The 72,089-nt window shown below is 38.0% G+C and overlaps 3 protein-coding genes, 2 long non-coding RNA genes and 1 pseudogene across 8 annotated transcripts; 4 read left to right on the plus strand and 2 right to left on the minus strand.

Moving 5' to 3' along the window:
- Positions 1-297: 297 nt before the first annotated feature.
- LOC145968180 (uncharacterized) lies at positions 298-7,229 on the plus strand. The gene is made up of 2 exons (XR_014437686.1): positions 298-593; positions 6,350-7,229. It is a non-coding gene; the product is annotated as an uncharacterized LOC145968180 (long non-coding RNA).
- LOC145968179 (hexosaminidase D) lies at positions 4,625-10,026 on the minus strand. 3 transcript variants are annotated; one of them, XM_083093490.1, is made up of 11 exons: positions 9,774-10,026; positions 9,521-9,690; positions 9,212-9,432; positions 9,072-9,126; positions 8,269-8,484; positions 7,722-8,070; positions 7,556-7,630; positions 7,264-7,459; positions 6,918-7,193; positions 6,573-6,659; positions 4,625-6,476 (listed from the first exon to the last, which is right to left on the minus strand). In XM_083093490.1, exons 3-11 carry the CDS (start codon positions 9,250-9,252, stop codon positions 6,302-6,304), a joined length of 1,470 nt encoding a protein of 489 aa, XP_082949616.1. In that variant the 5' UTR covers positions 9,253-9,432; positions 9,521-9,690; positions 9,774-10,026; the 3' UTR covers positions 4,625-6,301. The 3 variants fall into 3 exon arrangements, with proteins under 3 accessions (XP_082949616.1, XP_082949615.1, XP_082949614.1); XM_083093489.1 differs by having other exon boundaries at positions 9,212-9,685; XM_083093488.1 differs by having other exon boundaries at positions 9,212-9,690.
- Positions 10,027-10,389: 363 nt separating this feature from the next.
- Positions 10,390-12,353, plus strand: LOC145968181 (uncharacterized). Its single transcript, XR_014437687.1, has 3 exons — positions 10,390-10,836; positions 11,441-11,551; positions 11,659-12,353. It is a non-coding gene; the product is annotated as an uncharacterized LOC145968181 (long non-coding RNA).
- A 4,191-nt stretch (positions 12,354-16,544) lies between these two features.
- Positions 16,545-19,243, plus strand: LOC145968478 (uncharacterized). Its single transcript, XM_083093968.1, has 4 exons — positions 16,545-16,790; positions 17,009-17,263; positions 17,394-17,556; positions 17,840-19,243. Exons 2-4 carry the CDS (start codon positions 17,020-17,022, stop codon positions 18,462-18,464), a joined length of 1,032 nt encoding a protein of 343 aa, XP_082950094.1. The 5' UTR covers positions 16,545-16,790; positions 17,009-17,019; the 3' UTR covers positions 18,465-19,243.
- Positions 19,244-20,979: 1,736 nt separating this feature from the next.
- LOC145968479 (uncharacterized) lies at positions 20,980-22,762 on the plus strand (annotated as a pseudogene). The gene is made up of 5 exons (XR_014437744.1): positions 20,980-21,110; positions 21,178-21,252; positions 21,422-21,504; positions 21,699-21,889; positions 21,966-22,762. The product of XR_014437744.1 is annotated as an uncharacterized LOC145968479 (transcript).
- A 42,983-nt stretch (positions 22,763-65,745) lies between these two features.
- Positions 65,746-66,267, minus strand: LOC145968408 (uncharacterized). Its single transcript, XM_083093833.1, has one exon. It carries the CDS (start codon positions 66,265-66,267, stop codon positions 65,746-65,748), a length of 522 nt encoding a protein of 173 aa, XP_082949959.1.
- Between the last annotated feature and the right edge of the window lie 5,822 nt (positions 66,268-72,089).

Consider the following 72,089-nt stretch of genomic DNA (forward strand, 5'->3'; position numbering starts at 1 on the left):
CCATTTCAATACATCTACAAATTCCGTGTACGTAAAAATTTCAACCGATTGAAATTTTTCTTATGCTTAAGTTTTTAGTAATTTTCTGTTTCCTTAGCATATAAAATCTAAAACGACTATCTGATTGGTTCTTGAGCTTATGTTATGTATTATGGCTATGTTTTATGGATATCCGTGTGCTATAGCCTTAAGGCATAAAACATAGTCTTAAAATCTTAAGGCAGCCATTCTGCTCAGGCCCTAAGGCTGATGGCAGAGAACGAGATGTTAGCGCTTACGTCTGTTGTAGTCATGGACGTAAAGTAAGGCAGAGAAAAATGTACATGCAACTTACGTATACGTTTTTCTCTGTCTTACTTTACGTCCATGACTACGACAGATGTAAGCGCTTACATTTCATTCTCTGCCATCAGCCTAAGCGTGTAAAACGAACACAGCCATTGTTGAAGACATCTCGAAGTAGTGGCGGCAATAATAATTGACATAACCCTACATGTCAAATTATTATTGTTGATTAATGATAAAAATTGTAAAGTTATTAAAAAATTAGCATGGATAATATGGATATATCTGAAGCAAGTGTTCCTAAACAGGTAAGCTTTTCTCTCTTTCTATTATTAATAATAATAATTACTTTTATTTACAGCAACGTCATAATAATAAATAATATAATATAACATAATGAGAGAAAATAATCTTCTGCGTAGCCATATAATTATGATTATATGATATTTCTACAATCATTCTTGGCTACACAGCAAATATATAAACTTCTATGATTGCAGAAATACTATATAATCATAATTATGTGGCTACGCAGAAGATTCTCTCTCATATTATGTTATATTATTGTTGTATTATTTATTATTATGACTACGCTACAAATATATAAACATTTACATAAATAATATAACATATATATATATATATATATATATATATATATATATATAACGCAAGAGTAAATAATCTTCTGCGTAGCAATATAATTATGATTATATATTTCTACAATGATTCTTGGCTACACAACAAATATATAAACTTCTATGATTGCAGAAATACTATATAATCATAATTATGTGGCTATGCAAAAGATTCTTTCTCACGTTATGTTATTGTTGTATTATTTATTATTATGACTATGCTGCAAATAAACATAATTATTGTTAATAAATAATACAACAATAATATAACATAATGTGAGAAAAAATCTTCTGCGTAGCCACATAATTATGATTATATAGTATTTCTGCAATCATAGAAGTTTATATATTTGCTGCGTAGCCAAGAATGATTGTAGAAATATCATATAATCATAATTATATGGCTACGCAGAAGATCATTATGTTATATTATATTATTTATTATTATGACTATGCTGCAAATAAAATAATTATTATTAATAAATAATACAACAATAATATAATGTGAGAGAAACCTTTTGCGAAGCCATAAATGATGATATGATTATGAGGGTACGATATTTCTACAATCATTCTTGGCTATGCAACAAATATATAAACTTCTATGATTGTAGAAATACTATATAATCATAATTATGTGACTATGTAGAAGATTCTGTCTCGCATTATGTTACATTATTACATACAAATTATTACATGCATATTATTTAATAACAAAAACAAAATGTAAAAAGTATAATTCTGAAATAATAAAAAAGTAATAATAATATATATAAATAATAAATAAAAAAAGTATAAAATAGAAAAAACAAAAATAATAATAATGATAAATAAAATAATAAATAAAAAAAAGTATAAAATAAAAAACAAATAATTTAAAATAAAAAAAATTAATTAAAAAAATAATAAAATAAAAACAAGTAAAGAAGTAAATAAACTACAGCTTTTAAAAGAGTAAATAAACTACAGCTTTTAAAGAAGTAAATAAACTACAGCTTTTAAAAGAATGAAATAAAAAAAGTTTTTTAGAAAAAAAAGTACTCCCGACTGCTGCCAACAAAAAATATAAGATAAAAAAAACAAAAATAAACAAAAAATCTAAAATAAAAAATAAAAAATTAAATAAATTAAAAGAAAAATTATATAAAAAAATTAAGAGAACGAAAAAATAAATAAAAAGGAATAAAATAAAAACAAAAAAGTAAATAATAAAAAACAAGAATTTAACAAATATTGAATAATAAAAAATGTGATTAAAAAAGTTTGAAATAACATTTATAACTATTTGTAAGTACTAATAATTAATAATAAACTTCAAATTAATATTAAATATTACATTTAAAAAATTATACATGAGGGAAGTAATAATTATTATTATTTCAATTTGTTTATATTTGAATTTACTCTTTCCACATATAATTTATTATTAATTCCACATTTTACAAGAGCAGTCGGGAGACGCCGCGTTAAAGCTCTAAAACGTATTTAAAGTTTGTCAAAATTGGTGATCGCACTACCTGATACTCCTCTTGTAAGTGTGTTCAGTATGTGTACATGAGTGTATGCATGTATGTGCGTATGTTTTAAATCTAGCGCGCCGTCTCTCGACTGCTCTTGTAAAATGTGGAATTAATAATAATAAATTATATGTGGAAAGAGTAAATTCAAATATGAATAAATTGAAATAATAATAATTATTACTTCCATGTATAATTTTTTAAATGTAATATTTAATATTAATTTGAAGTTAATTATTAATAATTAGTACTTACAAATAGATATAAATGTTATTTCAAACTTTTTTAATCTTACATTTTTTATTATTAAATATTTGTTAAATTCTTGTTTTTTATTATTTACTTTTTTGTTTTTGTTTTTATTTTATTCCTTTTTATTTACTTTTTCGTTCTGTCTTTATTTTTTTATATAATTTTTCTTTTAATTTATTTAATTTTTTATTTTTTATTTTAGATTTTTTGTTTATTTTTTTTATCTTATACTTTTTTAAGCTCATTTATTTCCTAATAAATTCATATTTTAATCAATTTTCTACGATCTTTTTTGATAAAGTTATATCGTTTTGAGGAAAGATTTGAATCTGACCGTCTATCTCTATGAAGTATCTTGGATCGAGTTACACTTTAATTTCTTTTTTGAAAAAGTTTTCCATGATAATTTGTTTCTGAATTGCAGATTTTATAAGGAAAGTTTCATTTTGTAATATTTTCTTTAAAATGATGTAACTTTATTAAAAAAGGTCGTAGAAAATTTCTTAAAATATGGATTTGTTAAGAAATAAATAAGCTTAAAAACATTTTTGTACCAAGGAGCCGATTTTCCTAAGCAATGCAGCAGTTTAAAAAAATTTTTTTCTATTTCTCAAAGTCTATCTTCAGATTTGTCATTTTGTAAAACACTTTTTGTAACTCAAATTTGGTTTTTTTAGTTTTTAAGAGGACTGTTTAATTTGAGCTTTATTTCATATCAATACGGTGATTTTTTGCTAATTTGTTGCTATTAAAAGATGTTAAAATATTTTGCTAAAATTTAGTAGTTCGTTTTCTTGAGTATGAGTGTATATCCACCAAGTAGCTACCAAAGATATATCCAATGGATATTCATATATTTTCACGAGTTTCACGCTTTGCCGCTAGGTGGCGAAAAGGAAAATGTCTAACCCGAAAGTGGGATCCATCTAAGACAGTATATATGGCCGCGGCACTAGTCTCGCGAGTCATGGCTTATCGGTCAAAGAGCTCAAAGACTGTTATAGCCGTATCTCTTCTAACTTTTGTAAGAGGACCCCCAGAGCTCCAAAAATTAACCGCAGACGGTTAATGTTTTTTGATGGCGAATTCCGTCATATATGTATCATAGAAGATAGAATAAATATCCATGCAAAAATAAATATCAATATATAATAGTAAATGTATTTATATTAATAATAAATGTATCTATATAAATATTCACTGAATGTTGTACAGATATCTACAGGATATTGGTTTACGTATCCTATAGATATCTATGAAACTTTAAATTGCGGACATTTGGATATCTACAGCATCTCTAATGACTGTTTTTCGTATATTCATGGACATCCTTAGTGCCCATGAAGGATATCTAGTGGATATCTAATAACAATTACTTTCCATATGGGTACTGTAAATTATTTTTAAGGACTTTTTTTTATTAAACATTTTGTTGCATACAAGGTAGAATATTATTTATGTACTTGGCGTTTTTTTTACCTTTGTAAGGTTTTTTTTAGAGAGATTACATTATTTCTAATTCTTATACAATGTTCTATTAAAACATTAGTGCTTATATTTAACAATTGTTTAAAGATAAATAGCTATAGTATCGTTTATCATTAATAAATAAAAAAAAAAGTACAAAATATATAGTATATCATATTGAAATAATTATAAAATTTCAAAAACTTTCTTATTTGTTAGATATTATGAGATATACATGATACATAATGTTATCTATATAACTAAAGTAAAATTTATAATAAATAAATATAAATGGATTATACACCATCTATTTATATAATGAAAATTCTAAATAATGTAAATGAAATTACATAAATATTATCTTTTATTGTGTGTGTGTATATAATTAATATTATATATAATTTCAAATCTCTACTGTGTGATTATAATCTTGTTAGATTGCTACTTAATCTACACTAGGAGAAATTTACTTATTAAACATTTATATTTATTTGAAATAAATTACATTCATAACAGATTATAATTATCGATTTTTTATAATTATCAAATATCACTTATGTATTTAAGCATAGTTTCCCTTTCATAGCCAAGTATCACAGAACATCTTACATTCCGAAAAAAAGAGAAATTTTTACTTTCTTTCTTTCTCTCTCTCTCTCCTCTCTGTCTCAAATATTTTGTATCCAATATTAATATAATTTTTGATAAACCTGCATAAAAGAGAACTTCCTCGTATGATTTTGACCTAGACATATGTTGTTCTTTTGAGTGACTTTGAATATCAAACAATTTTAACCACTCATTAAAAAGTTATTAACAAAAAAAGTTTAATGAATAAAACATAATTTTACGACACGATGTACGTTTAAAAAAGAAATATACTTGATAGAAATTTAGTTTTAAATCAGAAATAGGTTAGGTTATATCTTCCGGAAATGGAACCCCCCTTCGAGGGAGGACTTCACTTCCAGAAGATATAATCTAACCCAAATTTATTTTTAATTTAAAACTGAAATTTAGTTTAAATATAACGTACATAATGTCCAAAAATTTCATATAATTCGTCAAACTTTCTTTGTTAATAACTTTTTAATAAACGTGCGACGATCTAATCTTTTAAAGACTCCGGCTCATGATCTTAACAACATATCAAGGTCAAAGTCATACGACAGGGGTCCCCTTTTATGCAGATTTATCTAATTTTTACAGAAAATTTATTATATTGTATTTATTTTTCAATGATTCTCTTTAAAAATAGGCTAAAATAGTAGAAGTAAAATGTTAAAATAGTAGACTATCTTACATTCTATATGCAATAACTTACCATATATAAAAATAATTATTCTCTACATCCAAAAAATAATTAATCATCTAATCATTAACCAGTTCACTGGTAATGACCCATATATGGCCAAAAAAAAAGTGCCACAACTGGTAATGGCCCATATATGGCCACTATGAATAACTTTGCCAATTTTCAACGGATTTGCATGAAACTTGATACACCCACATTTTTCGTTGATGACAAATTTGGAATCGAAATTTTAAAATTCAAAATGGCGGATTTTTTTTAAAAACGACCTTGGATCCGTAATGAACGATTCAAAAGATATTATACCAGTCTGGAATATATACTCAAAATGCGTGCGTACGTGAAATAACAAAGTTTGAATGTCTTGAACTGATCCGTTATCTGCGACCAAAAAACGTACCGAGTGTGATATATTTCTATAATGGAATATCAAAGTTAATCACTATAAACCGCCATATTGGATCTGCCAGTTTAAATTTTGCAATTTTGTTTATAAATTCATCATAAGAGACTCGAAAAATGCGAACATCGAATTTGATCTCCATTATGAAATAACAAAATTAGTCCGCCATATTGGATTCGCCAAAATGAATTTGAATTTTGAAATTTCGATCCTTGATTCGTTACCAGCGACGCAAAAAACCCCTTATAGATAAACTTTCATGTAAAATACGAATTTATTTGCTCTCACCAGTTTTGGCACAAAACGTTGATTTCGGGTGTACCAGTGAACTGGTTAATTATCATTTATCTCTTTGATAGAACTTTTGACGATTGCTTTTCAAGGATGATATATCCGAAATTTTTTACTGATTCAAGTGAAAAAAATACTATACACGATTATTTATTTTTAGTTGATGCTCTGTTGTCTGTTTCAGTTCTATTAATTTTGCTTTTATCGGCTGAATATTGGTGCCTAACCATTCTTCAATCATTGATGAGAAGAAAATTGCTTCCATTTGAACTCGTAAATAACCCTCCAAGGAAGACAATTCTAATAATAATCTGAAATAAATGTATATATATCAGATACACAATATGCCAAGAAATTTGCAAAGGATAGTATATTTTCATGTAGCTAATTACTATAAAAATATTTACTCTGTAAAAGTAGGTATCAAATTCTCCAATTGCATAGGATTTGTGTAATTATTTGCCACTTGCCATGGATTCATCCACGTCATAATTCTATTAAGGACAATTACTTTTTGAATAGAATTGAGATCTAATGCATACATTCTCAGTTTTTTAAGATTGCAAATATTCAAAAAAATATTTTATTATATTTAAAAAATCATTCTTGTGTCTTATATTTAAATATTTAGCAATATTTCTCAAATAAATAAATAGTATACAAATAAATAACTAAAAATTATTTTATAAATTTAAGGCAAAATATTTAAAACTTTATATTATAATATATAAACCACTTTTTTTGGTGCTTACTGATCGCTGACAACAATATTATGAAATTTCGTTTTGAAATTAAGAAACCACTCCATTCCCACAGCTATTTGCCATCCAGGAAAAAACAGATTATTAGGTATTGGGATTGGTCTAGGTTGTGGTATTATATGCAATGGCTGATCAATAAATCCTAAGCTCTTTGCAACTTGTGCATGTGTCTCCTCTGAATAACCATAGAGCCAAACCTTTAGACATAAAGCTAATGATGGTATAGCTGTAGGCAACAATTCGCACATTGTAGCATAATGATCATATCTAAAAATTACAATTATAATCATTATCATGTTTTAAGATAGTGTGCAGTAATTATTCTGATTTTTTTTACCTTGACCAGCCAGTAAATGCTGTACCTCGAAATTCATGTATCTTATTCACATGAACTCCCAATTCTTCTAGCCATTTTTCATGATTGCTTATATGATGCCGAATTACAGGTATATGTTGTGTGGAACCAGTGGCTCCTTTGAATGCAGTTGCTATCCAGATATTGGGAAAGACTGCACTATATTTATCCCACAATCCTAGCAAATAATTCAATTCAATAATTATAAATATTTTTGTATATCTACAAATTTCAAATTAAAAATAACATTAAAAAAGAGAGAATAAAGAGATACCATTAGGCAACATAAAATTGTCCCTGGGATTGTAATGCCATACCATGGGTTCTACATATTTTCCAATGTAATGTTCTGAAAACAAAAAAAAAGTAAATTAATTTTATTGACAAAGGAATTTATATGACAAAGGAATTTAAATAATACTAATAAGTTATTGAGATACCATTTAAAACCTGTAAGTCTATTGATCTCAACATGTCATCCCAAATGATAATCTTTAAATATGGATAAGTTTCCTGAATGTATTGGGCTATTGCCAAAATATGTTCCAAATACAATGAAGATTTGCCATATTTACTGGCTGCGGCTCGTTTAGTACATACTGAACAAAGACCTAAGTGCCACACTTCATCAGAACCTATATGTAGATATTGTATGTCAGGATGAAAACTAACAATCTGACGTATTAATGACTTGATCAATGGTAGAGTTCTTGGATTTGATGGACAAATGGAACTTGGAAAAGCTTCTATTTCACGCAATGATCTCCATTCATCATGTTTCAGGATAAACTGCAATTGAAATTGTAATAAATAGTTAATGGTAAATCAAATCTATGAAACAATATTTTAAATTGATTCCAAAAATAAAAAAAATATAAAAAAGTTTAATATTAAATATATAATAATATTAAATAATTATATATAATAAATTAGTTTTATATAAAACAAATAAATTAAAATAAATGAGAGATGATATCCTTTATATACCTCCATATGACCAAAAGTTTGTACCAATGGAACAACTGCCAAACCACAATCACCTGCTATTTGCAGGATATGTCCAGCTTCTTGAATTGTATATCCACTTGCTAAACTGCTTGGCCCATTACTTCCTATTGGAGAGAGTTCTCGATTGTAAGGAAATGTATCCTCCCATTCCAGCAGTAATCCAGTAGCTCCCCATGTTTGCAATAATGGGAAAAGCTGCAAATATTCTATTAAATTATAAGGATAAAAATAAGAAAATAAAAAAAAGAAAGTTATAATCGATAGTAACTATTTATTTGTCAAATATCATTTATTTCTTGTACCAAGAGATCAAAATTATGTTATAATCCATAAAATTAAAATTAAAAGAAAAAGTAATATTATTGTAAATTAAAAGTAATTGTCTATTTTCATCTTTTACATATTAATTTACATATTCATATTGATTATTCGATATATATATTGATTACTCAAAATTCAAAATATCAATATCTTTCATAAATGTCATTTAAACATAAATACAGAATTTCTTCATGTTCTTTTGTATGTCACACACATAATTATGAATATCAACTAGAGATATATTTGATATCTATTTGTATAATATTTATAACAACATTAAATGTAAACAAATGCAAGTTCAAAACAACTCATAATAAAGAAAATAAGTCAGTAAAATGTCTCCATTATCATCAAATGGCACAAAACTACTCATATTCATCATACAAAAAATTTTCTTAATCAAAATTTTCTAAAATGCATCTAAAGTGAAATAAGGTTAAGCGTTTATGAATAATGTATACCTTTTCAAAATAACAAGTTCGTGGTGGTGCGCCTTTTAAATCAAGATGGACCAATCTGGAAAGGATGAATTATTATCCTGACACACTTTATATAAGATATGTGAAAATTCATATACACGTCAATCTCTTGACTACTTTACCTATGTGATCCTAATGTTAAAGCGTCCATCTTTTCTCCCATGCCATTTATCGAGATAACATTAAACGGAGGATAATTTGCATAAACGAATAGATTTATAAACTTTTGTAAATTTTAAATCTTTATTCATAATTTTTTCTTCATAATTACACTTTCCATATGTTTCCATACTATTATCAGAGAGAAGCCTGAGAGCGGCCACGCTACCGTCACAGTAGAGCACTAAAAAAGTAGGTATTCTCGTCCGCCATTTTTCTTCTAACTAGCATGAAAGGTTAGGTATGTTTTGTATACGTTAAACGTCAATAACCTTTACAGTCTCGAGGTTATAAACACATCGTGTCTTCGTTTCATCGTCGCATAAAGTTCTAATGGTGCTTTCAAAATGCTTGGCGAAACTCAAGGCTTGCTCCAGAATGCGACGTGCTTGGATTTGTTTGATTGCCCTCAGTTGACATTTTACAAATAGCCAAAACTTAACTTAAAAATACAAATATGTGAAAATATGATAAAACCGCAACATAAACACAATTTTTGCGATGAGTATTATTTAAATAACATGCCTTTAATCCTTGAAATTGTTCCAAATATGTGTTGCTTCAAAAATGTGCAATGAAACGGACACACGATATATTGATTTACGAAAAATATGACACTTTCTACTTGCGCGTTTAAGAACACATGTCTAATTAATTAAGAATCAATTAACACCTATTTTCAGTTTAACAGAATCGATATTTAAAATTAATTTTTAGATTAATCGCGAGATCGAAAGGCGTATGTATGTACAATCAATGCGTATTGACATATATGAAAACATACCTAACCTTTCATGCTAGAAGAAAAATTGCGGACGAGAATACTCATATTTATAGAGCCTTAAGGCTTTCGCACATGAAATTCCATAAGCACGTAAGACATAAGCGTAAGGAAATCGACCAATCACGGTCGAGTTTTGACCCCTTGGAGGGGCTAATACTTGACCGTGATTGGTCGATTTCCTTACGTTTACGTCTTACGTGCTTATGGAATTTCATGTGTGATGGCCCTTAAGTCCCTTGCACAATGCTAGGCAACAGGCAATAAAAATAAGGAATAGAAACTATTCACCAATAAATACACGGAACAGAAAATATTCGCCAATAGCAGCAGAGAATAGATACTATTTTTGTTCTTATTTCCTGTTGCCTAGCATTGTACAAGGGGCTTTAGTCACAGTCTACCGTTTTCCGTGGAACGCTTTAATGCGGCGTCTACAATGAGATGTATTAAATTGTATTAAATTCTATACAAATTAAAAAATATCAGAAATGTATGTATATTACACACACACACACACACGCACGCGCGCGCGCAGGGGGGTGCAAGGGGGGCCTTCGGCCCCCCTCCCGCAACCACCCCGCCGGTAGGATCTCGCTTTACAACTCTTTTTGGCAAACATTATTACTTTGTCAAAAACTGAATACATGGTGCAAAAAAGTTATTTCATAATGGTGACAATATTGCAAAACCATAAAATATTTTTATAAATATCTCGGAAACTAAGGCCGAACGGTGGTAACATGTATAAGGAAAAGTTGTTCAGAATCATGCTCCCGACAACATATTTCAAGGTCATTGAAATCGGTGAGGAATCGCTAATGTATATAATTACCGAAAGAATAAATAAAGATATAGATAAAGTTATTTTATAATATATTTTATAATATATTAATGTATTAATCATTTCAATAATTACAGGACCTTTAGCAATGTTTTATTGCAACCTAGCATCAAATCTCAGGATAATGTATTACAAAAATTAAATTTTGATCATCAAAACGAAACGTTTTTTATTAATTGTAGTTATATTTGTATTTATGTGTTGCCTTAAATTTATTAGTATTCTTTTATTCTTTATTTTAAAAGAATAAATATTTATTAGATAATTAAAAACATCCATAAAAGTATTGAATGAATTGAATAAAGTCTTTGCAAAAATAAAAATTAAAAATAGTAAACATTTCTAATAAATATCAAATACTACTTATTTAAATAGTATTTTGATTTTTATAGTTGCAAGGATTTTATTCCTGCAAGCAATAATTTGTATGAATTTGAAATTTTTTATGGTTTTTAAAAATTTTATAATTTATGTTGATTCTTTCAAAATAAAATTCAAAGAATTGATATTAACTGATAATTACAAATAAGTTATATAATAATTTCATTATTTAATTTTTTTCAATAGAGAAAATATATTACAATCAAATCAAAATATAGCTCAATCCATTCAGGAATTTAAAAAAATCCAGAGCACATGTCCAGAAAATAATCAGATGAAGAGTCAAACTCAAAACATGTAAGTAAAAAATGAAAATTTTTTCCTTTTATTAAATTTTATTTAATTTTAATGAAAAAAATTTCGTGTAAAAAGATACATATTGTATGTATCATATGTACATATAGGATTTCTGAAAATCATTTGGAAAAAAACACATATGGAAAAAAAAGGACAATATATTCTTTTTAATGCAGGCTGCTCATCATTTATAGATTTTAAAAAGTTGTGAAGACAAATAGCACTTACAATAATACTATCAGCAGTGACAGGATTAACAGCAATTGGCCTCCGAAAAATTCTCCATCGTACGGCTAAAATACCGAAAGTATTTTCGATAGTGCGTCTAGCGCGAGAAAGTCGATAATTAAAAATTTTTTCTTTATCATTAAGTTGTCTTTTTGAACATGGTTTCATTATATTTTCTGTAAGAGCAAAAGCATCATCTGCGACAAAAAAACATGGTGTTTGCAATTCAGAACCAGGTAATTTTGCAGTTCCCTTCGGCAAATTCAGTGTTATTATGGAGTAATCTTGATAGATTAGATTCAGCGAATATTCTGCTATCAGACTCGCTACCATAAGAACCGACATCTATTAAAGTAAATTTGTATTTATAATCACATACAGCTAGCAGCACTATGCTAAAGGTTTTTTAATAATTATAAACTGCCAGAATTTGGTGGCGCCTGGATCTGTATGTGTTTTCCGGCGATTGCCCCAACACAATTAAGAAAATTCCACTCTTGTAAATATCCTGCACAAATTTCTTTCCATTCGTTTTCATTCGGAGTACGCAAATAAAGAGGTGATAATGCAGCAACTATCGCAGCACATCTTTTTTACAACAGCATGTGCTGTTGATTCGCCTACACGATAGGCTAATGCTACTGATAACATCTGGTCACCTGTAGCAAGGTACTTAAAATAAATAATTTTTCTTATTATACATTTCTTCATCTTAATTTATACATCTTTTGCTAATAAAAAATTGCTCAAAAATTTAATTACAATTTATTTCTCAAGGGCTTAACTATTTTTCTTTAATAATTTATATTTAGAAGTTGCAGATATTTTTATATTGTATTTAAGATCTTTCGCAATGCATATTAATCTCTAAAAATTGTCATGCATATACCTTATACTTCTGTTGTTAAGACTATATTTACATATCTAATTTCAAAAATAAACTAATTTATCTAATTTCTCATTAGAGAAAGAGAGACTGTACACACAAATTATAATAATCAATATGTAGAAAAACTTCAGACATAAAGCCAAAGAGCAATTATTGAATATAAATTATTGATAACGAAAAAAATAGTTAAGAAAAAAAAGAGTAATAAGAAAGATTATTTTTATTAAAACTTCAAAAAATGTTTTTTCTATTCTGTGTTTTGTTTATTCTAACGATATGTTCTTGAAGAGAAAGTTATACCTGAGTGTAATTGCAAGACGTTGCTCTGGCGACAGAGCTTTTGGACTTTTCATCATTAAGTATGCAGAAAGCATCGTTAATAAAATGTAGAACGTGTTCACATTCATTCTTGTATATCGGAAAAATAAGTCTGGATCCTGTTTTATTTCTTGGAAAAGATGTTGAAAAATCTCCTTGTTGCATTCTAAGTCTGTTGATCGGTCTTACAAGCCACTTTCTGTTTATCCACCGTTTGGATTTTCGTCTTTTTTTCAAAATCATGTACATGACTTTCAATTCAAGTAATGTATATGTTATGGAAATTTTATCCATTATACTGCAAAATTTAAATACACATTTATTTTTATTTATTACCAAACAATATATATTTTCTAATTTTATATAGAACACTATGTTATTTTATTTCAATTAAAAAATGTACTTATACAGGGTGATTCTAAATAACTTTATGCTTTTGCAAAAACATAATCTTGACCGAATTCTAAGACGATTTTTCCTTTGGCAAAATTTCATCCGAAGCTTAGTTTTTGAATTATTAAAGGAAGTAGTTAACGTATGACGGGTCGAATACAAGAGGCAGGCAAGGGTGACGCGATTCACCGTCAGACGCGGGTGCTTACGCGGGGCGCCTGCTGCGATCAGCTGGTCGCTATACACATACAGACACACATGCGAACACATACATTCTCTCTCTGTCTGTCTGTCTCTTTCTCTCTCTCTCTCTCCCCCCCCTCTCTCGCTCATTCGCCCACTCCCCTGTTTTTTTTTTTTTTTTTTTTTTTTACGAGAGAGGGGAAAATGCATTTTATGCATACCCACCGGTCGATCCAGTGAATTATGTGGGACTCGAGTACCAAGTCGAATTACCAACTCGGTACTCCCTACCCACTAAAAACCCCTCTCTTTTCACGAATTTCCTTTGACACACTGTCCCTCTGACTTCCCGAGATCTGTTTTCACATAACGTCAAAAAATAGTTATTATTACCTTGTTCGATGACTTTTGATGTATTGCTGTAATTGCTTGAAGGAGAAATGAATTTTCCGATAGATCGTACGTTCTCAAATTTAACGTAGATATCACGTTGCAAAAGACAAGAAATCCACACTAAATTATTAACTGAAAGTTTTTCTCCTTTCATGAACTGTATTCTTTTATAAACTTTAACGTAATCACATTTATTTACTCACTCGATGAGACGAGAAATTTACTAATGACTCTCACTAATCACTATTAATCACTGTCGAATAATAACTGTTGGCGATTAAAAATCACTCGATGGAAGAAACACGCGCGGACACGTTACTACACGACGCGACGACGCGACAATGCGACGATAATTACTCGGCGACTGCAAGCAGTTTTTTGTCATGGTAGGTTGCGGTAGGTTAAGGTACTACTGGCGCAATCGAACGCGATCATGTGTTCGATTGAAGAATGCGGTAAACATAATAAACATTTAACATATTAATATTATTATTATCATGAATGTGTGTGATATCCATACATCGTATATCTATTTAAAAATTAATTAGATTAAATAAGTGTTTTTAAAATATTTATTACTTTTACTATTATCATACAAAATATTAATATTAAATATTTATTTAAGATAATAGTAAAAGTAATAAATATTTTAAAAACACTTATTTAATCTAATTAATTTTTAAATAGATATCATACGATGTATGGATATCACACACATTCATGATAATAATAATATTAATATGTTAAATGTTTATTATGTTTACCGCATTCTTCAATCGAACACATGATTGCGTTCGATTGCGCCAGTAGTACCTTAACCTACCGCAACCTACCATGACAAAAAACTGCTTGCAGTCGCCGAGTAATTATCGTCGCATTGTCGCGTCGTCGCGTCGTGTAGTAACGTGTCCGCGCGTATTTCTTTCATCGAGTGATTTTTAATCGCTAACATTATTCGACAGTGATTAATAGTGATTAGTGAGAGTCATTAGTAAATTTCTCGTCTCATCGAGTGAGTAAATAAATGTGATTACGTTAAAGTTTATAAAAGAATACAGTTCATGAAAGGAGAAAAACTTTCAGTTAATAATTTAGTGTGGATTTCTTGTCTTTTGCAACGTGATATCTACGTTAAATTTGAGAACGTACGATCTATCGGAAAATTCATTTCTCCTTCAAGCAATTACAGCAATACATCAAAAGTCATCGAACAAGGTAATAATAACTATTTTTTGACGTTATGTGAAAACAGATCTCGGGAAGTCAGAGGGACAGTGTGTCAAAGGAAATTCGTGAAAAGAGAGGGGTTTTTAGTGGGTAGGGAGTACCGAGTTGGTAATTCGACTTGGTACTCGAGTCCCACATAATTCACTGGATCGACCGGTGGGTATGCATAAAATGCATTTTCCCCTCTCTCGTAAAAAAAAAAAAAAAAAAAAACAGGGGAGTGGGCGAATGAGCGAGAGAGGGGGGGGAGAGAGAGAGAGAGAAAGAGACAGACAGACAGAGAGAGAATGTATGTGTTCGCATGTGTGTCTGTATGTGTATAGCGACCAGCTGATCGCAGCAGGCGCCCCGCGTAAGCACCCGCGTCTGACGGTGAATCGCGTCACCTTTGCCTGCCTCTTGTATTCGACCCGTCATACGTTAACTACTTCCTTTAATAATTCAAAAACTAAGCTTCGGATGAAATTTTGCCAAAGGAAAAATCGTCTTAGAATTCGGTCAAGATTATGTTTTTGCAAAAGCATAAAGTTATTTAGAATCACCCTGTATCAGTATACCAAGAATTAAAAATATGATTTTATCAACTTTATTAATTATTAATTATATATTAATTATAATATATATATATATTTATTAATGTTTTTTTGCAACTTGTATGTACGTATATAAAGATATCTCAGAGGTCAGAATATTGCATTGTACGCATGCGTAAATTAGTGTATTATGGACTATAGAATGGACATTATACTTTGCGATTACGGCCTTACGGTTACGGCTAAAACTTTTTTACATGCAAAGGCCTTAAGTCTCCTTAAAATCTCATTGTAGACGACGCTTTAGGCCGGGTCTGTAGTAAGCCTTTAAGGGCAGTCTACAATGGCAGTAGCAGTAGGTCGTAGCAGTCGTAAGCGAAATGAATCAAATCCATTTCCTACGGATTTCGTGCGTTCTACGGCGGTCGCGCATACGCAGTCACGGAAGAATTCTGCGTTCTTAATTCTGATTGCGCGTTCGCCGTAGAATATACATTATAGCTGTAGGAAATGGATTTGGTTCATTTCGCTTACGACTGCTACGACCTACTGCTACTGCCATTGTAGACTGCCCTTTATTAGGCCTCCGCTATAATGAGTCGTAGGTCGTAAGTCGTAGGTAAATTGACCAATCATGGTTGATTATTTTTGAAATAATCGACTATGGTTGGTCAATTCGCTCACGACTTACGACTTGCGACTCATTGTAGCGGAGGCCTTAAGGCTGGTTTATAGAGGCCGTAACTGTTAACTTATGCCGGAACCGGTAAAGTTCAATATTGGAATTTCCCGGTTCCGGCATAAGTTAACAGTTACGGCCTCTATAAATCAGCCTTTAATCTTCTGCTCTAAAGGTGGAAGCACATAAAATTACAGGAGCCATAAGCAGAATGCAGAAGTCATAGCGCATGCGCTATGATTCTGAATTCTGCCTATGGCTTGTGGATTTTCAATCTACATAAAAATACATAATGCATAGCCACGGGCATAACTCACTGTAGCCGGTTCTAAAACGTATCGCGTTATCAAGAAAAAATAATTAAGGACGAATATTACACATTATATTTATTAACACGTAAGTATTATCACTATTTAATTATCCATGTAATGAAAATACAAACTGATAATGATCGTATATAATTATTCGTGTAAATTGTCCCAATTTCATAAATATATTATTTTGAGGTTAATTTGATTTTGTGTGCACATTTCTGGAATTGTAATTTATTGCAAAATAAATGAATTTTCACATAATTTTCGGTACATTTCATGCTTAATGCTTTAAATTTATAGAATCAATCCTCATGGCCTACGATCACATGGATTACTGTCATAATAATAATATTAACATGTCCGAAAATGAAGGAAATGAAAACTTGAATCCTGAAGTGATGTTACAGGATGACGAAAATAGGACTTTTGATGACATGTTAATAAATATTGTGAAAGGCTATCCACACCTATATGACAGTAGTTCCAAAGATTATCGCGATGTGATAAAAAAAGAGAACTCTTGGGTAGAAATATTTAAAATTTTAGACACGCCTCGTAAGTTTTATTTTTTAATGTTTAACAATATTAACAATGAACTATTCAATTCATTAACATGCATTTGTACTGAAGTTGAATTCAATCAATTAGTCGATTATTAAATTTATATATTTAATATATATTTCAGCTGACGTTTGCTGCAATCGATGGATTCGTTTGAGAGAATCTTTCTCTAAAGAAAAAAAGAAGAGACAAAATGAAACGACTAGTGGAAGTGGAGCCTCTAAAAGACGAGGATTTATATACTTCGAATCTATGAAATTTATTGACAAATTTGTCAAAACTAGGAAGTAAGAATTCATTACTTTTGATTCTATGATCTTATTAGCGAGACACTATACAGTGTAGATCATTATAATTTATTATTTAACATTATTATTTTAAAGAACTTAAGATTTTACTGAAATTTATGATAGAATCAGAATTCATAATTCTAGAAGTAGATTTATTATATTTATTATATTTATATTTCAATTTTTCTCGATTATCTGTGTTTGTCAAGGAGAATTAATTGACATGTTTTATCACATTCTTATTAATTCGCAAATTTAATCAAATATAATATGATTTCAGTTCGATGACCAATATCAAGTTCAAAAGTCAAAAAAGTTCTAATATTTCTGATTCGAAAGACAAGGATTTAAATAAAGAAATTTCGAATTGGGTGCAGCATGGCAAACAAGTTCTAGAAGAAGAAAGAACTCCATTGGTACAAATTGATAATACATTTTCACCATTAAAAAAATCCCTAATGTCGGAAACATCATCCACTATCAGCAATTTTGATGATGCGTCATGCGCATCTTCTTCGACATCAGAAAGTAATACGAACGATTTCGTACATGATTCATTGTTAGCTGGATTACCTATTAATTCTTCACACCTTTCTCCAACGAGCTCTACTTGCACTTTCAAAAAGCCGTCATATATGAAAGGCAAATTTAATCCAAATATCTCAGTTAAAAAAGACGGTAAAAAAGAATGTGAAAACGATGATTTCGAAATATCTTTCATTAATTTAAATAAAGCAGTTACCGAACATTTAAATTCTAAAAAATATGGTGCACAAATGCAGAATGATCTAGATACTTCATTTTGCAATCTGATTATGGCAGAATTGAAGCAAATGGATAATAAAGAAAAACAGATAAAAAAACAAGAAATCATGCAAATTTTGTGGAGAAAGGAAAACTTGTGAGTAAAACGATTTTAGTAATAAAATATATAATTTATGTTTATACGTACATGTAATACTCTTGCTTTAAGAATACTGTGATATTGTTTATTATTCAGTTGTGATTATAAAGTTTATTATTAAGTTGTTATTATTATTAAGTTGTGATTATTAAGTTTATTATTAAGTTGTGTGTATTAAGTTTTGTAATAAAATATATGGGTATTATTATATAATAACAATAATAATAATAATAATAATATTTAAAAAATCTTGTACTATTTATTTTATATTTACATAATAAATACATATTAACATTACATTTCACAATATAACACACGTGTGTAATCAATGATGAAATGTTTAGATGAAGTCTTGATTTTGTCCTCTCGTTACGTAATCATACTGCCAATCGACAATTCCATTTGGAGTCATAAAATAATTGCAAAGACTGTCCCTAATATGTGTCGCAAATACTACACCATTTTCGTTATTTTCAATAATTTCATCATTGTTTTCAAATTGTATAATATTACCTTCTTCGTTCCTTAAGAAATTGTGCAAACATATAGTTGTTAAAACATATTTATTAATATTTTCAGGAGTCGCAGCGATCGGTCTATTATAAATACCCCACTTTTTTGCCAAAATTCCAAATGTATTTTCTATTATACGCCGGGCTCGCGAAAGTCTATAATTGAATATATTTTTGCGTTCCCCCAAATACCGTCCAGAATATGGTCGCATCAAATGCTTTCCAATGGGAAATGCTTCATCTCCAATAAAAAAATAAGGCATTTGTATATCGGTTCCGCTTAAGCAACTGGTTCCTTCTGGAATATCCAGCATTCCATTCTCCACATTCAAGTCGCTGTTTCCATAAATTCCCGCATCACTGTTTTTCCCCATGGATCCAATATCGACCAAAGTGAATTTATAGTTGTAATCACACACAGCCATAAGCACGATGCTGTATCGTTTATGATAATTGAAGTACAACGAACCAGAATTCGGGGGGCATTGAGCATCGACATGTTTTCCATCTACTGCCCCCAAGCAATGTGGAAAATTCCATAATTTCCAAAAACCCTCAGCAATTTGCAAATATTCTTCTCTCGAAGGAGGTCGTAGATAGATAGGACTAAGAAGTCTTCCAAATACGTAACACGTCTCTTTAACTATTTTATGTACGGTTGATAGACCGACACGATAGGCAAAAGCAATTGTTGGAACTTTGTCACCAATCAAAAATCTGTAACATCATTATCAATATTATGATATTAATTACCAAATTGTTTTTACACATATGTATTGTTAAATTACGAGTGATCCGCATATATACCTCAATGTCAAAGCAATTCGATGCTCTGGTTCAAGTGCCCGTGGACTTCGTTTTATTAAACTTGGGTTAACAATGTCCATCAAGTGCTGGAATGTTGGCAGTGTCATACGTGTATATTTATGGAACATTTGTTGATCTCTTTTTATTTCTTGAAAAAGATTATAAAAAGCTCCTTGCTGTCTTCTTCTTGTATTAATTGGTCGTACCCAGATACGGCGACGGCGACGACGGTTGATCCGGTCTCTACGACGTTGCACCAAAAGTGCTTCCATGTAGACCAGAGTAATTAACATTAAATCGAAATCATCCATTTCTAAAAAGAAATGTAATTCAATCCAATGCAGTCTTCTCGAATTAAAATCACACTTAGAATTGTAAGAACTAATTGCAAAAATGTTAAAGAACGACCAAACAGCACAAACATCAAATATCAAAATGAATGAAGAATATTCAATGATATATAAAAAATAATGAAATATTATTCGAGAAAATTAATCAAATTAAGAGAATGTTTCAATAATGAATTTTTACTTAAACTATATATGAAACGTACCGAAAATTATGAGAAGATTCGTTTATTTTGCAATAAATTACAATTTCAGAAATGTGCACACAAAATCAAATTAACCTCAAAATAATATATTTATGAAATTGGGACAATTTACACGAATAATTATATACGATCATTATCAGTTTGTATTTTCATTACATGGATAATTAAATAGTGATAATACTTACGTGTTAATAAATATAATGTGTAATATTCGTCCTTAATTATTTTTTCTTGATAACGCGATACGTTTTAGAACCGGCTACAGTGAGTTATGCCCGTGGCTATGCATTATGTATTTTTATGTAGATTGAAAATCCACAAGCCATAGGCAGAATTCAGAATCATAGCGCATGCGCTATGACTTCTGCATTCTGCTTATGGCTCCTGTAATTTTATGTGCTTCCACCTTAATGCGTCGTCTACAATGAGATTTTAAGGAGACTTAAGTCTTATGCCTTAAGTCTCCTTAAAATCTCATTGTAGACGACGCTTAAGCGAGCTGGCCAGATCCCAGTTCTTAAAGCTTAAAACTTCTGACCGATATAATTTCTCTCAGCCAATGAAAGAAAAGTAACTATAGTTATTACTTTAGTTATTATCACGATGTCGGATATTAAAGATATTGAAGATAATAATAATAATTTCATCGATGAAATTTTAATTGCTATTGTGCAAGCAAATCCTTGTTTATACGCCAAAAATGATGCATCTTATAAAGATAATAAAATGAAAGAAATGAAGTGGGAATCGATTGCCGCGTCTTTGAATTGTACAGGTAGGTTAGCATATTTTATTTCTCTTCAAAGCTGTTGAATATGTATTCCAGTATTTCTGTTTTACAGCCAGTGAAGCAAAGAAACGTTGGGATTGCTTGAGGAATCAATTTAGTAGAAAGTTGAGAGCTCAGAAAATCCAGCCATCAGGTTCTAGACGAGTGGCACCCGATTGACCATGTCTGTGGATTGACCACGTCGCCAACTGGCCAATTCAAAATAGGACTCTCTGATTGGTCAATCATTGCTGGTTATCCTAGGCACAGGTCGATATAATTGGCTGTGGTCAATCACAACGTGGTCAAACGGGACGCTTCCGGTTCTGGACTAAAATCAGAATGGCCTTTCATGTCATACATACATGTCATTTCTCAAGCCTCACATTCAAAACAAAAAGTAAGTATATTTAGGTTTTCTTTTTTCAAAAATAAAATACATTACACTCTTTTCTTTCAATTTGAAACATTTACAATTAAGCAACGCAAGGAATATGATAATAAAAATATTCACATAATTTTATTTTGTGGTTTGCCTGTTACAAAATATAATATATTCATTTATAATAAGTGTTTTCTCTTTTGCATATGTAGAACAAGAGGCTCGTTGCTGCAAATTGCATCATCTAGATATAGTGAAGCCTCTAGCAGTTGCTCAATAAATTCATCTGTTTCTCGATCACCTACCGATGTCATTACAACTCACTATCAATTTCCAGCCTCTTACACTCACTCTACTAGATTTTCTGACTGGAATGATGATTGCAATGCATTATTAACTGTTGGTATGATATTATCTTTTTTTCAAGTCTTATATTAATCTTAAATTTTTCTTATTTATAAATTATTTTCTGATTTCAGAGAATTCGAATACTTCGACAGAAGATACAGCGCAGTCTGAATTAAGTGAAGTTTTTACTACAGAGAAAGAGAACATTGAATCCACTTTGCAGACTTCCATTTCACATATTTCCACTCCACAGACTTCCAAAAAATCTGCAAAGCGAATTTTGGTACCCTCTCTTGATAATTTTACAAAAAAAAAGAAAGCCTGTAATGAACGTTTGGAAGATCTGCTTAATAAATCATCACAAGCAATTAGTGATCTGACAACAACATACAAGAATATTAAACAAATTGAAGAAAAAGAAGGATTTTCTGATCCAAATGCAATTGTGATTTCACAAGCTTTAAAAACAGTGATGCCAAAAAATCAATTATCCTGCCTGATAGCTGTGTTGCAGCTAATTGAAAAATTCAAGGAATAAATATTTAATGTATTTCTTTAATGTTAAATAATGTGATACTACAATAGTATATCATATGATGTTTGATGTGATATTAAAATTCTATAATTTTTTAACAAATATGTAGGTGTGATATAATAAAATATTTTTTTTTATATTAAAATATAGATTTTATAATTTTAAATTATATTGCTAATTACCAAATATAATTTCTATAATTTTAAATTATGATACTTAGCAAAGTAAAATTAGTAGCATTTTTTGTCAAAAAATAAATATAGTTTGTTTTTATGTTTGTAGTTATAGTAGCACATATTTTTTGTCATATATAATTTGTTTTCCACATATGTTATCAAATATTTTTTAAGAAATTATATGTTCTAATATGAAATAGTTTGTATCATGCATAAATAATAAAACAGTATTAAGCAAATGGAAATGCTTGTTTAATATTTCTTTTTTAATGAAAACATTTACAGGTGCATTACTAATAGAAATAGAAAAATTTTTATTGAAGAACAAGATATAGCACAACATTATAAAATATTATATACAGGGTGTCCGATTCGTGAGGGAACAAATGAAAAATGATGATAGATTGGGTCAAACTAAGAAGAAAAGTCCTCTACCATTTTGCAAAATTCGCAATAATTATATATTAAGTAATAAGCAAAAATGTCCCGGCGCATGAGAAGCGGTAAACCGCTTGTAGTGTGTGATTATTAAGTGATCAAACGAAAAGTGGTGATAGATTGGGTCAAACTGAAAAGAAAAGTTCTCTACTATATTGCAAAATTCGCAATAATTATTAAGTTATAGGCAAAAATGTCTCAGAGTATAAAAAGCGGTAGACAGATCGCTTCTCATGCGCTGAGACATTTTTACCTATAACTTAAGTTTAAGTTAAGTTGTATAAGTTAATTGAAATTTAGGTTTAAAGTTAAGATTAGGTACCTTGCCTACCGGCGGGGTGGTTGCGGGAGGGGGGCCGAAGGCCCCCCTTGCACCCCCGCGTGTGTGTGTGTGTGTGTGTATATATGTTTCTGATATTTATATAAGTATCTTTTGCGAAATATATGAAAACTTTCTTTTTTGAGTTTCTTTGCTTCTACTCGTTTCCGCAAAAAATCCTTTATGGTGTGAATGTGTTCTGTTATAGTCTTCAAATGCTGGAAGTTTCATCAAATTCGGAGGTAGGGGCTATTCGGAAGTCTTACCGCCTCGGCTTACTACTAACTACTATTAAATTGATTCCTCAAGAATTCTTATATTTTTTGCTTATTGGCTAGAATATAGAAATATATTGGGTTAAATATAGATATATATAATAATTTTAAATTATGTTACTTAGCAAACTAAAATTAGTAGTATTTTTTGTCATAAATATAGTTTATGTTTAGTTAATAATATATTTAATAATTAGAGATTTGGCTCAAGTGATCAAAAAATTAAAAAGAAAATGGCATAAGAGCCAACGCGCGATAACTATAGTATATTTAATTGACTGTTGGAAGCAGAGCGCTTATTAGACCTCCGCGGGATGCAATTTAGCGTCACCTACGCGTCGAGAACAAATTCGTTTAATGTAACGCGTCACTATCTGTAATATACAGGGTGTCCCAAAAGACCCGATACGGTCGAATATTTCATAAACTATGCACTTTAGAAAGAAATGTTTCAGACAAAAGTTGTGTAGCTTGAAGGGGGCCATAAGATGGTGGCAATGATTTGACCTTGGAGAGTCATTTGAAGGTCACGTGATGGTCACCGTCAATTTCTTAAATGGAACCCTCTATTTTTTATTACATATTCTTGTAGCTTATCTCGAGGACTTTCCAAAACACTATAATAAAATATTTTTCCCTTAAGTACTTTTTGAGTTATAAGGCTTGAAATCATTTCTTAATTTTACATAAACCGTAAAATATCTTGTAAAATATTCATTTTTCGATTATCTTACCTTAATACTTTTACGTACAAAATAATGAGAGGAATCAATTGGTGTAAAGAAAACACATAGTTGTTTTTAAGAAAAAATATGGAATTGTTAATTGCAAATTACATATTTTTTCTTCGCGCTCTGCGCTCCAACTACCGCGCGTTGGCTCTTATGCCATTTTCTTTTTAATTTTTTAATAATATGTAGTTTAATAATTAAAATAATAGTCAATAATTTTGCTTGTAAAAGGAATAAAATATTTTTATCATTGCATCAATAGAGGAAAATTGACATGATGGGCATAAAGATTTATTTGTAATTGCCAGGGTATTTGTCCTTCCCCAATCATCCAGTCAGCTAAAGCTTCTCTTTGAGCTACAGTCTTTCTTGTTGCATTATTGCAACCTAAACGACCAATATCGTTGAGATTTGAATCCGTTGAAACTGCATTACGTCACATTCCTGGAATTATTGATCCATAATCATTTTCGTAATCAATATAAGTTATAGGGCAATAAATCTTCCTTTCAACTCCACGGTCCTCTCGCATCATTAAAAAATTATGAAGCCATGTTGTAGCCAATACTATTTTTTCTACATTTTTCTCTTTCATGCAAATACATAAGTGAAAAACTCTCCACTTGTTAATGAGAATAAATATTCCATTAAGAAAAATTGCATTGTTCAAATGAAAATATTATTTACCTTAATGAAAGAATACCAAAGGCATTTTCTATTATTCTTCGAGCACGAGACAATCTATAATTAAATATCTTTTCTCTGTCGCTCTTAATGCCTTTTCTTGAATAAGAACGCATTAAATTAGTTCGCAGAGGAAATGCCTCATCTCTTACAAAGAAATGAGGTATTTTCTCGTTTATATTTGGTAATTCTTTAGATGGAGGAAGATTTAGAGAGTTTGTTTCCAAAGCTTTTCCCAATCCTGAATTGGCAAAAATACTACTATCTGGTAAAGAGCATAAAACAGCGAAAACTTATCTCAAAACTTTAACCAATGTTATATATAATTTCAGAATTGATCTTACCATAATCACCAATTTCCACCCATGTGAAGCAATAATTGGCATCACAACATCCCAGGTAGCAAGCACACGTCATTTTGACGTTTCAAATTGATCATTCCCCATACAGCACAGGTAGATCCTGAGGAGTATGTACTCAGTATATCGCAAACGTAGATTGTGTATATCCCACTAATATTCGATATACATACTATGATATTTTGAGAATGTACGGAGGATGTTCCTATGTCTGCCTTAGAAACCTACTCAGTATATACTTAGAATATTTCTTGGTATATTATGAGTATATTTTTAGAATATTTTAAGCATATTTTTACATTAATAAATTATATATGAATATAGAAGATAGTTCGACTATATGTAGAATAAAAAATAGATTCTTCGTGATGTAAAAAATAAATAAAAATGTGAAATTATTTACTTTATAAACAAAACTTCAGACAAAAATGTTATTTCTAATAGATGAATATAAAACGTTTGAAAAACACCTATTAGTGTTTATTAAATGATTCTTATTGAAACATTGATCTCGATAATCTATGTACAATTATGTAAGTACACTCGATAATAGATGAAATACCTTAATAAATGCAGTAAATGGATTACTTCTCATTTTAATTTCAAATAATCTGTTTAATATTCTGAATTCCAACAAGGAAACCAGATTATTAGACAAATTACTTTAAATTAAGTCAGTTTATTATAAATTAAACTGACTAAAAAGAAAAAAGAAGAAACTTTGGAATTCATGTTAGTACATAATTGTTTCGAAAAAAAAATGTAATTTGCAATTAACAATTACATTTTTTTTCTTAAAAATAACTATGTGTTTTCTTTACACCAATTGATTCCTCTCATTATTTTGTACATAAAAGTATTAAGGTAAGATAATCGAAAAATGAATATTTTACAAGATATTTTACAGTATATGTAAAATTAAGAAATTATTTCAAGCCTCATAATTCGGAAAGTACTTAATGAAAACTAACTTAATTATAATGTTTTGGAAAGCTCTCGAGATGAGCTACAAGAATATGCAAAAGCATATAGGGTGCCCCATTTAAAAAGTTAGAGGTGACCTTCACGTGACCTTCAGCTGACTCTTCAAGGTCAAACTAATGGCACCGTCTCATGTCTCCCTTGAAACCATATAACTTTTGTCTGAAACGTTTTTTTCTACAATCAAAATTAAAAAAGTTATTCGGGGTGATCGATTAAAATGGAAAATATATATATATACAGGGTGGGCCATTTTAATCTATGCACCCAAACTTCTTTGTACCTAAGACAGATACGGAAAAATGATACAGACAAAAGTTTTATGGTTTCGAGGGGGCCATAAGATGGTATCATTGGTTTGACCTTGAAGAGTTATTTGAAGGTCACATGAAGGTCACCTTTAATTTCTTAAATGGAACCTACTATTTGTCATTGCATATTCTTGTAGCTTATCTCGAGAGCTTTCCAAAACACTATAATTAAGTACCTTTTCGTTAAGTACTTTTTGAGTTATGAGGCTTGAAATAATTTCTTAATTTTACATAAACCGTAAAATATCTTGTAAAATATTCATTTTTCGATTATCTTATCTTAATACTTTTATGTACAAAATAATGAGAGGAATCAATTGGTGTAAAGAAAACACATAGTTGTTTTTAAGAAAAAATATGGAATTGTTAATTGCAAATTACATATTTTTTCTTAAAAACAACTATGTGTTTTCTTTACACCAATTGATTCCTCTCATTATTTTGTACATAAAAGTATTAAGGTAAGATAATCGAAAAATGAATATTTTACGGTTTATGTAAAATTAAGAAATTATTTCAAGCCTCGTAACTCAAAAAGTACTTAACAAAAAAGTACTTAATTATAGTGTTTTGGAAAGCTCTCGAGATAAGCTACAAGAATGTGCAATGACAAATAGTAAGTTCCATTTAAGAAATTAAAGGTGACCTTCATGTGACCTTCAAATAACTCTTCAAGGTCAAACCAATGATACCATCTTATGGCCCCCTCGAAACCATAAAACTTTTGTCTGAATCATTTTTCCGTATCTGTCTTAGGTACAAAGAAATTTGGGTGCATAGATTAAAATGGCCCACCCTGTATATACACTGAGCAACAAAATTAGCGCAACAAAAATTTTTATCAAAATTTCACTCAATTTTAAATAATCATAACTCCGCGAAAAATGGTCGTATCAGAAAATTTTTTTTTTTATTTTAAAGTTTGAAAGTCTCTACTTTAAAGAGAATTTGTCATATTTTGACTTCCTCCTTTCCTCCCTCCCGCCATCTCCTTAAAAGTGAGGTTTTATTTTAAAAAGTTTGCATATTTTGACGCGCTCCATGGGGTGCAATGAATTTTTCTTGCAAACGTTATAAAAATTACCGTAGAATATAAACTTTTCCGCACAAATTAAAAAAAAATTGAAGTCTGTACGATTTTTTTTGGCGGAGTTATGAATGTTGACATGTCAAAGTTACCCATGCATTTTAGTCTGTTTATGCCTGTTACCGCCAGCATTAGCGTTACCCGATGCACACCACGAGGAGGTTGCTGGTCGGATTTTGTGCATCGTGTGTGTGTGTGTGTGTGTGTGTTTCGAGAGACCGCCAACATATTCTATAATAACATATTCTACGGTAATTTTTATAACGTTTGCGAGAAAAATTCATTGCACCCCGTGGAGCGCGTCAAAATATGCAAAATATGCGTGGAGCGCGTCAAAATATGCTTTTTAAAATAAAACATGACCTCACTTTTAAGGAGATGGCGGGAGGGAGGAAAGGAGGAAGTCAAAATATGACAAATTCCCTTTAAAGTAGAGACTTCAAACTTTAAAATAAAAAAAAAAATTTTCTGATACGACCATTTTTCGCGGAGTTATGATTATTTAAAATTGAGTGAAATTTTGATAAAAATTTTTGTTGCGCTAATTTTGTTGCTCAGTGTATATATTTATATATATATTAAATATATTATATATTATATATACAGGGTAGTAGATGTTATAGCCGCGTTCTAACCCAGGTCCTCTCAGGGGGGGGGTGAGGTGCGAGGGGAACCGCGGCGCGGAGTGACGTCACGCGCGAGGAAGGAGGAATTGCGCCGCGCGATGAGTGACGTCACACGCGGGGAAGGGGGAATCGCGGCGCGACCGATTGACGAGAGGGTCCGCGCGGGGAAGGGGAAACCGCGGCGCGAGCGATGGACGAGAGGGTCCGCGATGAGAAGGGGGATCCGCGGAAAGAGAACGGTGCTAAGGTGTGAGAAGGATAGCGCCAGTTGTGGGAAAAGGATAGCGCTAAGTGTGTGAAGAGGACAGTGTAACAAGGATGGCATCAACGTGCGACAAGGATGGCGTCAACGTGGGACAAGGACGACACATTGTAAAATGGCGCATCGGTGGGAGAAGGACGATGCAAAGGTAAGTGAGTGAGTATAGCGATGAGCATATGAAAGAGAGAAAATGATAATAGCGCGTACGAAAGAAAAAGAACGATAGCGCGAGAAGAACGCGTGCGAGAGAGAACGATAATATCGCGTGCGAGAGAGAATGATAATATCACGAGACAACGCGCGCGAGAGAGAACAATATTGCGAGAACAACGCGCGCGAGAGAGAGAGATAGCGCGAGACTTACAACTAACTAGCGCGAGAGAGATAGCGCAAGGGATGGGAGCGCAAGGGAAAGGTGTGTAAATAAATATATTTTTTCAATTATAAATATAAAATATACATTTATTTAAGTGTAAATACATTTTTGTGTATGTGTGTGTGTTTAATAAAATAATAATAAAATATAAAATTTAATTTTGAAAAATATATAAAATATAAAATTTAATAATAAAATATTTATATATGGGGGGGAGGCCGCTCCTGGAACAGAAAAGAGAAAAGATACTGCATTAATGGAAACATATTACAATAAGATTTATAAAAGAAAAAACACTTACATCTTTCCACACATTCCTCTTCTCTTTCTTCATCCTCCTCCTCATCCTCCTGCTCCTGCTCCTGCTCCTCCTCTTCTTTTTCGTCATCCTCCTCTTCCTCCTCTTCTCTTTCCTTCTACTCTTCCTCTTCAATATTCCAATCTTCTTGAACCCACTGTTCCTCTATAATTTCAATGTAGAGCTCTTCCCCGAAGAGCCGTCGCAGGTCGAAAATGTCTTCGACCTGATGACTCTCCGAGGTGTCGCCCTACATGTCCAACAAGTCCTCCCTTTTTGCCCGACGCACCATCCGCACCCATTGTCTTTGTTGAATATTGACGAAACCGGCAATTTCCATTTCGTCCTGGAACTACACAAAAATTTACTTAAAAAATATAATTAATATAAATACACAATTTCTTACAAAATATTCACAAAAAACACTACTTACATTCCACAGGAAGGTCAGCTTCATAAATATAATGCATAATAAGTCGAACATTTTTCTTTTCCAATCTGGATAGATATTTATGCGATCCATTACTTTTAAACTTCTTAACACACTTTTAATTTCTTCTCGCACTGCTAAACTCTTTGTGATGAGGCAACGAGGTCTCGACACGAGATTTTATAGTTATAGATTATAGAGATGTAGCATTATCACCATATCAAAAACGCGTCGTAAGACAAAAGTATACGCGGTCCCATGCAACTCAGCATGATATAATATAATATTAATATTATCATATCGCGACTTTGTGAGGAGACAATCGTCTCGGTACGAAACTTTAGAATAGGGACGTATCATTATCGCTTTACCAAAAACGCGTCGTAAGACAAAAGTATGCATGTTCCCATGCAACTTAGCATGATATAATATAATGCTATAATATAATGCGTCAACCCTGATCGAACGGTCATCAAACGCTCATCGAACGGAAATGAACGACCGTCGAACGGAAACGAACGACCGTCGAACGGCTATTGAACGGCTGTTGAACGCCCATCGAACGGAAATGAACGACCGTCGAACGGAAATGAACGACTATCGAACGACTGTTGAACGCTCGTCGAACGGAAATGAATGAAAATCAACGACTATCAAACGCAAAACAATATTCAATTATCAAACAATTATTTAAATGTATTACCATGAATCGAAATACAATATTTAATGACAGCTGTGTCACGTACGGAAACACGATATTGCCCACGTGCATAGATAAGGAAAGAAAGGAGAGAATAAGAAAGACGATAAAAATATATTGCATCATCAATTTATTATAAATATGGATTCGATGAATCATTATCATGATGTTTCAACCACCAATTATAAATCTTAAATACATTTTGTAAAGCACAATTTTTTACATGATTTTCACAACGCACAGTATTCTTAACATCTAACTTATTTAAAGAAGCTACATCCTCATTGTCTGCATCCAAAGTTTCGATAATAACATCGTTTCTCGCATCACCCAGTATATCGGCTAGCCATTGTCGTTTTTCATGTCCTTTAACGTATACGAGAGGTGACGCAACATCCTCCTCCGTTGTACTCATCACTGCCGTCGTAATTAAACGTTTCGATTTCCAATATGAAACGTGTCCATCATCCCACGATAATTCATGGTGATTTTTAATCCACCATAAAACCTGACATCTCTCAGATTTTGTGAGCATGTGCCATGGTACGGGACATGTAAAAATGTAATGAGAAAGTACGGATCCCTTTCTCAGAACAGCAGCTTCCTTCACGATAAAATTTTTCCCAACGATAAATCCTTGTAGATCCACAAACGTTGGCACAGCCATGATGACAAGATCCGATCGCAGACTGATGTCGATCATCAAACATATCAATCTTTTATATTTTTCTTCATGCGCATTGGAGGGGATATTTGCTAACTTATGTAATTTTGCGGACTACATTGGTCAATGGATTATATTCGACCACCCGATCATGCGAGATGAGATAATAGGCGGTAGTATTAGCCGGTATATTTTCCCTGCATTCAAACTCTATTCTCACGTCCACGGTAGCAGTTTTGACAGACTCGTTTTGTCGCGAGCAATCAATGACCGCGAGAGGACCGCAATGTAGAAACTTTGAAATAGTTAATAGCGTGGTGCTGTTATCGCATCCGTAATAAGATTTGCGAAAACGAGAGTACATGTCGAATAGGACGGCGAATCTATTTTTTTCAAAATCTAAATTTAAATCATCGTAGGGATAAAATTCCGAGTTTAAATAGAGTTTAACGTTGGTCAATTTGCAGTTATCGAATAATGTAACATCTTGTGACACTGAATTCTTTTTACCAGTTTGCAGTGCAAAGATCACGTATCGTGGTTTCTCTAGCTGGGAGGCGGCTTTCACGGTCCACGAATGCTTAGTCGTGCTATGCAGCAGAGGAAATTCGTATAGATCCCAAGATCGGAAACTCATGTTCAAGTATCGTCCGCTTTCCAACATTCGCAACATCGACAATTTATTAATCTCATTCAATATTACATGAGGCATACGCCACTGTATCTTGAGTAATTCAATCTCAGCTTCCGACGATGGGTGTCCGAATAGACAATTATTATCGTTGCGCGAACGTATCAAAATCAATTCGTGACGAGCGTTAATCACAACGCGTTTATAATCTTCGCAAAATCCCAGCAACATGTTGAGCGGTACGCAATAGTTGAAATAATTTTTGTCACCGTTGTACGTCAAATCCCACGCAGCGTTCTTCAAGTTTATACTTTTCTGGTGCGTTAGAGAGACATAATTTTTGAGCGTCGAAGTTATTCCAATATTTCTGTTGCGATCAATCTCTACTCCGTCGAGTTCGTATCGAAGCTCATCAAACATGAATGCGACGCAATTGTTTCCCAATACAACCTTCATTTCGTCATTCGCTTTACGCACATTAAACCTTTCCTCGATGTAAAGAAAGCTTTCGCACGGTAACGTGTACAAATCCTGATGTTGTATAGGTATTCGTATCTCATCGCTGTATCCAAGCGTCGTATTGGCGTACGGATTGTACGTATGAGTCTCAATCTTGACGATGCGATCGTCAAAGACTGGCTCACCTCCGATATTCAAAATATAAATCATTCTTTTCGTACGATGAATCCCAATGATTTTAAAAATTCACGATTCAATGTGTTCAGCTTCTTCTTAACGACTATCTTATTATTGTCACCCGATACCGTAATAGTATTGTCCCTCGTAAAAGTATTGTCTCTCGCGTGCTCCGTTTCGTTCAGCACGAGCATACTATGTTTGTCGCCATCGTATATGCAATCTTACGGTAATTTCCTCTCCTCGAAAATCGAGCAATTGACCTTTTTGATCCACAATACGTATCGTTAAATCCGTAATGCTCCGCCGATCGGCAGATAAATGATCTGTGCCGGCGTTTCCGATATCTTATATCCTGGCGGTACACTCGGTGAAAATTCATGTATCGTGTGTACGCGCATGCCATTGCTGTACGCACCAGTAGTCACGTTACATTCTATACGAATAATATTTACGTTTATAATATTAACCGGTTCGTCCGGTTCGTACCACTTGCGAGGTTGCAATATACGATTCGACGAGAATCCAAGCAAGGATCCTACATTGTCGGGTTTGGTAAAGTTTATTCTGTAGGCGCATTTGATTTCGCTCTTTAGCGTGCTATGATTGGCGCGGAGCGCTATTGGATATTCCTCATCATAAGCGTTTTCAACATCTCTGGAAAGGTGTTCATCTTGCAAAATTACGCGTTTGAGATAGTCATTTATAGCGTGCAATTCGTACGATCCTTCGGGAATCGTAATTTCTTTGTCACCTTTGCCAAAGTAAAATTTATTATTCAAAAAATTTATGTTCGGAATCGTATGATAAGTTTCGAAATCCGTTAATCCGAGCTCATAATCGGCATCGGTCAAATCTATAGCGGGAAAATAGCTTACAGCGAGAACGCTGCTTCTGCCAGTCAACGTAAGTGTCAGTGACATGTCGAACGAATACTGAGTCGTGACGATGGATTGTCAGGCTTTAAATTGATCGTCGACTGTTTGAAGAAATTTTAAACACAACTGTCCACAGATACTCTGATTGTAACTTTGATAAGATGCGTAATTGTATTCAATTTTCACTCGTCCGAAATATCGCACAAGTTCCTTGGGTGGTCGAAGATTTCCAAAACTGCCGAAATATACGACACGATCTCCCCTCTTTGCGTACGCTACCCAATGAGTACCGGGACCATCAACGTCATCCAAATTGACGATACCGCTCTCGTTTCGTCGTACACCGTTTATCGGTAAATTATTGCGCATGAAAACACCTCTAAAGAAAGATATGTGCATATGTTTCGCCAATTGTTCCAATTGCACGTTAGTTGTCACACCCGTAGGCATTTTTAATGTTTTTTCGACGATTTTTTTTTCTCTTAGACTTTGTTGAGAATCCCTGTCCACGCTTGTACGGAGCGAGATAAAGTCCGCGACCTTCCATAGCGCGATTGTGACGCTGCAACTCTTCCAGCTGACGTTGCGCCGCCTTGCTATCGTTTATCGCCTTTGCGATTCCCGCCGCACCGCCGGCCAAAGAACCGACAACTCCCAACAACGGTAAAAGTGGTAAAATACCACCGCGTTTCGCTTACTGGAAGTATTCGTTTTTTCCTCCTCTTTGTCGTCGATGGCTTTTTCATCCCCATGCCGAGTTTTGTCTTTGCCTTCATTGCCGCCCAAACAGTCGTAGCGGCTGCTCTTTCGCCAAGAGTCGAATCCCTCGCGGTAATGCGTTCTCGCGCTCTTGCAGCTAGTATGCGATCCGCGACGTGTCGTTGACCGAGGTCGTTGCTTCGCGAGTAAGCAATGTCGTGCTCGCGACAAGCGGCATCCAATGGATTGATGCCTCGATCGCCTCTAGCCAATCGTTTCTCTAATTGAGTTCCCGGACCGCAAAACTGATAATCGGGAATATGTAATTCGATGGGAAGCGCGTTTATCGCACGATTTAAGAGACCGCTACCTCTTACGATTCTCGCTGACATTCGTAGCAATCTTTTATTAACGGTGGCGGACCGTCGATGTGCGTTCGCTGCCACGGCTGATTGTAATGTCGCATGCACGAACGATATTGTCGAACCTCCGAATCAGCCTTTATATATTCTGGAAGCTTGTCCCACAATCGTTCCACGTAATCACCAAAATTTTGTAGTAAAACAATCTTTGGGATATACTGCAGTTGTTCGGCGGTAAGCTGGAAAATGTCTCTTTCATCCGACAGAAGGAGAAACATTTTGATACTGAGCGGTTTCGAGTCGAGACACCTCTATAAATAGGTCTCCCCCCTCGTGATCACTCGCAAAATTGATTCGAAAGAGAAAACATGCGGTTCGTGCGACAAGCGCGGATAATCAAAGTATCAAATTTCGACGATAGACTAATATCGGAGAAAAAAGTACGCAAGCATGGAAACATGCTACCGACTACTATACGCGGTATCGTTTGCGGCCCTTCAAACTGCGGTAAGACAAACGTGTTGATTAGTTTGATAGAAAGTCCGTACGGTGTACGTTTCGAGAACGTGTACGTATACTCGAAATCGCTTCAACAACCGAAATATAGATACTTGGAAAATCTACTAGCACCTATAGACGAAATTGGTTATTTTACGTTCTCTAATAACAGCGATGTCATTCCACCGAGCGAAGCGCTTCCGAATTCCATCTTTATCTTTGATGACGTGGCATGCGACAAGCAAGATACGATAAGAGAGTACTTTGCAATGGGTCGACACTCGAGCGTCGACTGTTTCTATCTTTGTCAAACGTACGCCAAGATACCTAAGCATCTTATAAGCGACAATGCGAATCTTTTGATTTTATTTAAACAAGATGGCACAAATTTGAAACATGTGTACAACGATCATGTAAATACCGACATGTCTTACGACGATTTCCGCGCATTGTGTCAGAAATGTTGGCAACGCAAATATGGCTTCGTAGTCGTTGATAAAGACAGCATGTTGATCAATGGACGATATAGAAGAGGATTTCATGATTTCGCGATACCGTAAAGCGATCAATCGTCATCGACACATCGATCGAGCATCATGAACGGCGATCGTGAAAAGATTGCGAGAGAGATTGCAAAAACGAGCGAATCAATTCGCAAAAAATATCGCGCTTTGAAAACTGGTAAAATGGAGGAAGACGTTGCATTGGAAAGACAATTTAAGCCAATTACTGAACCTTTAAAACAGCTTGTCGAAAATACTGTGGAATCTGATGCGCCGAAAATCGAGCCATTGAGTTTGACGTTTGGAGAGAAGGAAAAAATAAAAGAGTCAAAGCAAGGAATAAAGCGAGCACGGATAAATATGCCGATAAACGATTCGCCGATATATTCGACACCGAATCGATCAAAACGAAGGAAACAATTTTCTAATATGGCTACTGTTTCTACTCCGATAAAAGTACAACCGCGTCAAACAATGCCATCCCCATCCGTCGAAGAAATTTACGAGACCACGCCCGATTCGTTTGTAACATCGGTCCGACATGAATTAGAAAGGTCCGAAGGTCAGAAAACGTTCCGAGATCATTTTGGTCCACTAGCGCAAAAATATATAGGAGCTATCATGAGTGTTGATAAAAATAAGAGTATGGATTACGTCTACGGTGTTAAATTTACCAGCGAAGGAATGATGCTCGGTGATAAACGTTTCGATGTGGACATGGAAGATAATATAATTATCGATGGAATAAAATATACGGGAACTGAAGGTATCTACGATTTGATTTTTAAAAATATTCCCAATCATAAAAAATACACTCAAGACGATTTGTATAAATATCAAAGTATATTAAAAGCAACAAATGCGCATAAACGTGACAACAAAGTTAATAATCCTATTAAAAGTAATAAAGGATACAAGTACAAATATATAATTGCACCATTATTCCCCGATAGAAAGGTGGGAAGAGGTATAGACGCGCCGCGCACCATGACGCTAAGCGACAACATGATCGATTACGTGCATTAGAACGATCCCAACGAATTGGTAGATCGTTTGCGATTGCTGGACGCCTCGCGTCGAGCCGGCAACAGTGCTCACGACAATGAAATCTTGTCAATTATCGAAGAACTTCGCGAGGCTGGCATTATTATAAATTAAACTATGCGTCGACGATACGTGTCATTCGGTCAAAGTTCTCGGTACCGAAATGTCGATTAATAAATTTGGATTATCACTCGGAACGTCGAATAATTTGTACTATCAATGGAATGGATTATTGAGAAATTACGTTCGCGATAACGCTCTCTGCCAGACTACTACCGGCTTTGATGCAAGGTCGCGCAAGATTCAACGTGTAGCGCAACCAGAAACTGATACTGACGCCGTCAACAAACGATACGTGGATAAACTTTTGAGAGATCGACAGGGAGAAATTGAGCAAAAAATTATCGCGCTCGAAACAAACGTGCAGGCGCTACGAATAATGATGGACGAGATAAAGAATGTGCTGAGATATGCAACATCTGACTCGACACAGTAAACGAGACATACTAATATCGCAATATTAATTATGCCTCGATCAAACGTGCGAAAGAAGAAAAACACCTCCGAAAAGCGACAACTAGTCGAGGAACTACATGCTCCGGCGAGAAGAAATTTTCCACGAAGACGCGTCATTGTACGCGGATACGACGATCTGTGGCAGGCGGACGTGGTCGACATGCGTTCGACTCAACAAGGGTCATAAATACATACTCACAGTTATCGATGTGTTGAGCAAGTATGCGTGGGCCGTACCGCTCAAGAGTAAGAGCGGAAACGAAATGTCTGAAACGATCGCAAAGATTATTGGAGATGATAAAAGGTGTCCGAAAAATTTTCAAACCGACAGAGGAAAAGAATTTTACAACGCGAGTGTGCAGAAACTCATGAAGAAACACAACATTAATCATTACTCGACGTATTCCGTTATGAAAGCCTCGGTCGTGGAACGATTCAACCGTACTTTGAAAAACAATATGTGGAAAATGTTTACGCTCAACGGAAATTACAAATGGATCGACGAGCTATCTCGACTCGTTGCAGAGTACAATACGCGAAAACATCGCACCATCGGTATGAGACCTGCCGACGTCACTCCAGCGATTGCTGAAAAACTTTTAAATACGGTGTATAATAACGTAAAAATTGCGGCTCCGACAAAATTTAAAGTAGGCGATTCGGTACGCGTGAGCAAATACAAGACCATCTTTGAAAAAGGTTTCAGACCTAATTGGACGACCGAAGTTTTTAAGATTGTCGAGGTGCAGAAAACTAATCCCGCGACATTCATACTCGAAGATTCGCGTGGAAATCTCGTTGCTGGAGGATTCTACGAATACGAACTACAACGCGTCGCTAATCCCGACGTATATCTCGTGGAAAAAATTTTGCGGGAAAAGGGTGATGACGTATACGTGAAATGGTTGGGAATGGATAAATCATACAACTCTTGGATACATAAAAATAATATATTATAAATATTTATTAAAATATATAAAATGTGTATAAAAAATATAAAATTTATTAAAATATAAAAATATATAAAATGTATAAAATATAAAAATATATACATGGTTATGTACAAAATATACAATTAATAATAAATAAAATATACATTTATTTACAATGGTATTCTATAATGTCCCCACGGTAACGTATCGGTGGTTTCGGGTACGATATACCGCTTATCGTCGTACGGACTCAGAGCAATTTTCGTCTCGCAGATCGTGTATACTTGGTGCAGTTTATATCGTATACACGATTGCTGACGCGTCATTTCAATTTCTTCGTTTAAACACCGCGTGTAATCGTCAAACGTTATCGTTCTCGTGACAACGTTACTCTTGACACCATTAACTTTCTTTGTGTCCTTTTTCCCATTCACTCGTAACGCGTACATCATTGCTCTGAGCCCGACGAATTCGGTCATTATGGTACCGTTGTTTTCGTCCTTCATTAGACCCGGTACCTTGTAACGGTCGTATTTTCGGACGTTCTTTCGCTGCGCGGATAGATCGTCGGTGCGAGGTTCGTTGGAAAGAAAATATGTGTGTTAAATGCGATGTGTGTTAAATGAACGTATTTATTGCAATATACAGAGTATGTGTATGCGAATGTGCGTGTGTGTGTGGGTGTGCGTGTGTGTGTGGTAATTCAGCTGGCCGATTAATGACGCGACAAATGCAGTTTCGAATTTAAGTCCGGTCTTTGATCGCGAACACCTGTTCGATGTTTACAACGTGCGAGACAGCGCGTGTTTTTGCGGTACTTTTTCCGCGGGGAATCCCGATGTTCTTGGAATCTTCGGGTTCTCGGAATCGACGGGCGCTTTCACGAGAATTATTATTTCCCCGGCGCTACACTTTAAAGGGCCGCGTTTGGTCTATTAAACTCGGTGCGCTTTAATCCCAGCGGTGGATGGCGTGATAAATGAATGCGCTTATGCGCTCGGTAACAAAATACGCGGCGGCGGAGGCCGCGATAAACGGATGCGCTTATGCGTTCGGTAACAAAATACGCGGCGGCGGAGGCCGCGATAAACGGATGCGCTTCTGCGCTCGGTGCGGTTGATACGTGCGACGGCGGAGGCCGCGATAATCAAATGCGCGTATGCGTTCGATGTCAAAGTGCGCGAGGTAGGATCGCGTCGCGAGGGATTGTACTCGCGTTGCAGCTGGGTCGAGAACACTCGACTCGGGGCGGCTCTGAGCTCCATCTTCCGTGATGGCCCAGCTGCGGATTAGGTGGTTTGCACTTGTACTTTGGAATCGAGATCTCTCGTCTAAGACGGAGCGCGCTCCACCTTTCGTCCTCTGTAATGAGTGCTTGGTAGGATTTCTGGATTGCTGCTGAAGCGTACTGCTTAGAGCGGATCAGGAATATATGGTGATTAGACGCCGAGATGTGCCCTTTTTATACCGACTAATTGCCCGCGTCGGCGCGCGGCGGTATAACCCCTTCCGAACGGTTTTTCGGAAACGGTACGGTCGGGCCCGTTCGGAGGGGTTCGGGTTGAGCGCCGAACGCGGGTTTTCGCCGGTCGGCGGTTCGGGCCACCTCGGCTCTGATCGGCGGTGTTCGGCCGTTTCGAGCCCTTAACGGCTCTGGGCCGTAATGAGAACGATTAAAAGATGGGCACACCGCGCCCCTGCCTCTGCCCGGCGGGTGTTCTGCCGGGCGGCAGCTTCCGGCTGGTGTTCTGCCGGGAATTAGGAACGATGCATCGGGATGCATCGTTACATCACCCCCCAATACAAATAATGCCCGAATTGGGGGCATTCGATCGGTCGGTCGGTCGGGCATATTGCGCTGGTCTTCGGCGGCTGTTTTCGGTTACTGCTCATTGTAGTCGGCGGCAGTACCGGACTTTTCCGTTACGGTTGAATCGTAAGATCCACCGTCCGGTTGCTGTCCGCGGCTTGTATCTCCGTGATACATACACCGCAAAGTGTGGAACCTCCACGATGACCCCGGGCTCCACTTCGATGGGGATCGGCGGTGGCTGCTGCGGTCCCATCGGCCGCAGTAACGTAGGCTGCTCGGTGGTGGCGGCTGCTTGGCTTATTGGCCGGGGTGGCCTCTCGTACGGGCGTTGTGCCCTCGCCTTCGGTGGTGGTGGCGGAGGCGCCAGGAAAGCCTCCTGCTTGCGCCGGTTCATTTGATCGGACCGCTGAATAACGGTCCCGACCTTCGGTGGCCGCGCTGGTGTTGGCGTGGCGGCGATGCGTTGCGGTTCCGGCTCCATATTCCGGACCGCGTTGGCGGTGCCTGCCTCGTATTCTCGAAGCAGGGCTTCGATATCTGCTAAGATCTCGCGATTTGGTTGCTCCATCTCGTCTGACGGTTCGATCGCTAGTGTGGCTTGGATTTTTGCCACCTCAGGCTCGCTGTCGATGTCGTCCTCGGGGGGAATAAAGTTGTTATTGTTGACATGAGCGGCCTTCAAATATTGTACGTGTACGTGTCTTATCCATTTCCCCCGTTTGCTTCTGAGATCGACTATAACGGGTGACACGATTCGTTTGATCTCGTATGGCCCGCTGAATTTGGGCGCCAGTTTGGCGTTGTACGCTTCGCTTTTCTTTGAAAGAGGGTGGTCGCGCTTCCACACCCATCCGCCAATGCTCGGTTTCCAGGGTCGGCGGCGAAGATCATAATGATGTTTCTGGCGTTGAAACGCCTGAGCGAGCTGTATCCTCACGAGCTCGTATGCCTCCGTGAGTTTTCTGCGGAGGTTATCCGGAGCGTCGTGCTCCGCGGTCAGCTGGTCGGTGTCCTCCGGTCCTCGTAACTCGCGCCCGTAATTTAAGAAGGCGGGCGTATATCCGGTGGCGTCGTGGAGGGCCGTGTTGAAAGCAAATTGGAACGCCGGAATGTGCTCGTCCCAGGCTCGGTGATCCTTCTCCACATACTGCGTGACCATGGTTTTAATGGTCCGGTTGGTCCTCTCTACCGGATTGCAGTGTGGAGAGTAAGCTGGAGCGGTAACGTGACGGATGTTCCATGCCCGCAGGCGTTCTTCCATTTTGCCGGACCTTAGCTGGGTGCCGTTGTCCGACAGTACGGAGTCTGGTCGTCCGTGGCGCAAAATTATGCGCTCGGTCAGCGCTTTGGTGACGGCGCTTGCTGTTGCTTGGCGTAGAGGCACGAGCTCCACCCACTTCGTGAAGCGATCTTGCATCACGAACAGCCACGTATGCCCTTGGTGGGAGCGTGGCAGTGGTCCGACCAGGTTGAGAGTGACCTGTTCCCACGGTCGGCTGACGTACGTGGCGTGGAGTGTGCCGGCCGGTCGCTGCTGTGCGACCTTGTGCGTTTGGCAATTTTTGCAGGTCCGCACATAGTTCGCGATGTCGCGAAACATCCCCGGCCAGTAATAAGATTCGGCAATCCGGGCGATTGTTTTTGCGATGCCCATGTGCCCGACGGTGGGGGCGTCGTGGTATCGGCGTAGGATGTCGTTCCTGGCCTCCTTCGGTATGCAGAGTTTCCACTGCTCCTCTGCTGCGGTTTCCTTAAAGTTGAGGTTGTGATAGAGGAGGCGGTACAATTTTCCGTCCTCTATCCGGTAGTCGGTGTGCGCGGTAGGGTCCTGCTGCACCCCTTCGAATTTCCGGCGGTACCAGGTGCACCCCTGGCGTTTCGCGGCGCAGGTCGCCGGGTGACGCGATAGAGCGTCCGCGACGCGATTAAGTACCCCGCGACGGTACTTCACGTCAAAATCGTATTGTTGGAGCTCGAATACCCAGCGTCCGAGGCGTCCGGTCGGAGATTCTATTTTCTGTAGCCATCGCAGGGCCTGGTGGTCTGTCACGACGGTGAAGGCGTAACCCTCTAGGTAGCTTTTCATCCGCCGGATGCCCCATACGATGGCTAGGCATTCGAGCTCCGTGGCGCTATAGTTGCGCTCGGCCGCATTCAACGTACGGCTCGCATAGGCGATTACGCGCTCGCCCTCCTCAAAGTTTTGCGTCAAAACCGCGCCAAGTCCGGTCGTGCTAGCGTCGGTCTGGAGAAAGAAACGGCGTGTGAAGTCTGGACATGCCAGAACCGGCGCGGAACTTAGAGCATGTTTTAAGCTGCGCGAACGCGGTGGCTTCCCCCTCGCCCCATTTCCATCGGGCGTTTTTCTTTGTTAATTGCGTGAGTGGGGCCGCGATCGTGGAAAAGTTCGGGATGAAACGACGATACCACGACGCCATCCCTACGAACTGACGTATGTGCTTGACGGATTGCGGTTCCGGCCAGTTGGCCACCGCTTGAATTTTCCCGGGGTCGGTCCGAATTCCCTCCCGGTCGATTACGTGTCCCAGGTACGTCAAACGGTCAACGCAGAAACGGCATTTCTCCGGGTTCAGGCGGAGGCGGGCGTCACGAAGGCGGCGAAACGTCTCCCTAAGCAGCTCGAGATGTTTGTCGAACGTTCGGCTGATGATGATGATATCGTCGAGGTAGACGAACACGTGCGGTTCTAATTCGGGTCCGAGAACCGTGTCCAGTAATCGCTGAAACGTGGCCGGGGCGGAGTGCAACCCGAAAGGCATGACTTTAAATTGATAAAGCCCCTTTCCCGGTATCGTGAACGCGGTGATCGGCCGGCTGTCTGGAGCCAAGGGCACCTGCCAGTAACCGTTTTTTAGGTCTAAGGTAGACAAATACCGGGCCCCTCTCAATTTGTCTAACGTCGCGGTGATCTGCGGTAGCGGATACGCGTCTTTATGTGTCACGTCGTTGACTCGGCGGAAATCAATGCAAAAACGCTGCCGACCGTCCTTTTTCTTGACGATCACGATGGGTGAACTCCAGGGGCTGTACGAGGGTTCAATGACCCCCTGGGCGAGCATCTCGTCCACCTCGGTATCGATAACCGCCTGCATCGCCGGGTTGCGCGGGCGATACCTTTGCTTGATGGGCGTGTCATCTATGAGCCGAATGGCGTGCTGAGCACGATCGGTGGGCCCCTTCACGGGCTCAAATTTCGCGAGCTCGTCTCGCAGACATTCTTGGAGCTGTCTGTCTTCCTCGGCGGTCCTACCGGCCAGGCCTCCGATGGTGCAGCACTGCTGGTGCCATCGGATCACATGTAAAGGCGGAGCCGGCGTACTGATCCGCAGTTTCGCCTGCAAATCCACCCCCATTAATATTTCGCTCGAGACCCGGTAATACCCCGAACGTATGCGTCGCGGTGCGGCCGGCCGCTTCAACTGGCAGGGTCATTCCCCCCGTGAGGTCTGCGTTTCGATCGTCTGCCAATTGTATCTGGCTTCCCCCCGTGGTCCACGCGAAACCCGTTCGTTTTAATCGTTCGGCAGTTCTCTCACTTATCAGGGACACTTCGGACCCCCCATCTACCAAGGCGTCGAAAGTGTGTCCCCCGATGCCGATCACGGTATGCGGTCGCAGTTTGAAAGTTATTCGGGGCTGGGAGTTGCGACGGCGGCCTTCTCTCCAACCCCGTCGGCTTTTCCCGCCGGCGGGTGGCACTGCGCGGTGAACACCCCGTCTCGCCCGCACTGCGAGCAAAACTTCTTCGCGGGGCGTCTGCACTGACGACGCGTGTGCCCACGCTGTTTGCATCGCCAACAGCATTCGGCTTTATTGTATACGGCCGCCACGGCGGGTTTTGTTTCGGCCTTTTCCCTTCTGAGCGCTTCCTGCCGTTCGCTCACCAGATCCTCGTGTTCGCGAGCGCGGGCCTGTAATTCGGAGATATCGCCAACATCGCGCCGCCGAATATATTAGGTGCGCAACTAAGTTCTCGCTGTTTTTTTTATGAAAATGCAACTTTATTGTGAAAAAATGGTTACAAATGAATCATTCAAAGTATTGCCCATCGCTAGCTACAACTTTTTCCCCATCTTTCTGGCAGAGCTCGAATACCGTTACGGTAAAAGTGTTCATCTTTTGAGGCTATCCACGAATCAAGCCATTTTTTGATGTCTTCATATGAGCGGAACTGCTGATCAGCCAGACCATGTGCCATCGAACGGAACAAGTAATAATCGGACGGCGCAATATCTGGGGAATATGGCGGGTGGGGTAGGACTTCCCATTTGAGCGTTTCCAGGTAGGTTTTAACGGGTTTGGCAACGTGAGGCCGAGCGTTGTCATGCTGTAGAATCACTTTTTCGTGCCTCTGCTCGTATTGTGGCCGTTTTTCGCGCAGTGCTCGGCTCAATCGCATCAATTGAAGTCGATACCGTTCCCCAGTGATGATTTCGTTCGGTTTCAACAGCTCATAATAAATAACACCGACCTGGTCCCACCAAATACACAGCATAACCTTCGCAGCGTGAATATTCGGCCGAGCCGACGACGTAGAAGCATGACCGGGCAGTCCCCATGACTTTCTTTTCTTTGGGTTGCTGTAATGAATCCATTTTTCATCACTCGTCACGATGCGATGAAGAAAACCCTTCCTTTTTTGCCGCTGGAGCAGTTGTTCACAGGCGAAAAAACGACGCTCAACGTCCCTTGGCTTCAAATCATAAGGAACCCAAGTTCCTTGCTTTTGAATCATTCCCAACGCATGCAATCGCTTGGAAATGGCTTGGCGGGTAACTCCTAATGCTGATGAAAGCTCTTGTTGCGTTTGGCATGGATCCTCATCGAGCAATGCCTCCAATTCAGCGTCTTCGAAGATTTTTGGCCTTCCTTCACGCGGACGGTCGTCAACATCGAAATCACCGTCTTTGAAGCGACGGAACCAATCACGGCACGTTGTTTCACTTAGAGCAGCATCTCTGTAAACTTTGTGGAGCTCTCGATGCGCTTCAGCCGCCGTTTTCTTCGAATGAAAGAAGAAAATCAACACTTCCCGCAAATGACGATTATTTAGCACAAAATCAGACATTTTCACACAACCAAAAGTATATGACGCCAAAACAAAATCACTACTGTGTCAAAACGGTTTGTTTACCATATGTCTAAGCTTGGTTCATGACGTTTTGGATATGTCGAAATCGACCAACACTTATTGGTGGCGCAATCTATTGACAAACAGCGGGAACTTAGTTGCGCACCTAATAGAATTTGTACTCCGGATGCATATGGTCGTACAAATACTCGAGCTGCATAACGGGTGAGAATCCGCCGGCCCGGCGCATGAGCGTCATCATCACCGTGGAGTACTGCGCGAATGTCTCGTTGGCCTTTTGATGTCGGTTTTCGATTTCGCGGCGGAGGGAGGCATCGTACCGATGGGGCAGGAACTGCAGCCGGAATGCCGCCTCGAACCCCTGCCAAGAGGCCCAGCTGGTCCGGTGATTCCGGTACCACAAAAGGGCGTCCCCCCTTAATAATTCCGATAATCCACGCAGGAGTTGTTCCTCGGCGATGTGATAGTTTTCGCGGAATTCGGCAAGACGTTCCAGGAACGCTGCGGGGTCGCGCCCATCAAAATGATCCACTCTTCTGGATCTGATTGATTGCGCGATGGTCGGGCACTGCGGGGTTCGCGAAATCTATGGGCGCATCGCGGCCCATGGGCGAGGCCCCTGTGACGACCACGTGTGGTAACGTGCCGGAAGGCCCTGCTTACTCGCGCGGATCGGTCGCGAATTCGTCCGCATGGGTGTCTGCGTATTCCCGCATGCGTCGGCGGATGTCATTGAGAGTGCCGGTGCTCTCTAATCCATACCCTTCCGCTAGCACGGCCAGTTGCTCTTTCGGGAGTGCGTATAATCACGATCTCATAATGCACACTCACACCTCACACTAAGCGGAGAGAGAAAAAAAAAAACGTCCCTGTTCGGGCGCCAATGTAACGGTCGTATTTTCGGTCGTATTTTCTTTCGCTGCGCGGATAGATCGTCGGTGCGAGGTTCGTTGGAAAGAAAATACGCGATGTGTGTTAAATGAACGTATTTATTGCAATATACAGAGTATGTGTATGCGAATGTGCGTGTGTGGGTGTGCGTGTGTGTGTGGTAATTCAGCTGGCCGATTAATGACGCGACAAATGCAGTTTCGAATTTAAGTCCGGTCTTTGATCGCGAACACCTGTTCGATGTTTACAACGTGCGAGACAGCGCGTGTTTTTGCGGCACTTTTTCCGCGGGGAATCCCGATGTTCTTGGAATCCTCGGGTTCTCGGAATCGACGGGCGCTTTCACGAGAATTATTATTTCCCCGGCGCTACACTTTAAAGGGCCGCGTTTGGTCTATTAAACTCGGTGCGCTTTAATCCCAGCGGTGGATGGCGTGATAAATGAATGCGCTTATGCGCTCGGTAACAAAATACGCGGCGGCGGAGGCCGTGATAAACGGATGCGCTTATGCGTTCGGTAACAAAATACGCGGCGGCGGAGGCCGCGATAAACGGATGAGCTTCTGCGCTCGGTGCGGTTGATACGTGCGACGGCGGAGGCCGCGATAATCAAATGCGCGTATGCGTTCGATGTCAAAGTGCGCGAGGTAGGATCGCGTCGCGAGGGATGGTACTCGCGTTGCAGCTGGGTCGAGAACACTCGACTCGGGGCGGCTCTGAGCTCCACCTTCCGTGATGGCCCAGCTGCGGATTAGGTGGTTTGCACTTGTACTTTGGAATCGAGATCTCTCGTCTAAGACGGAGCGCGCTCCACCTTTCGTCCTCTGTAATGAGTGCTTGGTAGGATTTCTGGATTGCTGCTGAAGCGTACTGCTTAGAGCGGATCAGGAATATATGGTGATTAGACGCCGAGATGTGCCCTTTTTATACCGACTAATTGCCCGCGTCGGCGCGCGGCGGTATAACCCCTTCCGAACGGTTTTTCGGAAACGGTACGGTCGGGTCCGTTCGGAGGGGTTCGGGTTGAGCGCCGAACGCGGGTTTTCGCCGGTCGGCGGTTCGGGCCACCTCGGCTCTGATCGGCGGTATTCGGCCGTTTCGAGCCCTTAACGGCTCTGGGCCGTAATGAGAACGATTAAAAGATGAGCGCATCGCGCCCCTGCCTCTGCCCGGCGGGTGTTCTGCCGGGCGGCAGCTTCCGGCTGGTGTTCTGCCGGGAATTAGGAACGATGCATCGGGATGCATCGTTACAACCTTTTTATTTACAAGCGGTATACCGTACATTATCCACCGCATAATCGCTCGTGTCGAATCTGTTGACGTCGCGCTTCATATTCTCATACACATCCGCGCACTCAATGTGATATATGAGACTATCCGTATCGGTGTACATTACCCGGCATTTGGCGCGATACATTGGCGTCATATACTCGTGATGAAATTCGTACAAACATGTCTTGGATATGTCGAGTATGCACATACCCACGTAAATCGGTTTGTAGAATTTCACCTCGAGTTTACGCAATTCCACAGCGATTAATTATTCTGAAAAAACGCTTCTGCTGTGGAAATTTGGTTTCGCGATCATTGCCTCTGCACCGTACCGACCATCCCACTTTGTTAATAATTTAACATCGACACTATTGCGCACATTTTCCATCGTTTTACCAAACACCGCATTGTTCATTAATTTATATAAATTTTTTTCGAAATCATTTTTAGCCATTGTTCTGAAATGTGTATTTAGTTCTATGTAATTTCGAAGCCAGGGAGATTGAGAAAACTGTAAAATTCGATGTATTTTTGTAACGCGAAGACCGTGACGCGTACACTGCTGCAAGTTGCGGTAGTGTATCACGTAACGCTTCTTATCGTATAGCGTTGCAAGCAGTTTGAATTCCCGCTTGCCAGGTGGTTTGTCGCGTGTCGGGCAAAACGGTAGGTCAGTGTGCACATTGTGAAGATGTTGCGGGTACTCCAGGTCCACTTCGAGGACATAGCCTGTAGGCGAATCTAGCGCGATGGATGATACGTTAAAATTGGTCACGTCATCGACCCATTGAAAATCGGCATAAGGCAACGGTTGACACATTGCCCATCCGTACAAATTATTTACATCAAAGTACATGTACAAGGTACGATGATGGTTTCGATAGATCGTACGACTCCATGTATTTGTTATTAGCGCGAGCGTATCTACCCGAACATTGACTCAGACCGCCGCGTATACCACGTTCGATGAACATAACCATGTCGATGTCAGTAAGCAGCTCGAACGTAATTTTCGTATGCTTCAACATGGCGTCCCACGTGTATCCGGGAAGAGTATAGTAATACGCGGGGTCGAGTCCGTAACTTTGGATACATTTATTTCGAAAGTTTTCAAAAATGTCGGCTAATAACAAGACATCAATTTTAAGATATAAATCGCTATATTCGCCTGGCGTTTGAATGGAGAATCGCGTCCAGATGTTCTCGGCGTGCGCGTAATCGCTCTCGGATACAGTGTCACCGGTCAAGGAACTGTAAAATGATTCGCGCGGTGGTAAACACGTATCTTGCAACCTATCTACAGAGTCGATGTATTCGTACGGAAATACACCTTTTCGCGTTAACAAATTGAAATTTTCTGTTGATAAATTTTGAAATTCTGATTTTAAAGTTTTGAGTTTGTCTTTGTCCAAAAATGATGCCAATTTATCGAGACTCGATGCGAGAAATTTGTATGAATCGATGAAACGTAATTTTACATGAGTTTTTGATTCTTCTTCCATACAAACATTTTTAGTAAACGAAATATATTTCTCTTTTGTTATCGGAAGTAACTCGATTTTCCCTTCGAATGCTGTAGCTATTTCCTCGATAATAAAGTGTGAATCGTAACCGGATAAATTGTGAAAAACTATGGGAATACAAAAAGATTCTTTATAATTTAAATTGCAATTTGAGTGTGCTGGACCTTTGTACAGCCCGGTCAGATGGCAATGATCGCGAACGCATGTATCGTCTTCCGCGAACGGTTTTTCACATATATGACATTGAGTGGCGCTATGGAATTTTTCCCACTCTTCGGACGTCAAATTTACCATGGGGACATTTGTTTTTAAAATATTTTTTATACGTAACGCTAAATTTTTGAGGTCTTCGGCGAACCATGCTATACAATCAGCGCTACGACGCGAATGATACGCCGATAAAGATTCGTCGTACGAACAATGTACATAGTAAGCTATACTAAATACTTGGTGAGATGTTGGTACAATTTTTGTTGTTCTTCATCCGTCTTGGCCAGAACGCATTCCAAATCAGCGTAGACCACAAATGGAAGCCGCTCCTTCCGATTAACGTTGTTGAACGATAACCACTTGTCCTTATCGCTCGGCAATCGGACAGCGCAATCGTTCATCTTTCCGCAGTCGACCGTATGCGACTGCAACTTGGCGTCCGAATTAAAATAATACAGGCATCTGTAAAAGAAAAAATTTTTAAAGATTTATATAACAAGTGTATAACCTATGATTATTCAAATAATATAAATTAAACTTACCGGTCGCAGATATATTTCTTGTGATCTTGTTTGCTCAGTTGCGAGCTCACTAGTCGGGATAAATTCTTAATCCAAGCGAAATGTCCGACGCTATTGTCGTCTTCAATGTACAGCAAGTTGATATGCTTATCCCGCTTCTGCTGCGAAAGACGCATCGGGACAATGCTGTTCTTGTCTTCGATGTTGTACACATTTATAGAAATGTCATTGGCAAGTTCAAAATTTTTTATTTGGTTCACAGTCACTGGAAACTCAATGTCCCGGAGATTCAGCACTGTCGTGTAATGCGGATACGAGGATTCCCGTTCCGCGTTCCTTTCGGCGGGGTATAGTGCAACGACCACTGCCCACGCGAAACATGCATTGTCTCTGGATTGTACATTAATCACCGCTCTTTTCATCATAATCTCCCGCGGTAATTTGATGTAACATCCCGCACGCATAGGATTATACTTATTTATATTTACAGTTAAATTTAGTATTCGCGACAAAGCCCACCCGCTGTCGCGTTCCTGAAACTCTTCCAGCGACGCTAGGGTGGGTTCGATAACGCGCCGTTCGTACCACTCGCGTAAATCGGATGTGCGAAAGAGTTCATAGTTTCTCGTATTGATACTTTTGTTGGCGCGTTTATCTCCAGCCACGAATTCACCGTTAAATATAGTGTTCACTTTCACATTATAATGTTTTTTCATAACGTCCTGCACATGTTCTATCATAATGTCTTTGGCGTCATCGAGAAATTGGCGAGGTGATTATAGTTTATCACCGCACCAGTCGATACGCGACTCTCGAACGCCGTATCAATCTCACGCCACACAAGTCCATTTTGACGCGCGCTACATCCGGCACCCGCGTGTACGAAACGTCCACGTACCGAATTTTTCAACCCTTCGAGGCGCGCGATCCGAGCAATCAGCGATTGTCGATTTCCGATCGATAATCGCGGTCGCTTGATACGACTTTGCTCTTCCAACGACTCGATGTATTGGTCGCATCGTTGCTCCCACACAATGTAGTCTTCCAGCGAATCAATCAATGTGGATTGCTCTCGCAAATTTTGTTCCTCCATATTGTATCAGACTTGCGAAAAGCGCTTCCCAATGATAGTTCCGGATGTACTTTAGCAAAAATACTGGCAGGGTGTGCCTCTTTATCATGATTTATATACTGTCTCCTGCATATCATCGAACATTCTAGAATGATTTCATCTTAAAAAATTCCCCGGAATAGCGTGTGCAATTTAACCTTGATAATTTCGCGTTTTGTCACGTACATTTGAAAAATCTAACGTGGTTGCATCAGGAGCAGCCGTACATCAGCGCTCGATTTTAGCGAATTGAGCTAAATCTTTGTCTAGGGGTGATGTGCGTTTTAATCTTGATGGTTAATCTTTGTTCCGATGCGCATCTTAACCTTGAAAATTTCGCGTTTTGTCATGTATATTTGAAAAATTTATGCGTATTCTTAAACCATACAAACCGAGGTCCGATCCTCGCTTTCACTCCGATCTCCCGAGAATACACATTGCAAAATGTTTCTGGACCGAGTCCTACCTACATCGAAACCGACACTGCTGCAAGGATTGTCGGTACGGATTTTATTGAAATTATGCATTACAGCATAATTATTTCCACGGGTTCTTCGAGGGACCGTTTACGCCGTTTAGGTGCTGTCACTGCGGCACGGAAGTAACGGTGATAAGACCTGTCCTAGACTGTAAGGATTGTTACCCGGAATACTGTCATACGTTCCGTACCCTCAAGAAGCAAGGATATGATGTAGATAATATGTCCGTCATAGTATATAATACTGACCGTATGGAAATATGGAAGATACATTTTTTACCGTCTGAATCTCCTAGTATAGAAGAGCAACGAGAGGAGTTGCTGGAACCATATTATATGTTGCCTACTCAGAGCGAGAATTCGACGACGCGTAACGAACTCTTCTTTCAAGAAACATAAATTGTAAGTAACTTTCAATTTATATTACATAAAAAGTATCTTACAATAAATTATTAAAAACTAATGAAATGTCTCTTTTTCTGTTCCAGGAGCGGCCTCCCCCTTAGCCCGGCGCATCGCCCCCTCCCCATATATTTTAAATTTTTATTTTTTATATTTTATATTATTATTATATTTTTTAAATTTTATATCTATCTTTTATTATTATATATTACATATTAAGCACACACACACACTCACACACACACACACACACAATTGTATTACACACATTTTAAAATAAATTTTTATATTTTGATTTAAAAAAAATGTATTTATTTACGCGCCTCTCCTTGCGCTCCCATCCCTTGCGTCTCTCTTGCGCTAGTTGTAAGTCTCGCGATATCTTCGTTGCGTTCTCTCTCGCGCGTTAGTTGTAAGTCTCGCGATATCTTCGTTCTCTTTCGTATGCGTTCTCTTCGCGCTATCGTTCTCTCTCGCACGCGTTGCTCTTGCAATATCGTTCTCTTTCGTACGCGTTGTTATCATTCTATATTATCATTCTCTCTCTTTCATATGCTCGTCGCTATCACTCACTCACTTACCTTTGCGTCGTCCTTCTCCCACCTATGCAGCATCTTACAATGAGTCATCCTTGTCCCACGTTGACGCCATCCTTGTCACACGTTGATGTCATCCTTGTCACACATTGATGCCATCCTTGTCACACTGTCCTCTTCACACTTAGTGCTATCCTTTTCCCACAACTAGAGCTATCCTTCTCGCACCACCGTCTTCTTTTCGCGGATCCCCCCCTACCCGCGCGGATCCCCTCGTCCATCGCTCGCGCCGCGGATCCCCCCTACCCGCGCGAACCCCCTCGTCCATCGCTCGCGCCGCGGATCCACCCTTCCCCGAACGTGACGTCACCCCCGCACGTGACGTCACACCCCGCGTGACGTCACCTCCCTCCCGCGCACGCGACGTCACCCCCCGCGTGACGTCACACCCCCGCACGTTACGCCCCCCCCCCGCGTGACGTCACCCCCTCCGGTTCCCCTCGCCCCTCACCCCCCCTGAGATCCCTGAGTTAGAACCGGCCTAGTCTCACTACTTATGGTCCTTTATATTTCGGCAGCAATTTTTGATTGGTACCGGGTTTCGGCTGTAAAATTCTAACAAGTACAAGATCTCCTTCTTTATACCGTGTAGGTTATGCTTTTTATCGTACTGTATTTTATTATATTTCTGGACGGCACCGTTTACAATTTGAGTTGAATCTCGTAATTCTGTTCTTTCTCGCTCGATATCTACATCAATTTGCGCTAAATGATCAATTAATTCTCTTAGTTCGTTATCGAAATTTTGACGCTGATCATATCTTAACAATATTTTACTCAGAGTGATATTAATCGACTTATGTAAAGTATTATTAATTACAAATTGTACATTGCTTAATACATTTTTCCAATCTGCAATATTATCGCTTATTTTCGATAGGGTTGACTTTAAGAAACGATTCACTCTTTCAACTTGTCCATTAACCCAAGGTGAAGCAACTGCAGTTATTACATGCTTTATTTTTCTTTCGTTTAAAAATTGAGCAAAATTTTTTGAAGAAAAAGCTGGTCCGTGATCACTAATTATTCGTTCAGGAAGTCCAAATAAATCAAAAAGAGTATTTAAACATTTTATAACTTCATCAGTAGTAGTACATTTAGTGGAAAAAAGTCAAGTAAATTTTGTAAATGCATCTACGATAACTAAAATATATTTCTAACCGTCAGCTGTAACTCCAAAATGGTCAATATGAAGCGTATGAAGGGGTAAAGCTATTTTCTCAAAAATTTCTAATTCGCCTTCGGGTTTTCCTCCAACTAAAGAAAAGCTTAAACATTTTGCACAATTCTCAATATATTGCTTTACGCGTAATTTAAGACAAGCGAACCAGTAGTGACTCAAAAGACCGTGTACAGTTTTATCTATACCAACATGTCCCATTTTATCGTGATAAATCCGTATTATACTATTAATCATATTCTCAGGGACAACAAACAAGTTTTTAACCGCGTATTTACGAAAGACAAGACCTTGTATAAGTACAAAGTGTTTATGATCTCTGGTTTCCAAATCTTCAGCTAATTCTTTAATTTTTGGATCAGCTATTTGCTTATACATTAATTCGTCTTCTATAGTAATTAAATTTATATTCATAATGCAACGACTAAGACAAACTACGTGAGCCATTTTACCTGATGCTCTATGTACTAAATTAAATTTATAATTTTGAAGAATTAAACTCCATCGCGCTATTCTTGGATTAATATTAATTTTTTTCATTGCTAATACTAATGAATTACAATCCGTGATATTTTTAAAGTTTATACCTTGTAAATAAACGCTCAACTGCTTTAACAATAGCTAATGTTTCTAATTCATAACTATGGTAATTTTTTTCGGCGTCACTAGTCAAGCGGCTGAAATAAGCTATAGGAGCCATACAATTATTCGATTGTTTCTGTAACAAAATTGCGCCAAAACCGTGGCTACTCGCATCCGTATGTAATTCTGTTTCGGCTAGAGAATTATACAGGGTGTCGCAGACCACCCGTATCAGCCGAATATCTCAAAAACTGAGCGCGGCAGACAAAAATATTTCAGACAAAGTTGTAAGGTTTCAAGTAACGCATTACATGGCGATATCAGTATGACCTTGAAGAGTGTTGTCAAGGTCACGTAAAGGTCACCTTGAATTCTGTAAATGGAACTTCCTATTTTTTATTACTCATTCTTGTAGCTTATCTCGAAAGTTTTCCAAAACACTATAATGAAGTACCTTTTCGTTAAGTATTTTTTGAGTTATGAGACTTGAAATAATTTCTTAATTTTACATAAACCATAAAATATCTAGTAAAATATTCATTTTTCGATTATCTTACCTTAATACTTTTATGTACAAAATAATGAGAGTAATCAATTGGTATAAAGAAAACATACAGTTGTTTTTAAGAAAAAATATGGAATTGTTAATTGCAAATTACATATTTTTTCTTAAAAACATGTTTTTTCTTTACACCAATTGATTACTCTCATTATTTTGTACATAAAAGTATTAAGGTAAGATAATCGAGAAATGAATATTTTACTAGATATTTTATGGTTTATGTAAAATTAAGAAATTATTTCAAGCCTCATAACTCGAAAAGTACTCAATGAAGAAATACTTTATTATAGTGTTTTGGGAAGCTCTCGAGATAAGCTACAAGAATATGTAATAAAAAATTGAGGTTTCTATTTACAGAATTCAAGGTAACCTTTACGTGACCTTGACAACACTCTTCAAGGTCATACTGATATCGCTATGTAATGCGTTACTTGAAACCTTACAACTTTTGTCTGAAATATTTTTGTCTGCCGCGCTCAGTTTTTGAGATATTCGGCTGATACGGGTGGTCTGCGACACCCTGTATATACATAATACTGGTGGTGTAGTCAACTCGGCTTTCAAATGTTCAATTGTTTGTACGCATTGCTTATCAAATATGAATTTAGCATTCTTTTTAATTAAAGCTTGTAGACAGCTAACTTTAAAAGCGTAATCTTTAATGAATCTTCTCGGAAGTAATTTATTAAGCCTAGGAAACTTTGCAATTCTTTACATTTCTTGGTTGCGGAAAATCGATGATAGCTTGAATATGATGTTTACACATAGTAATGCCGTTTGCCGTAATTAGATATCCTAGATATTCAATTTCTTTCTTTAAAAACGTACATTTTGATAAATTTAATTTTAAGCCATATTTCCTTAAATAGATTAACACTTCTTTTAAAAATTTTAAATTTTCTTCAATCGTAATCGTAGGTATTAACCCCTTCACAGTCTAGCGAAAAGAAACTTTCCGTGCCAAAAGTGTGTTGAAGAAAAAAGTTTTTAAAATTGCATGAATACGTCAGTATAAATATTATTTAGGTCACCGAATCCGAATCTGAAGCCAGAATTACAAAATTCAAAATGGTGAATCCAATATGGCGGATCAAAATTCAAAATAATTTTGGATTTCAATAAAAATGTGTATCATTTTTGGAGTTGCAAAATCTAAACCTAATATCAGATTTTCCAAATTGAAAATGGCAAATCCAATATGGCGGACCAGAGTTCGAACAAATAGTTGACATACATAAAGGTATATTTCTCTCTTCAATTATTTTTAAATCCCACTCTCTGCCGAACCCAGAGTCACGAATCGAGGACGTGGCGGTTATTGACTCCGTTTTTTTATTTTTTTTATTTCTTGAAAATTGGTATACGTTTCCACTTCTGTGCAAACAGCTTGATTTGATAATTCGTGACTCCGGATTCAGCAGATAGCGGGATTTATAAGTAATTGAAGAAAAAAGTGTACATCTTTTATGTATGGCAACTATTTGTTCTAGTCCGCCATATTAAATTTGCAATTTTTAATTTGGAAAATCTGATATTAGATTCGAATTCGGCAACCCCATAAACGATAAGAAACCTATTTTTATTCAAACCCTTTTTTTATATCAAAATTATTTTGAATTTTGATCCGCCATTTTGAAGTTCGAAGTTCTGATTTCAGATTCGAATTCAGCGACCTCAGAAACCTTAAAATACCCAAGGACAATCAAATCGTAACAGTAATAACATGTTTTTTTCAAGATGCCCCTATAGGGGCCATGAAGCAAAAGTGGCACGAATTTTTTTGGCCCCTATAGAGGTCCCTGACAGTGAAGGGGTTAATATATCGTCTATATATATCAAGATTTTATTTGCACGTAATAGTGGATCGAAAATTTGCAAGATTCTTTTTTGAAATTCGGCTGGCGCTTCAGAATAACCGAATGACATTTTAAGAAATTCATATTGCCCAGAAGGTGTTGCAAAAGCAAAATATTTAGTATGTTCTGAATGTATTGCAATTTTATGAAAACCATCTTTTAAATCTAATTTAGTAAAAATTCGTTTATCTCTTAATTTATCTAATTGATCTTCTATTATGGGAAAAGGATATCTTTGTGGATAAATTCTTTGATTAAGTGGTCTCAAATCTACGCACATTCTTTTTTTTCCGTTTCCCCGCGTTACCAAAATAACTCGAGAACAATACGGTGAAATGCTAGGTTGAATAATATTTCGTTCTAATAAATCGTTTGTAATTTTTTGAAGCCCATTTTTCTCAGAAATTGACATTCGTCTCGGAGCATATCTGAACAGAGAATTATCTTTTAAATATACTTGAATAAATGCAATAATAACTTGCAATAATTATCATTTACTTTTTCAATCTTTAAATTTTCTACGTCAGCAAATGTATTTAATAAATCACGTCGATCCTGAAAGTTTAAATCTTTATCTAAATTTTCAACTATTGCATCATATGGTTCTTTTGTTTCGATTACATTAATAGTCAAAAGATCACGAGCTATTTCTTTGCAATCAGCAACTATTTTAAAAGCATATTCATCTTGAAAAAATGTAAACTTTAAATTTGCATTATTAATAAATTCACGACCGATAATAACATCATTGTTTTATCATCCACAACCAAAAAAGTAATATCGAACCATGAATTATTTAAATTTTCTAAAATAATTTGATCATATATCTTGCCATACACTAATAACGGAGATTCATTAATTCCTTTGTAACTATTTCCTTTTTTAACTTTAAGTAAATCTCTATTACTAAAGAATTTCTCATGTATCGATTTTTTTATCAAATTGACTGGACTACCAGTATCTACCAAGGCAGGGATTGCTACTTTATTATTATGTAATGTACGAATCATAGTACGTAACCTTGTTTCGCTGTTCGCGCCGATCTGCAATACGCTTTCAGATAGAGATGTAGTCCCCGTGGTCGATGTTGATGGCAGCGACGCATCTTCCTCCACATGGTTCAATGTAGTGCTGCGACTTGCTTCTTTCTTAGGACACGTGTTGCTTAGATGACCCGTTTGATCGCACATAAAACACGTTGCTTTTCCGATTCGGCAATCCTTAAATAAATGTCCAGGTTTCTTGCAAGTAGGCAGGGTGTTGATGGCGATATCCTTGGATATCTCAAATGCCTTCAACACCCTGCCATGACGGTGGGGTAGTGGCGGCCCTCGACCATCACAGGATACCGCGCTATCTCGCCGCCATCATAAGGGACTACTTCCGGGACAGAGTCCTAGAGTAGACAGCGATGGGACGGTGCGGGGGAGAGACGTTGGTTGCGGGGTTCCACAGGGCTCAGTCTTGGGCCCATTATTATGGAACCTCGCATATGACCACGTCCTCCGGTCAGCCCTCCCTCCCGACAGCGCAGTCGTCTTCTACGCAGATGACACACTAATGCTTGCCGGGGAAGAGACTGGGGGGAGGCAGCTGCCGCGGCAGACAGCCGTGGTGCGCTCGATTCAGGTACTGGGGCTAGAGGTGGCGGCGCGAAAGACCGAAGCGGTCTACTTTCACGACGGATCGCATGGACCGCCGCTTCCGGCTTTCATCCATGTGGGTGAGGCTCGCGTCCAGCTGGGAGATAGTATGAAGTACTTGGGATTACAGCTGAACGCGACCTGGTCCTTCGGGGAACACTTCCGTCGTTTGGCCCCGAGGGTTGAGGGAGTAGCGATGGCACTCTGCCGGCTGCTCCCGAACCTCGGGGGACCGGGCGGGAGGGTTCGCCGAGTTTACGCCGCGGTAGTTTGTTCGGTAGCCCTTTATGGTGCCCCAGTGTGGGCGGAGAATATTGCCGTCATCCGTCGGTTGCGAGACCTCCTGCGAAGGATGCAGCGACGGGTGGCAATACGAGCGGCAAGGGGCTACCGAACAGTTAGCCACGCGGCGGCCACGGTCCTGTCGGGGATGCCCCCGTTTGACCTCGCGGCCCGTATGTACAGCGATATGTATAAGAGGGTTCGCGGGGTCCGTGAGGCGGCGGCCGTAGTTACCGACAGGATCCGTCGTATGATACGGGACCAGGCTCGACGGTCCATGATCCTCGAGTGGCAGCGGTCACTCGAGGATCCACACATTGCGGGAAGGAGGATCGTCGAGGCCATTCGCCCCCATCTGCCAAAATGGATAAATGGGGTGCGAGGAGAAAGGAGTCACCTACAGGATGACACAGGTGCTCACCGGACACGGATGTTTCGGTGAGTACCTGTGCAGGATAAGGTAAGAGCGCACCACGGAATGTCACCACTGCGGTCACCCACACGACTCGGCGCAGCACACGTTGGAGTTTTGTCCGGCATGGGCGGCCGAGCGTGTGGGCCTCGTAGCCGCGGTGGGGGCGGACCTCTCCCTCCCGGCCGTAATAGCGGCGATGGTTGGAAGTGGGGAGGTCTGGAGAGCAGTGTCCTCCTGTAACGCCACTCTCCCTGTAACGCCAATAGGGGAGGATGACCTCGACCGGGGATGGAGGGCTGCTAAAGCGGCCTCTCCGCCCCCTGCCGAGGAGAGAAGGGGGTGCCGTTCCGGGGAGTCGCTAAGCTCTCCGATGCGGCACCCATTAAGGAGACGGCGCCCTCCGGGGGCACTGCCGAATCCCGCTCCTTACGGGGAAGGGAGGGAGCACGCCCCTGGAGGGACAGAATGAAGAGCCCGGAGTGCGGGCCCGATTCCCCATCCCCATTTGGGGGGGAGGGGGGCCCGCTCTGGGCTAGGGGGGCCGGGGCTCGAGCGGGAGACTCGAGCCCCGACCCCGCCCTCCGGAAACCCCGAGGGGGCGTAGCGTGGAGGTGATGCCCCTCTGTGCCACAGTTAGAGGAGGAGGCACCGCGCAAAAAGCGACGGTGTGGGCGATGGTGGGGGGAGGACGTACGGAAGCAATGCTCCTGGCGTCCCCGGTCCTCCTCCTAAACACCCGAGTAGGCATCCGGTGGAGTTTTAGTGAGTATACCCGTTAAATAGGGGAGTCCCACATAACCCGCTCTCCCTCCCCGGGGGGAGTGCGCAGTGCGGGTATCCATAAAGGATTTCTCCATCGTTACCAAAAAAAAAAAAAAGGTTTCTTGCAAGTAAAACAAGTCTTCTCGGTTGATGATGTATTCTCTCCCGTTTTTTTCGTTGGATGTTTAGATTCTCCTTTTCGCACAATAATGCTATCTTCTGTAATTTTGCGCACGTGTTCAATAAAGTCAGGAACATTATCAATCCAAGTATTCAGCACCATTCTTCGGAGATTAAAATCTTTCACTCCGTCAGCTAAGAGTTCTATTTTTTCCTTTTCACAGAACGTTAGCGATTGCATTAAATTTAATTTTGCTTTGGCGTAATCAATAAATTTTTCTGTGTGCGATTTCCAAAAGCGAGTACTAATTCTTGCCAAAGTTGCGGTGTAAGATTCCTTCCGTTCAAAATATCGTCTCAATTGGAATTTAAATTCCTCCTAAGTAGACACAGATTCGAGTGGTTGACGATTTTACCAATTTAAAGCACGTTTTTTTAATTGACTTACGGCAGCCAAAAGCAAAACATCATTGCTGAAATGATATGTCTGTGCGATATTAGCGATTCTTTCAAGCCATCGAACGACGTTTTCATCTTCTTTTCCGGAAAAAGTAGGAATCAATTTCTCAGAACATTTTACACGCTACCAAATGTTAGAAGAATTTCCATTTAATTCATGCGTATCACTTATATTTTGATGAGGCACATTAGCAGATGAAGATGAAAAGGCCTGTTGTAACACTTGCACAACCGACTCTACGATAAATTAAATATCGGGTAAAGAGCTGATATTTAGCGGATTTTGCATTCTCGCTCCAGATGACGGACCCGCTGTATGCATCATACAGGGTGGCTGAATTGTTGACATCTCTGGTCTTTCTGCGTGAAGTTCACTGCCCGATGATATGGTGGATGGATCACTCCTAGGTTCTTGGGTGCTTTCCGTTGATGACTGCCCATGCGATTGTTCTGGCCATCCTTCTCGTTCATAATAATTTATGAGAGACTCAAAAATATTAGAACGTGTTCCTCTTGTATCAATTTTTAAACGCGCTGCAAGAGCTCTCAAATCGTTTATCGATAATGATTCTAATTTCTCTCGATTCATATTGATCGGTCAAAGATGGCACCGATAAATAAATCTCGCAAGTGAAAGTATCGATAATCACAGAAATCCTTTGTTATTCTCAGAATTTGAAAACGGAGTCGAAATACGAAAAAGATAGTGATATGAAATTAATATCACCCCTGATATAGAGATGACTCTCCAAATTTGCGCTTACCGGCAATATGGCTGAGTCAGCAATTTCGGAGTAAGATCTAGAATGTTCTATATGTTCTACTTCCGGTTCGAGAACTTTCTCTGATAGCCGTGCTCACTTTACTTTCTTTTAGATATTCTCGATATAACTGATTAATATATTCCGTAAAAACAATTGCTGCGTTTATTACTCACGAGCTATTCACGAAAAACTCAGGCAAACAGTCTGGAGTTATTTCTTAACAAAGTTTATTGTAGGTGAATCCCGCTTCTGAAAAACTGTGGTTCTGTAACCGTTTATTCAATTTTTTGGGCGTGAAAATAAATGTTCACTGGCACAGAAAACCTTTTCACTAATAGTTTGATTTATTAATACAAATCGATAACACTTTTATCGAAATATAAAAGTTGCACAAATGAACTCGTCACATTCGACAATCCTTCGCGAACGTTCTACAATACTCTCTCGGCATTCCTTCGCCAAAATCGTAATGCTCAGTGTTAGACGATCCTTCGCTAACTGTTCGAACATCGCAATCAAATTTTCGATTATCGCGACAGGTGGTGCTGAGCTATCATAGGGATAGCGTGGGGCACGCATTCCTTAAGATATGTACAGGGTGGGCCATTTAAAAGTTTGTTTTTAAAAACGCTATAAAATGAGTCTACATCAATATTTTTTGAAAATTTTTTTTTTATTGTGAAGGTTGGAGTCTCCGATTTAAGAATGAAAAACAATTTCGTTCATGTGGCTCCCTCTGCTGGCCTTACAGTAAGCCATCCTGTGAGTCCAGTTTTGAAGCACTTTGTCGATGATTTCGCCGCCTATCTCGCCAATAACAGTCGCAATGTTATGTTTTAAAGCTGGAATTGTCTCTGGATTATCCGCATAACATCGATCCTTAACGGCACCCCACAGGAAAAAGTCCAACGGCGTCAAATCGCAGCTCCGCGCAGGCCAATTGACATCTCCAAAACGGCTGATTATTCGGTTGTCAAATTTGGCGCGCAAGAGATCGATTGTCAGTCGGCTTGTATGGCATGTGGCGCCATCTTGTTGAAACCAAAGGTCGTCCACATTCATAGCGTCGATTTGAGGCCATAAAAAGTTGGTCAACATGGCTCTGTAACGGTCGCCATTGACGGTAACGGCGTTTCCAGCAGCATTTTCGAAGAAAAATGGGCCAATTATGCCACCACTCCAAAATCCACACCAAACTGTCACTCTTGGTGGATGCATTGGCCTCTCTACGATTACGTGTGGCTGTTCCGAACCCCAAATCCGGCAGTTCTGCTTGTTTACATAGCCCCCGAGATGGAAATGCGCTTCGTCTGAAAAGATGATTTTTCGACAAAAATCGACGTCATTATTGAGCTGGTCTATGGCCCACACAGCGAACTGATATCGAAGCGGATGATCATTTGCTTTCAACTCCTGAGTCATCTGGACCTTGTAGGCGAATAATCCGAGGTCTTTGTGCAGTATTCTCCTCAGGCTGGTGCGACTAATGGCCAGTTGCTGCGATCGGCGTCGAGTTGAGGTCGGTGGATTCTGTCTCACACTACGGGCCACAGCCTCAATATTCTCGGGCGTGCGCACTGTCCGAGCTCGGAGACCACTTCTGTTATCCAATAGCAAGCCTGTCTCACGAACTTTCTTCACCAATTTCACCACAGTGGTTCCGCTTGGCGCTTCTTCATGACCCATGTTTCTTTTCAAAATTCGCACGGTTTCGGCTACACAACACTGACTTTGAAAATAAGTTTTTAATATTTCGAAACGCTCCTCAAGCGAAAACATGATTGTTTCGTGCCGCGGAATATCAGACTGACGAGCTGTCCAAATTTCAAGCAAATCGGGCACTTCAGTGTTGCCGTATCCTATGATTTAAAAACAAACCAGTAGATTAGAACCCACCCTGTATATATATTGTTACGCGCACGCCCGAGTCGTTACGGCGCTGCCGTTGTCCGGATCCTGTTGACAAGAAGAATGTTGATAAACAACGATAGTCAGCAAAATGTTGCGCCCGGGGCGAGGACTTCGAAGACGCGCACTAAGAGAACGGCTGTCGCGGATTGCGTTAAATAAATTAACACTTTTCGAGAACACACAGGAACTTTAATACGAACATAGAACACACTCGAACAACAGATTAACTATACAACGAATTAATAACACAATTATGGCTCGTAAACGAAAACGCATCCGTATAGCTTGACTATTCTCCGACTCTCTAACTCAGCTGACTATCGTTGTTTATCAACATTCTTCTTTTCAACGGGATCCGGACAACGGCAGGGCCGTAACGACTCGGGCGCGCGCGTAACACTGCCCCTCCTCTTCAAGATTGTCGTCCCGACAATCAGCAAGGGGCTCGATGACTAATCTACGCGGACTTCCAGGGACCCCGAACGATATCCTGCTCTCCCTGAGCTGTTGCTCCAGGTTACCGAGCATCGCTTCGACCAGGCCCCAATCCACTGGACAGATTCCCAATCGATTCCTTCCAGAGAGTTGGCCAGACCCTCAAGAATCGACTCCAGGGCAGCCTTGCATTCCAGTCATCTTCCTCGTGCTCGGCGCAAGTCTTTTTTCCTGTCTTTATCTTCCCGTGCCTTTCTTCGGACAAGAGGGGGGTATCTACCGTGGACCCTTCGTCCTAAAAGGACTCCCCAAGTCCCTGCCTCGGCATTCGCCCTCCGGCCCACGGGAAAACCACGACTCAAAAACCGTGGGCAAGGCAGTCTTCTCTTTGGAATTTACTCAATTTCCGTTGTTATAAGGCTCGTGTCAGCTTATCGAATCCAGTAAAACTCCTGTGGAATGAAATAAGAAGAATACGCAGTAACTAAAGTAATTAACTTAATTTAGTTTTTATCCCTATCTATTACGGGCTCCAAGCTATTCCCTATTCAACCCTATTGTCTCTCAGAAAAAGAAGCTAATCTATCCGCGACGATTTTCCTCTTATGTCTAATGGATTTTTGAATACAGTACACCACATCACTCAACTTTCTCACTATTACAAAAGGACCTTCCCAATTAAACTAAAGTTTAGGGGCTCTCCCCTTTACTCTTCGAGGATTGTAAAACCAAACCTTTTCTCCTTCTTGAAAAAGAATTTGGCATTTCGATCATACCAACTTTTCATTCGAGAAGATTTTATGTCTATCCGCTCTCTAACTTCAGAATGGATCCTATCCAATTTTTCTTTTAAATTCGTAGCAAAATTTGCTGTTGGTTGAGATTCTTCTCTTGGTGGACTTCCCAGGAGTAGATCCAAGGGTAACCTAAGATCTCGTCCAAAATACAGTTCCGCAGGAGTTAAACCAGTGGTTTCGTGTTTAGAAGATCTGTAGGCTAACAAGAACATGGGAATCCAACAATCCCAGTCTTTTTAATTTTCTGAAATAAATTTAGACAAATAATTAATAATAGTTAAATGCTGACGCTCGACTTGTCCATCTGATTGAGGATGCAAAGCAGTTGTTCTCGTCTTTTTAATTCCGAGAAGATCCATTAATTCCGCGAATAATTTGGATTCGAAATTCTTCCCTTGATCCGTATGGATCTCCCAAGGGATTCCATGTCTTGAGATTACTTGATTAACAAAAACTTCTGCCACCGTTCTTGCTCTGATATTCTTCAGAGGAAAAGCCTCCACCCATTTAGTAAAACAGTCTACGATGACAAGGAGATATCTATTTCCTTGGGTGGTAGAAGGAAGAGGACCGAGGATATCCATCTGCAATCTTTCAAAAGGGGCTCCTACGTTATATATCTGTAACGGGCACTTCCCTTTTCCTAAAGGGCCCTTTTTTAACACACACACTTTACAGGTTTTGCACCACTCTTGCACATCTTGTTTGCAAGTGGCCCAATAAAACCGCTTACGGATTTTTCCAGAGTTTTATTGACCCCAAAGTGTCCTCCTGAAGAAGAATCGTGCGCCGCTTCTAAAATTTGATCAACTCGCTTTCGAGGAACAACAAGCTGGAAGATGCTTGATCTAAGATTTGGCGCTTCCCATTTCTCATAAAGAATTCCATCCTTCAAACTTAATGCGTCCCAATAGGACTAATAAATTCGGGCAGAAACATCCCCACTGGGTATTTCCGAACGACGCGGGCGTATATCTGCCTCCTTTCCTCGGTAAATCAGAGAGAGGCTAGAATCTTCCAATTGTTCCTTTCTCCAATCCTGAAGAGTATTTCCTGAGAAAGATCCGTGCAACGGATTTCTGAAGTTCCTCCATATTCTTTCTCTCCACTCTGGTACAATATTCACAACCAATTGATTCACATTGCCGTCTGGACAGTCCATCAGCGTTTTTATGAATTTGCCCTTTACGATGGACAACCTCAAATTCATATTGCTGGTGTCTCTCTAGCCAGCGTGCCAATTGTCCTTCCAAATCCTTGAAGGACAATAGCCACTTCAAAGAAACATGATCCGTTCGAATCAAAAATTTTCGTCCTAAAAGGTAATGTCGGAAAAATTTTATAGAATCAACTATCGCTAAAAGTTCTCGACGTGTAACGCAATAATTCCTTTCGCTCCTACTAAGTACGCGGCTGAAATAAGCAATTACTTTTTCTTTTCCTTCTTGATTTTGCGATAAGACTGCACCAATTCCAATATTCGAAGCATCAGTATCTAAAATAAATTCTCCCTCCCCTTCCGGAAAAGCTAACGTAGGAGAAGAAGATAAGTTCTGTTTTAATTCCATGAATGCATTTTGACATTGTTCATTCCAAGAAAATTTAGTCTGATTCTCTGTTAAGGCATGTAAAGGTTTAGCCAAGGAAGAAAATCCTTTAACAAATTTCCGATAATATGAACAGAACCCTAAAAAGCTTCGAAGTTGCTTTTTAGTATGTGGAATTGGCCAGTCCTTCACAGCGGAGATCTTTTCGGGATCTGTGGTAACGCCTCCCGAAGAAACTATGTGCCCTAATTATTTTCCTTTTTCGCGTAAAGAATACATTTTTTCGGATTTACTTTTAAATTAACTGTTCGTAACCGCGCAAATACTTTTTTAAGTTTTTCCGTCATCTCAAGAAAATCTCTTCGGAAAATAATCACGTCGTCTAAATAAACTAGACAAATTCTGAACAATAATCCCTGTAAAACTTTTTCCATCAATCATTCGAAGGTAGCGGGAGCGTTGCACAGCCCAAAAGGCATTACGGTAAACTACCACAATCCACGCCCGATAGAAAAAGCAATCTTTTCTTTGTTCCCAGGATGAATTTTTATTTGCCAATAACCACTCGTAAGATCTAAAGTGGAAAACCAAGAATTACCTGAGAGTTGGTCGAGCACTTCATCTATTTTTGGCAAGGGATAAGAATCTTTTTTAGTTACTTCGTTGAGTTTCCTATAATCCACGCAGAATCTTATTGTTCCATTTTTTTTCCTGACTAGAACAACGGGAGAAGTCCAGGGGCTCTGTGACTCCTCACAATGACTCCCTGATCTCTCATTTCCTCAATAATTTTATCAACTTCACTACGCATCTGTATGGGAATTCGACGAGGAACCTGTTTTATGGGAGAGGAATCTCTTATATTAATAGCATGAGTCACGATATCGCAATTTCCAGCAACAATTTTCTCGGAAAATATATCTTTATATTCGTACAAAAGATCCGCGAAAACGTCTCCTTCAAACTTATCTAAATTTACAGAATCATTCACGTAGAGTTCTTTCAAGATAGATGGGAGTTTTTCTGAATAATCTTGAATTCGTGAGCAATTTAGATTTTGTTTTTCTTTAAACTCCGAAAAACCGAAAGCTTCTCTAAAGACATTTTCCAAACCTGTCTCTTTAAGGAAATCTACACCTAATAAGCAATCTTCATTCATTTCCAACACATACATTGGAATCTCTTTAGTAAACTTTCCTAAAACAACCTTTACTCTGACTTTAAATTCAATGGGCATCTCCTCCCCAGAAGGATATCTAATTGTGCCCTTTTTAAACTGAACTCTTTGTTTATCTTCCCTAACCAATTTCTTATTGAGAACTGAAATGTCGGAGCCCGTATCTATCTTAAAATAACATTCGCTATTATCTAATTACCCCTTATAATTAAAACAATCTGAATCTAATCCAATTTGATTTATATACAATGTTTCGGAACAATTTTCACCCGAGGTTCGTCTTTCTCAGTTGTTCTCCCCCCGCAGAGAGCAACTAAGCTGTGTTTCCCTTATTTTCTGGACATTCAGAACGGAAATGTCCCGTTTTCCCACAAAGCCAACATTCCTTCGTGTTAGTCCTCTTCCAATTTCCCTTTTCGAAACCCCCCTTTTTCTTATCTTTTTCTTCATCTTTTCCCATTTTTTCATTATTTCGCGTGTCCCTTTTTCCTTTCTCGAACCGCTTTTCAAAGTCTCTTTTCTTTTCAAAATTTTCCCCTTGTATAATTTTTACAGCCTTTGCCCTCTCAATAGCTAATTTTAATAAAGTTAACTCTTCTAACTGAAGAGTCCTTCTTACAAACCCGTCCAAAAGTGACGAAATGAACTGCGCACACGCAATTTTGTCCCGCACCGCATAAGGACATTCGGGGTACGCTAGTCGAGCGAGTCTCTCTAATTCGGAGCCGAAAGTGGCGACATCTTCCCCGAATTTCTGTCTCCTATTTGTAAATTGATTATAACAATTTTGAGATAATTGTCCCTCGCCGACTCCGACGCCGCCGATTCTGTCGCTCTCGATTCCGACGGCGGCTCGGATTGCTCGCGCCTCCTCCTCTTTGCAGCTACGTTGCCATCGCACAAAATCACTGCTGTCCGTTTATCCCGGACGAGCCCCCAAAATGTTGCGCCCGGGGCGAGGAATTCGAGATATATCGAAGACGCGCACTAAGAGAACGGCTGTCGCGGATCGCGTTAAATAAATTAACACTTTTCGAGAAACACAGGAACTTTAATACGAACACAGAACACACACGAACAACAGATTAATTGTACAACGGATTAATAACACAATTATGGCTCGTAAACGAAAACGCGTCCGTATAACTTGACAGTTATTCTCCGATTCTCTGACTCAGCTGACTATCGTTGTTTATCAACATTCTTCTTGTCAACGGGATCCGGACAACGGCAGGGTCGTAACGACTCGGGCGCGTGCGTAACAATATATTTATTTTCGCAAGTACAGGCTAACTCAAAATTCTTAGGCGCTTACACTGTTTCCTTGTTACGTGTGCATACGTGAGCACCGGCAGCGCGACAGCAAGTATCTGTTTGCGCAACAAATATATAATAAAATAATTTTAAATATTACCCGATTTATGTCGTATTTGGTGTCATTTTAATCACAAAAATCTCATTAATTTATTACAAATATTTGCAAATCGAAAAAGTGCGAAATAAAAATTTTAATTTTTACGATATTTAAATCCCTAATAATTGTTATAGATAAGGAAAGGTTTCCGATTCAAAGCGAGAGCGAGGAGGAGTAAGGAGCAAGCGAGATGACGAGATATGAAAGAGTTCCGAAGTCTCACTCGCCAGGCTCCCTTTTTCTTATCTTCATATGTATACATGTCAACTTATTGTGGAAAATAAAATTTTTCCGATTTATGTCATGTTTGGTATTATTTTAATCGCAAAAGTCTCATTAATCTATTGCAATTATTTTTAAATCGAAAAAATGCGAAATATAAAAATTTTTATTTTCCACAATAAGTTGACACGTATACATATGAAGATAAGAAAAAGCCAGCCTGGCGAGCGAGACTTCGGAACTCTTTCATGACTCATCATCTCGATTGCTCCTTACTCCTTCTCGCTCTCGCTTCGAATTGGAGATCTTTCCGTATCTATAACAACTGTTAGAGATTTCGTAAAATCGTATTATTTCTTTCCCTCTTGCATACGTGTGACAATAATTTATATATACGCATTGTTATTATTGCATTCCCTCATATTTTTTTTTTCGTTCTCTCAATCATATGCTCATTCTATCTCTTTCTAATTTCTCGCTCATTACATATCGCCTAGCTTCATGCTTCACACATACACGGTTACACATGTTGCGTTTCTGTCTCTCTTTCTCTCTCTCTCTCTCTCTTTATCTGTCTTTGTTTATTTGCTCGGTATTATATTCTTTCATTCGCTCATGCCACTTTTATTTCTTTGATTCTCGTTTCTCTATATGAAAATAGTTTTTTATATGTATGCATTTTATTCTATAATAAATATAAAATATTTGTCTCTCTTTCTCTCTGTTTTGTTATAATAAATACATCTATATAATACAATTTATATATATTTTTTACATTTACAGTAAGAATAATCTTTATGATAATTGATCACAATTTACAACTATATACCAAGAATAAAGTTTACTAAAATCAATTTACATCAGATATGTATATTAATAAAATCACTACTACGAGTTACCTCGACATATGATATAATAATGAAATTTACAAATTTTATTGTAGGAAAATTGTATTTTTGACAAATATAGACTAATTCTTATAAATTATAAATACATACATATATCAGTTATAAGAATTATGTGACTATTATTATTGTATTGTATGAAATTTGCAATTAACAATTACATATTTTTTTTTTAAAACAACTATGTTTTTTCTTTACACCAATTGATTCCTCTCATTATTCTGTACATAAAAGTATTAAGGTAAGATAATCGAAAAATGAATATTTTACTAGATATTTTACGGTTTATGTAAAATTAAGAAATGATTTCAAGCCTCATAACTCGGAAAGTACTTAATGAAAACTAACTTAATTATAGTGTTTTGGAAAGCTCTCGAGATAAGCTACAAGAATATGCAAAAGCATATAGGGTGTCCCATTTAAAAAGTTGGAGGTGACCTTCACATAACCTTGACAACGCTATTAGAGGTCATAATAATGTTGCTGTGTAATGCGCCACATAAAACCCTATAACTTTTGTATGAAACATTTTTTTTAAAAATGCGTATTTTTCGAAATATTAAGGGGTTTCCACACTTTTGGTAAACCCTGTATAACGTAACATAATTATCCTCAAAATATGCGACTACTATAAGAAAAACTTCAAATTTAAATGCATGCTTTGGAGACAAGGTAAAAATTTCTATTGTATATGTAAATTGTATAATTCGAGAACTGTCCCCGAAGTACTTATTTATTACATATATAAAATGGTCTTCAAAGTATGCGCTTATTATAAGGAATTATGCGGCAATAATGAGAGCTTATCTAGATCGAGAATACAATGGCAGATGGATTGGGCGACGAGGAGCCATCGCATGGCCTCCACGATCACCCGATCTGACTTCACTTGATTTATATTTATGGGGGTATATTAAAAATGGTTTATGAGTATGCGCCTACAACTAGAGAAGACATGATAGAGAGGATAAGAGTAGCTTGCGCAAATATACCGCGAGCTGTCTTACTCAAAACGGTCAGGCACTTCGAAAATAGGTTGGAATTATGTATTCAAGCCAATGGAGATAATTTTGAACAGTTCCTTCCATAGAGATCTTGCCTTGACTGGCTGGAACATACTCGGATCTTACCTTCACTGGTTGGATCATGTCCAAATCTTGCCTTCATTGGCTGGATTATACTCGAATCTTACCTTCACTAGCTGCATCATGCCTAGATCTTGCCTTGATTGGCTGGATCATACACGGATCTTACCTTCACTGGTTGGATCATGTCCAAATCTTGCCTTCACTGGCTGGATCATACACGGATCTTACCTTCACTGGTTGGATCATGTCCAAATCTTGTCTTCACTGGCTGGATTATACTCGAATCTTACCTTCACTAGCTGCATCATGCCTAGATCTTGCCTTGACTGGCTGGATCATACACGGACCTTGTCTTGACTGGCTGGATCATGCTCGGATCTCGCCTTGACTGGCTGGATCATGTAGGATAAGACTATCGGAAAGTGAATATTTTACGAGATATTTTGAATTTTTTCAAATTGCAACTTTGGAGCTTTATAACTCGAAAAGTACTCAATGAAAAAATATTTGATTATAGTGTTTTGGAAAGCTCTCGAGGTCAGCTACAAGAGTATGTAATAAAAAATAGGGGGTGCCGTTTAAAAAAATTGAGGTGACCTTTACGTGACCTTCAAATGACTCTTCAAGGTCAAACCAATGGTACAATCTTATGGCCCTCTCGAAACGAAACAACTTTTGTCTGAAACATTTTTCTTTCCCGGGCTTGGTTTTCGAGATATTCGACTGGATGGATTAAAATGGGCCACCCTGTATATATCCAATCATTTATATTTTTATTCTATAAAATGCAATATATCACAAATATGTATACGAATTGTAAAATACGATTGTTAGAAGATAATATCAGACAAGAATTATTGTTATAATATACACTGAGCAACAAAATTAGCGCAACAAAAATTTTTATCAAAATTTCACTCAATTGTAAATAATCATAACTCCGCGAATAATGGTCGTATCAGAAAATTTTTTTTTTATTTTAAAGTTTGAAGTCTCTACTTTAAAGAGAATTTGTCATATTTTGACTTCCTCCTTTCCTCCCTCCCGCCATCTCCTTAAAAGTGAGGTCATGTTTTATTTTAAAAAGTTTGCATATTTTGACGCGCTCCACGGGGTGCAATGAATTTTTCTCGCAAACGTTATAAAAATTACCGTAGAATATAAACTTTTCCGCACAAATTAAAGAAAAATTGAAGTCTGTACGATTTTTTTTGGCGGAGTTATGAATGTTGACATGTCAAAGTTACCCATGCATTTTAGTCTGTTTATGCCTGTTACCGCCAGCATTAGCGTTACCCGATGCACACCACGAGGAGATTGCTGGTCGGATTTTGTGCATCGTGTGTGTGTGTGTGTGTGTGTTGGACGGAAGAAATGAGACATATTGCACGGGAGAAATGTGTATGTTATTGCATTTAATAATGTGTATTCCCGCCTCGTCTTTGAATAACTTCCTGAAGACGTTCGTGCATATTGATGCAGGATCTTATTGCTTCTTGAGGAATTTCGTGCCATATGCATTGTAGTGTTAACTCCAGTTGTTGAAGAGTAGTTGGCGGTCTCTCGAAACACACACACACACGATGCACAAAATCCGACCAGCAACCTCCTCGTGGTGTGCATCGGGTAACGCTAATGCTGGTAGTAACAGGCATAAACAGACTAAAATGCATGGGTAACTTTGACATGTCAACATTCATAACTCCGCCAAAAAAAATCGTACAGACTTCAATTTTTTTTTAATTTGTGCGAAAAAGTTATTCTATTCTACGGTAATAATAACATATTCTACGGTAATTTTGATAACGTTTGCGAAAAAAATTCATTGCACCCCGTGGAGCGCGTCAAAATATGCAAACTTTTTAAAATAAAACATGACCTCACTTTTAAGGAGATGGCGGGAGGGAGGAAAGGAGGAAGTCAAAATATGACAAATTCTCTTTAAAGTAGAGACTTCAAACTTTAAAATAAAAAAAAAATTTTTCTGATACGACCATTTTTCGCGGAGTTATGATTATTTAAAATTGAGTGAAATTTTGATAAAAATTTTTGTTACGCTAATTTTGTTGCTCAGTGTATATGTTTACTTTCCTATCATAATGATGCTGTAAAGAAACAAGGTTAGCGCGAGATAATCAATTTACTTGATGACATATTTTCTTGTAGCAACCAGATAATAATTAAAAACAGTATTACATAATTTATTGAACATTTGCTACATAAATACTGATAATGTGAAACCATAAGTTAGAT

This window comes from Camponotus vicinus, unplaced genomic scaffold (assembly GCF_025532165.1).
Source record: "Camponotus vicinus isolate PSW18456_S1 unplaced genomic scaffold, iyCamVici1.0 SCAF_3, whole genome shotgun sequence".
Classification (NCBI taxonomy): Eukaryota; Metazoa; Arthropoda; class Insecta; order Hymenoptera; family Formicidae; genus Camponotus; species Camponotus vicinus.

Bases quoted from the DNA above. Each gene is read 5' to 3' on its own strand.
- LOC145968179 (XM_083093489.1), bottom strand. From the start codon at position 9,252: ATGGGAGAAAAGATGGACGCTTTAACATTAGGATCACATAG. The intron at 8,071-8,268 runs GTATATAAAGGA...TTTCAATTGCAG, and splicing joins AAACTTTTGGTCATATGGAG to TTTATCCTGAAACATGATGA. The intron at 7,460-7,555 runs GTATCTCTTTAT...ATTATTTGCTAG, and splicing joins CAATTTTATGTTGCCTAATG to GATTGTGGGATAAATATAGT.
- LOC145968478 (XM_083093968.1), top strand. From the start codon at position 17,020: ATGGCCTACGATCACATGGATTACTGTCATAATAATAATATTAACATG. The intron at 17,264-17,393 runs GTAAGTTTTATT...TATATATTTCAG, and splicing joins TAAAATTTTAGACACGCCTC to CTGACGTTTGCTGCAATCGA. The intron at 17,557-17,839 runs GTAAGAATTCAT...ATATGATTTCAG, and splicing joins AAATTTGTCAAAACTAGGAA to TTCGATGACCAATATCAAGT.
- LOC145968408 (XM_083093833.1), bottom strand. From the start codon at position 66,267: ATGCCCATTGAATTTAAAGTCAGAGTAAAGGTTGTTTTAGGAAAGTTT.